Below are 72,089 nucleotides of genomic sequence, written 5' to 3'. Positions count from 1 at the left end.
GATCCTCTGCCACGTGACGTGATCACTTCCTGTATCTCCTCACTCCTCTCACTTAGCGTTCCTCTCATATGACAGAAGAACAAAGACACAACATAACATTTAGTCGTTAATGCAGTCACTGAGTATCTCCAACCATTCAATATTCGTTTGTTCTACATTATTCACTCTAAGACTAAACTCAGAATTAAATAAATCGCTCAAAAACCTTTTTATTTTTTATTTTAATCCGTTATTTAATTCTTTAATTAAATGTATTATAATCCGCTACCATATATCTAATTTATAAATTCAATAGGCTACAAAGCAAGTTTCATCTTCAACCAATCTCTAAACTAGAATACTCGTGCTAAAATCTCTCTGTCTGTGTGTTTCTCCGTCTCCCTGCAGCCCCCATGTGTTGTTTTGCAGAATCCCACGCATGCGCAAATATCATTTATTACATAGATCGCTCCAAAACATTTCATTTAATCTTAATCGTTTTATTTTAATTAATTATACTCCGTCAACATATATTTGATCTATAAATGTACTACATCGCCAAATAGTTTAACGTTCACATAACAGTTACTTTAACGATTTTAAAAGTCGTGTTCACCTCTCTCTTCCGGTAGCCCTTACCCCTGAAAAGAAGCCTGAAACAATCACATGACCGTACTGGCCACCATTTTGTTCCGTCGCCTCAGCACGACCGCATGTCGAAGATTTAGTGCCGTAAACCAAAACGTGTCATAATCTTGTGCCATAAACTCCCCCTTTCTGTAGTGTAGTGTCGCAAAATTAAACGCATGCGCACAACCATTCAAAAATACGTTTCCCCATGAAAGAATGATTCTCTCCTCTCTCCCCAAACAGAAAGAATAACAGCCAGCTGTAACTTACCATTTCCCCCATAGTCAAACAACATTTAACAGCGCTCACAAAACATACAACCTGACTTACAGACAGTGACAAGTTTAAGAGACTTTAACCCATCGCAATGGAATCTCTAAGGATATCCGTTAGCATGTAGCACGCATCACAATTAGCATTCAACCTTAGCAGTTAGCTTAGCCTACGGTACATCGTGACACAACACACAATTAGCACTAGCATCCAGCCACCATGATGTAGCATGACAAAAAATTAGCCTTTAGCCTCAAGCCTTAGCATTTAGCATTTCACCACGATGTACCACGTGACCCGAACCATACAATCAAGCCTTAGCAACGAGGCACCACGTGGCCTGAAACAATCCAGCCTTAACACCAACCTCCAGCTAATTGTAGCCTACTAGCTATACAAATGAACACCCCGCACCGCGGCCCAATCATTATCCATGATCATCAATAATCTCCTTCTAACTTTATGCTGCCTTGAAAGATGAATCTCATATCAAGCGGTTATCCCCAAACCAATTTCCCGTCGGCCAGAGGCGGAGTATAACATAAATACACCAATTCACTTCATAATTCCCGCTTAAGAAATCAACCTGACCCAATACTAACTAAGTCTGGATTTGTAGCCCATTCATAAAGAATCGCCTCCTCGAGGTCTTTTCCAGATTCACGGTGCCCTAATTATGCAGACGTCTTCCAACCTTTATTCTCTACCAATCCATTGTCCTAAACATGCTATTATTCCCCATTTACCCATCAACCCAATTTAGAATATTTGTTATCAGACTCCGAATCAACAACAACACCATACCTCAATAACGACCCAAGTCCTTTTAACCGTACACCGTCAAAGCCCTCTCCCCCATCAACGAAATGACTAGTGTCCAAAGTTGGTGAATAATCTCACCTTTAGCCGGCTTGAACAATAGTCAATTCACGAATCCAGGAAAGGGACCAATAACGATGCAATCAATATCTCAGCGGAGCCTCCATTATGTAGTGTATGTTATTCGTAGGTGTTACCGTCAATCAAGGAGTCTGCTCATACTGAACGTCGATCATAAGGTTTATTCAGATCATAAGCTTCAGCATGAGTAACAGGTGACATGACACCCGGAGAGCAGTAGTGTCGTCCAATTCTGATGTCTGCTCTGACCTATCTTCTTCGTGTACCCCTATTTATAACCAATGCAACAAGATGGCTCCCTCTGCTGGCCAGTTTACAATACACTTCCTGTCTATTATATGTTACATTATACTAACAACCAACATTCCATTTCGTCATGAAAAACATTTAACAAAGGCATAATCTTCAGATACGATAAACGCTTTATAGGTTAACAGTAAAACCTTGAAATCAGCCCTTGCCTTAACAGGAAGCCAGTGTAGGGAAGCTAGCACTGGAGTAATATGATCAAATTTCTTGGTTCTAGTCAGGATTCTAGCAGCCGTATTTAGCACTAACTGAAGTTTATTTAGTGCTTTATCCGGGTAGCCGGAAAATAGAGCATTGCAGTAGTCTAACCTAGAAGTAACAAATGCATGGATTAATTTTTCTGCATCATTTTTGGACAGAAAATTTCTGATTTTTGCAATGTTACGTAGATGGAAAAAAGCTGTCCTTGAAACAGTCTTGATATGTTCGTCAAAAGAGAGATCAGGGTCAAGAGTAACGCCTAGGTCCTTCACAGTTTTATTTGAGACGACTTTACAACCATCAAGATGAATTGTCAGATTTAACAGAAGATCTCTTTGTTTCTTGGGACCTAGAACAAGCATCTCTGTTTTGTCCGAGTTTAAAAGTAAAAAGTTTTCAGCCATCCACTTCCTTATGTCTGAAACACAGGCTTCTAGCGAGGGCAATTTTGGGGCTTCACCATGCTTCATTGAAATGTACAGCTGTGTGTCATCCGCATAGCAGTGAAAGTTAACATTATGTTTTCGAATAACATCCCCAAGAGGTAAAATATATAGTGAAAACAATAGTGGTCCTAAAACGGAACCTTGAGGAACACCGAAATGTACAGTTGATTTGTCGGAGGACAGACCATTCACAGAGACAAACTGATATCTTTCCGACAGGTAGGATCTAAACCAGGCCAGAACTTGTCCGTGTAGACCAATTTGGGTTTCCAGTCTCTCCAAAAGAATGTGGTGATCGATGGTGTCAAAGGCAGCACTAAGGTCTAGTAGCACGAGGACAGATGCAGAGCCTCGGTCTGACGCCATTAAAAGGTCATTTACCACCTTCACAAGTGCAGTCTCAGTGCTATGATGGGGTCTAAAACCAGACTGAAGCATTTCGTATACATTGTTTGTCTTCAGAAAGGCAGTGAGTTGCTGCGCAACAGCTTTTTCTAAAATTTTTGAGAGGAATGGAAGATTCGATATAGGCCGATAGTTTTTTATATTTTCCGGGTCAAGGTTTGGCTTTTTCAAGAGAGGCTTTATCACTGCCACTTTTAGTGAGTTTGGTACACATCCGGTGGATAGAGAGCTGTTTATTATGTTCAACATAGGAGGGCCAAGCACAGGAAGCAGCTCCTTCAGCAGTTTAGTAGGAATAGGATCCAGTATGCAGCTTGAAGGTTTAGAGGCCATGATTATTTTCATCATTGTGTCAAGAGATATAGTACTAAAACACTTAAGTGTCTCTCCCGATCCCAGGCCCTCGCAGAGCTGTGCAGATCCAGGACAGCTAAGCACTGGAGGAATACGCAGATTCAAAGAGGAGTCCGTAATTTGCTTTCTAATGGTCATGATCTTTTCCTCAAAGAAGTTCATGAATTTATCACTGCTGAAGTGAAAACCATCCTCTCTTGGGGAATGCTGCTTTTTAGTTAGCTTTGCAACAGTATCAAAAAGAAATTTTGGATTGTTCTTATTTTCCTCGATTAATTTGGAAAAGTAGGATGATCGAGCAGCAGTGAGGGCTCTTCGGTACTGCACGGTACTGTCTTTCCAAGCTAGTCGGAAGACTTCCAGTTTGGTGTGGCGCCATTTCCGTTCCAATTTCCTGGAAGCTTGCTTCAAAGCTCGGGTATTTTCTGTATACCAGGGAGCTAGTTTCTTATGACAAATGTTTTTCGTTTTTAGGGGTGCAACTGCATCTAGGGTATTGCGCAAGGTTAAATTGAGTTCCTCAGTTAAGTGGTTAACTGATTTTTGTCCTCTGACGTCCTTGGGTAGGCAGAAGGAGTCTGGAAGGGCATCAATGAATTTTTGTGTTGTCTGAGAATTTATAGCACGACTTTTGATGCTCCTTGGTTGGGGTCTGAGCAGATTATTTGTTGCGATTGCAAACGTAATAAAATGGTGGTCCGATAGTCCAGGATTTTGTGGAAAAACATTAAGATCTACAACATTTATTCCATGGGACAAAACTAGGTCCAGAGTATGACTGTGGCAGTGAGTAGGTCCAGAGACATGTTGGACAAAACCCACTGAGTCGATAATGGCTCCGAAAGACTTTTGGAGTGGGTCTGTGGACTTCTCCATGTGAATATTAAAATCACCAAAAATTAGAATATGATCTGCTATGACTACAAGGTCTGATAGGAATTCAGGAAACTCAGAGAGGAACGCTGTATATGGCCCAGGAGGCCTGTAAACAGTAGCTATAAAAAGTGATTGAGTAGGCTGCATAGATTTCATGACTAGAAGCTCAAAAGATGAAAACGCCATTTTTTTTTTTGTAAATTGAAATTTGCTATCGTAAATGTTAGCAACACCTCCGCCTTTGCGGGATGCACGGGGAATATGGTCACTAGTGTAACCAGGAGGTGAGGCCTCATTTAACACAGCAAATTCATCAGGCTTAAGCCATGTTTCAGTCAGGCCAATCACATCAAGATTATGATCAGTGATTAGTTCATTGACTATGACTGCCTTTGAAGTGAGGGATCTAACATTAAGTAACCCTATTTTGAGATGTGAGGTATCACGATCTCTTTCAATAATGGCAGGAATGGAGGAGGTCTTTATCCTAATAAGATTGCTAGGGTGAACACCGCCATGTTTAGTTTTGCCCAACCTAGGTCGAGGCACAGACACAGTCTCAATGGGTATGGCTGAGCTGACTACACTGACTATGCTATTGGCAGACTCCACTAAGCTGGCAGGTTGGCTAACAGCCTGCTGCCTGGCCTGCACCCTATTTCACTGTGGGGCTAGAGGAGTTAGAGCCCTATCTATGTTGGTAGATAAGAGGAGAGCACCCCTCCGGCTAGGATGGAGTCCGTCACTCCTCAGCAGGTCAGGCTTGGTCCTGTTTGTGGGTGAGTCCCAGAAAGAGGGCCAATTATCCACAAATGTTATCTTTTGGGAGGGGCAGAAAACAGTTTTCAACCAGCGATTGAGTGCTGAGACTCTGCTGTAGAGCTCGTCACTTCCCCTAACTGGGAGGGGGCCAGAGACAATTACTCGATGCCGACACATCTTTCTAGCTGATTTACACGCTGAAGCTATGTTGCACTTGGTGACCTCTGACTGTTTCATCCTAACATCGTTGGTGCCGACGTGGATAACAATATCTCTATACTCTCTACACTCGCCAGTTTTAGCTTTAGCCAGCACCATCTTTAGATTAGCCTTAACGTCGGTAGCCCTGCCCCCTGGTAAACAGTGTATGATCGCTGGGTGATTCGTTTTAAGTCTAATACTGCGGGTAATGGAGTCGCCAATGACTAGGGTTTTCAATTTGTCAGAGCTAATGGTGGGAGCCTTCGGAGTCTCAGACCCCGTAACGGGAGGAGTAGAGACTAGAGAAGACTCAGACTCAGACTCCGACTCGCTACATAATGGGGAAAACCGGTTGAAGGTTTCTGTCGGCTGAATGAGCGACACCGGTTGAGCATTCCAACAGTATTTCCCTCCAGAAGCCATGAGAAAGTTGTCCGGCTGCGGGGACTGTGCGGGGGGATTTATACTAACGTTACTGTCTGTACTTACTGGTGGCACAGACGCTGTTTCATTCTTTCCTACACTGATATTACCCTTGCCTAACGATTGCGTCTGAAGCTGGGCTTGTAGCACAGCTATTCTCGCCGTAAGGCGAGAATTCTCCTGTATATTATGAGTACAGCGACTGCAATTAGAAGACATCATGTTAATGTTACTACTTAGCTTCGGCTGTTGAAGATGTTGATGAACCATGTCCAGATAAAGCGTCCGGAGTGAAAAAGTTGAATAAGGGAAAAAAGTTGCGATGGAAAAAAGGAAAATAACGTAAAGTTGGCAGCTAAAACGCACAGGAAAATGACTCTTCTGTCTCGGGATAAACGTCCGGGGTGAAAAAGTTTAACGAAAAAAGATGAGTGAGGACAAAACTAAAAAGTTGGTAAATTTGTTGAACACAGAGATTGATTAAACGTTTATTAAAAGTAAAACGTGAATAGTTTGGCAGGTAGCCAAGTAGCAACAAACAGCAGAGCAGCACGGAGACAATGCGGAAGCGAGACGGAAGTCCTTCTATGCTTCCCATCCTTAAAGTGCCAATCAGCAGTTGAAACAATAAGAACACGTTATATCCGCCACTGTTTCTGTTCAAATCTGAGGGATGGGGGCTGGAGAAATGGAACCACTCTTAAATTCATAGACAGAGCTACGGATGCATGGACTGACCATCCATGATATCAACATTATAGTTGTAACCATGTTGAGGCTATACAGTGTTTGTTTACATGTACTTTGTTTACAAACAAAGTAAAACAAGCTTAGATTCTGGGTTCTGATGGGGTATGACAGTTGAACTGAGCTCATGAGGCATTTCTAAGTTAGATTCTGGGTTCTGATGGGGTATGACAGTTGAACTGAGCTCATGAGGCATTTCTAAGTTAGATTCTGGGTTCTGATGGGGTATGACAGTTGAACTGAGCTCATGAGGCATTTCTAAGTTAGATTCTGGGTTCTGATGGGGTATGACAGTTGAACTGAGCTCATGAGGCATTTATAAGTTAGATTCTGGGTTCTGATGGGGTATGACAGTTGAACTGAGCTCATGAGGCATTTATAAGTTAGATTCTGGGTTCTGATGGGGTATGACAGTTGAACTGAGCTCATGAGGCATTTATAAGTTAGATTCTGGGTTCTGATGGGGTATGACAGTTGAACTGAGCTCATGAGGCATTTATAAGTTAGATTCTGGGTTCTGATGGGGTATGACAGTTGAACTGAGCTCATGAGGCATTTATAAGTTAGATTCTGGGTTCTGATGGGGTATGACAGTTGAACTGAGCTCATGAGGCATTTATAAGTTAGATTCTGGGTTCTGATGGGGTATGACAGTTGAACTGAGCTCATGAGGCATTTATAAGTTAGATTCTGAGTTCTGATGGGGTATGACAGTTGAACTGAGCTCATGAGGCATTTACAAGTTAGATTCTGGGTTCTGATGGGGTATGACAGTTGAACTGAGCTCATGAGGCATTTATAAGTTAGATTCTGGGTTCTGATGGGGTATGACAGTTGAACTGAGCTCATGAGGCATTTATAAGTTAGATTCTGGGTTCTGATGGGGTATGACAGTTGAACTGAGCTCATGAGGCATTTATAAGATAGATTCTGGGTTCTGATGGGGTATGACAGTTGAACTGAGCTCATGAGGCATTTATAAGTTAGATTCTGGGTTCTGATGGGGTATGACAGTTGAACTGAGCTCATGAGGCATTTATAAGTTAGATTCTGGGTTCTGATGTGGTATGACAGTTGAACTGAGCTCATGAGGCATTTATAAGTTAGATTCTGGGTTCTGATGGGGTATGACAGTTGAACTGAGCTCATGAGGCATTTATAAGATAGATTCTGGGTTCTGATGGGGTATGACAGTTGAACTGAGCTCATGTGGCATTTATAAGTTAGATTCTGGGTTCTGATGGGGTATGACAGTTGAACTGAGCTCATGAGGCATTTATAAGTTAGATTCTGGGTTCTAATGGGGTATGACAGTTGAACTGAGCTCATGAGGCATTTATAAGTTAGATTCTGGGTTCTGATGGGGTATGACAGTTGAACTGAGCTCATGAGGCATTTATAAGTTAGATTCTGGGTTCTGATGGGGTATGACAGTTGAACTGAGCTCATGAGGCATTTATAAGTTAGATTCTGGGTTCTGATGGGGTATGACAGTTGAACTGAGCTCATGAGGCATTTATAAGTTAGATTCTGGGTTCTGATGGGGTATGACAGTTGAACTGAGCTCATGAGGCATTTATAAGTTAGATTCTGGGTTCTGATGGGGTATGACAGTTGAACTGAGCTCATGAGGCATTTATAAGTTAGATTCTGGGTTCTGATGGGGTATGACAGTTGAACTGAGCTCATGAGGCATTTATAAGTTAGATTCTGGGTTCTGATGGGGTATGACAGTTGAACTGAGCTCATGAGGTATTTATAAGTTAGATTCTGGGTTCTGATGGGGTATGACAGTTGAACTGAGCTCATGAGGCATTTATAAGATAGATTCTGGGTTCTGATGGGGTATGACAGTTGAACTGAGCTCATGTGGCATTTATAAGTTAGATTCTGGGTTCTGATGGGGTATGACAGTTGAACTGAGCTCATGAGGCATTTATAAGTTAGATTCTGGGTTCTGATGGGGTATGACAGTTGAACTGAGCTCATGTGGCATTTATAAGTTAGATTCTGGGTTCTGATGGGGTATGACAGTTGAACTGAGCTCATGAGGCATTTATAAGTTAGATTCTGGGTTCTGATGGGGTATGACAGTTGAACTGAGCTCATGAGGCATTTATAAGTTAGATTCTGGGTTCTGATGGGGTATGACAGTTGAACTGAGCTCATGAGGCATTTATAAGTTAGATTCTGGGTTCTGATGGGGTATGACAGTTGAACTGAGCTCATGAGGCATTTATAAGTTAGATTCTGGGTTCTGATGGGGTATGACAGTTGAACTGAGCTCATGAGGCATTTATAAGTTAGATTCTGGGTTCTGATGGGGTATGACAGTTGAACTGAGCTCATGAGGCATTTATAAGTTAGATTCTGGGTTCTGATGGGGTATGACAGTTGAACTGAGCTCATGAGGCATTTATAAGTTAGATTCTGGGTTCTGATGGGGTATGACAGTTGAACTGAGCTCATGAGGCATTTATAAGATAGATTCTGGGTTCTGATGGGGTATGACAGTTGAACTGAGCTCATGTGGCATTTATAAGTTAGATTCTGGGTTCTGATGGGGTATGACAGTTGATCTGAGCTCATGAGGCATTTATAAGTTAGATTCTGGGTTCTGATGGGGTATGACAGTTGAACTGAGCTCATGTGGCATTTATAAGTTAGATTCTGGGTTCTGATGGGGTATGACAGTTGAACTGAGCTCATGAGGCATTTATAAGTTAGATTCTGGGTTCTGATGGGGTATGACAGTTGAACTGAGCTCATGAGGCATTTATAAGTTAGATTCTGGGTTCTGATGGGGTATGACAGTTGAACTGAGCTCATGAGGCATTTATAAGTTAGATTCTGGGTTCTGATGGGGTATGACAGTTGAACTGAGCTCATGAAGCATTTATAAGTTAGATTCTGGGTTCTGATGGGGTATGACAGTTGAACTGAGCTCATGAGGCATTTATAAGTTAGATTCTTCAAGAATCAATGGGTACATACTGTATCATTAATTTATAGGTCAAAAAATGGATTTAGCAACTGCCGATTACCTCATTAAGTTTCTTTTTGGCATCTTTTGACTTTCTGTTTTGTACACCAGCTTCAAACAGTTATTTCTCAGCGGTTAAGATGGTACCATGTTTTGTCACACAAACTGAAATTAGACAAACTATCAGCATTTTTGCAACCAGGCAAATGTCTCATAAAACTTTCCAGTAATCCAGTCTACTAGTTTCCCCACTGAACCTTTTAACATTTCCAACATCCAAGACACCCAGGTAGATTGACTTCTCAATGAGATAATCTGGGATTCTCATCATCATTTGGACTGAATCTATCTCCATGAAGGGCAACATCACACACACACACGTCATTTAGCAGACGCTCTTATCCAGAGCAACTTACAGTTAGTGAGTGCATAAATTATTTTTATTTTTTTCAGCCAGCCAGCCAGCCATTTTTATTTTTTTCAGGCTGGCTGGCTGGCTGGTCTAAAGTAGTGCACTATAAAGGGAATAGGGTTCCAGGTCTAAAGTAGTGCACTATAAAGGGAATAGGGTTCCAGGTCTAAAGTAGTGCACTATAAAGGGAATAGGGTTCCAGGTCTAAAGTAGTGCACTATAAAGGGAATAGGGTTCCAGGTCTAAAGTAGTGCACTATAAAGGGAATAGGGTTCCAGGTCTAAAGTAGTGCACTATAAAGGGAATAGGGTTCCAGGTCTAAAGTAGTGCACTATAAAGGGAATAGGGTTCCATTTGGGACAACATGTTCTACTAACTCCAGCTTAGCATGTGGTCTTCCAGAGACAGGGGGAGGTTGTTACTACAACATCTGGAGCCCTGTCTAAAGAGATGAGGAGGAGGAGTCTGAGCAGGAGGAGGAGTCGGAGGAAGAGGAGTCTGAGCAGGAGGAGGAAGAGGGGGAGGAGGAGGAGTCTGAAAAGAGGTTACATTTTAGTCATTTAGCAGACGCTCTTATCCAGTGCATTCATTATTTTTTTAATATATTTTTTTCATACTGGCCCCCGTGGGAATCAAACCCACAACCCTGGCGTTGCAAGCGCCATGCTCTACCAACTGAGCTACATCCCTGCCGGCCATTCCCTCCCCTACCCTGGACGACTTGTGTGCCGCCCGGTCGCGGCCAGCTACGACAGAGCCTGGATTCGAACCAGGATCTCTAGTGGCACAGCTAGCACTGTGATGCAGTGCCTTAGACCACTGCGCCACTCGGGAGACAGGGTTAGTTCAATACCTGCTGGCGTCCAGAAAGAAAACAAATACTTTTTCGGTAAGGTCTGGCAAACACACGTCCAAAACACACACGTATGTAAATACCAACACAGCCTGTATCCGCAAAATCATCACACACAGGCAAGTCGATTAGTATTTTGTGTAAATGGAGAATATGATGGACAAGCTTATTCATAACAATAAAAAGGTTGATAACAAGATGCAATCATTTGCCGTTAGATAATTACAAATAGACAGATATTTCCTAGGCTATTATTTATTTCGTTTCCATGATCATTGCATAATAAATTCCTCACCTTTTCTGTGATGGTTTCATACTCACGTGGTAGCATATAGACCTACAACAAGGTTACTGTTCCAACCATCTCTCGTTTAATTGGACCCACTTCACAGCAGTAAAGATAAGCTATTTCAAGTATTTTGCTCTATAATACCAGGGGTCTCATTTATAAACGTTGCCTACACACAAAATATGCCACAAAACATGCATGTTCCAGTTTTCACGGAACTTGACCTGAGAATTTGCTAATCCTCCTGCAAACTTTAGACCATGCGTGCGCAGTTTCTAGTGGTTGAAGTCTTGCATATTAAGAAGGCTAAAGTAGCCTAGTAAATTTTTGTGCAAATAGGGAATATATGACGAGACTCTTATTCAGAACAAAATAACAGGTAGGCCTAGCTAAATACAATAACAAGATGCAATCATTTGCTGCTAGTGAAAATCCATGTATCTTTACATTCTAAAATAATTAGAAATAGGCATACATTGCCTGTTATTGCAGAACAAAGCCTATACTCGCCAAATAGCCTATAGGCCTACAACAAGTTAGGATTGGCTACCATTCGTCCCATCTCTCATTTAATAGGACCCACTTCACAGTAGTAAATAGATCAGCTACAGTATTTCCAGCAGCCGATTTTGCTCTATGCGATCCGAAGCGCAGTTTAACGTTAGAACAGACGATTCACCTTTTCCGTTGACGTTTGTAGGCGACGTCTGAATGATGTAATGTGACATTTCTTGCGTAGACAATATTTCATTTATAAACATAATACATTATCATAATCATTGCATAATAAATTCCTCACCTTTTCTGGCCATGATGAGTTCATATTCCCGATGTAGCCATACAACAAATTACCATGCGCATTTCTCATTTAATTGGGCCTATTAAAACATTACTGCATTCAAACGATCTATTTACAGGTCCACAACAATTTGCAATTGTTTTTGTCTTTCAGAAACGGTCAGATAGACCTACAGCAAATGTCACTGTAAAATAAAACATTCTGCCAACATCTTCAAAGACATTTGATCAAGTTCGCCATGGATATTTCCTTTAGATATACTGTGCCTAATTCCAATCCTTCCAAAGTATACAGCAAATAAGGGCGTTATTGTCACCATAAAAGATTGATGATGAGTGTATTTCATAACGCTAGTTCATGCAGGCACCGTTTTACAACAGGTCTGATTTATAACTGCAAACATGAATGCGCCAAGTTTATACATCTCAATGCTTTTGTGCACATTTATCAATTTATAAATATTGTGTAGAAACTATCCTAAAATACTACTTATAAACGCTATTTTAAATGTTGGTATGCATAGAAAAAGTGTGATGTATCAACCAATCCTATGACGCAAACGTAGGAGGTCGCCATTGATAAATACCAGTTGTTCTCAGCCTCAGTTCTTGTGTATTACTTTGGCTATTTAGCATTTAGAAACGCCCCTAATTAACCAGATATGGTCAAAAATGAACAAGTCGTTCAACAGACTCTTACCCTGCCCCCACCACCCAACAGACTCTTACCCTGCCCCCACCACCCAACAGACTCTTACCCTGCCCCCACCACCCAACAGACTCTTACCCTGCCCCCACCAGCCAAGCCAACGGACTCTTACCCTGCCCCCACCAGCCAAGCCAACGGACTCTTACCCTGCCCCCACCACCCAACAGACTCTTACCCTGCCCCCACCACCCAACAGACTCTTACCCTGCCCCCACCACCCAACAGACTCTTACCCTGCCCCCACCACCCAACAGACTCTTACCCTGCCCCCACCACCCAACAGACTCTTACCCTGCCCCCACCACCCAACAGACTCTTACCCTGCCCCCACCAGCCAAGCCAACGGACTCTTACCCTGCCCCCACCAGCCAAGCCAACGGACTCTTACCCTGCCCCCACCACCCAACGGACTCTTACCCTGCCCCCACCACCCAACGGACTCTTACCCTGCCCCCACCACCCAACGGACTCTTACCCTGCCCCCACCACCCAACTGACTCTTACCCTGCCCCCACCACCCAACAGACTCTTACCCTGCCCCCCACCACCACCCAGTTGTAAATGTCTACATATTATTATCATCTTTAGATTGTCTCATTCACTTCTCTTGATTTGATTTGATTTATTTTGACCTGCGCTGTTGGAGCCCAGAGCACAAGATTTTGCGTCCCTCTCCATGTGACTAATAAACTCATCTAATCTAATTAACGATGGGATTTTAAAGTGTTTTCTAAAATTGATTATTATAATATTATTATTATTATTAATAGTAGCATAATAAATAATGTTATTTCTATTACTGCTTTTACCATGACAACTGTCTAGTAATCATTACTTTCAATGCTGTTAACAAATGTCAGTGCTATAATATTATTTGTGCTATAAAGGCGGTTGACTTTATTGCTTTTTTCCATATTGTTAAACAACATTCTAAGTCACAATACATTCCTTTTAATTGACATGTACAACATGTATTTGACAGGGATACTGCACATCAATCAACATGTCTGTAAATGTGCCAGATTTAGCTGTAGTCCCTGGGCAGGTAGATACACATAGAAAAATACAACGTTATAAAACATTTAGTAAAACATTGTGTATAGATGGGGGCTGATTGGTCCTTCAGCCACTCTCAAGTCATTGGTAAAGGGGAGAGAGGTTGAACAGCTCCTTATATGTCCTTCAGCCACTCTCAAGTCATTGGTAAAGGGGAGAGAGGTTGCACAGCTCCTTATATGTCCTTCAGCCACTCTCAAGTCATTGGTAAAGGGGAGAGAGGTTGAACAGCTCCTTATATGTCCTTCAGCCACTCTCAAGTCATTGGTAAAGGGGTGAGAGGTTGAACAGCTCCTTATATGTCCTTCAGCCACTCTCAAGTCATTGGTAAAGGGGAGAGAGGTTGAACAGCTCCTTATATGTTCTTCAGCCACTCTCAAGTCATTGGTAAAGGGGAGAGAGGTTGAACAGCTCCTTATATGTCCTTCAGCCACTCTCAAGTCATTGGTAAAGGGGTGAGATGTTGAACAGCTCCTTATATGTCCTTCAGCCTCTCTCAAGTCATTGGTAAAGGGGAGAGAGGTTGAACCGCTCCTTATATGTCCTTCAGCCACTCTCAAGTCATTGGTAAAGGGGTGAGAGGTTGAACAGCTCCTTATATGTCCTTCAGCCACTCTCAAGTCATTGGTAAAGGGGAGAGAGGTTGAACAGCTCCTTATATGTCCTTCAGCCACTCTCAAGTCATTGGTAAAGGGGTGAGAGGTTGAGCAGCTCCTTATATGTCCTTCAGCCTCTCTCAAGTCATTGGTAAAGGGGAGAGAGGTTGAACCGCTCCTTATATGTCCTTCAGCCACTCTCAAGTCATTGGTAAAGGGGTGAGAGGTTGAACAGCTCCTTATGTCTGTCAATGGTCAATGTGCTCTCACTGAGAAAACTGCTGATAGACTGAGGTGGTTGTGTTGATATCCAGCCCCTCTCATTAACCTCTATCAGGCCAACACTGTACAATATATTCATAAAATACATTTCTGTGGTTTTAAGTTTAATGCCAAATTCTCAGAGCTATTTTCCCGGACACATTCACAGTGAGTATGCAAATACAGTAAGTAAATTCCAATAACATCACAATACATGTTTACAATGCGTATACAATACATGCTTACAATGCGTATACAATGAAATTTAAAATCTAAACTTTAAAATACACAGACATCAGGTAGGTAGGTGTGTTGGTGTGAGAGAGAGACATAGTTGTATCAACATGTTCTGCTAGATAGGGGTCCATCCCTAGGTACCTAGTGGAGGACTAACTGACCCTCCTGCTAGATAGGGGTCCAGCTAGGTACCTAGTGTAGGACTAACTGACCCTCCTGCTAGATAGGGGTCCAGCTAGGTACCTAGTGGAGGACTAACTGGCCCTCCTGCTAGATAGGGCTCCAGCTAGGTACCTAGTGGAGGACTAACTGACCCTCCTGCTAGATAGGGGTCCAGCTAGGTACCTAGTGGAGGACTAACTGATCCTCCTGCTAGATAGGGGTCCAGCTAGGTACCTAGTGGAGGACTAACTGACCCTCCTGCTAGATAGGGGTCCATACCTAGGTACCTAGTGGAGGACTAACTGACCCTCCTGCTAGATAGGGGTCCAGCTAGGTACCTAGTGGAGGACTAACTGACCCTCCTGCTAGAAGATCCACACCTCCAGGAGGCTGCAGAAGGAGAGAGGCTGTGTGGCTGGACCTTTGGTTAGTTTATTGCTATTATAGTGGTCATGTTTGATTGACATTTTCTGTACATTTTCGGGAGCCTGAATTAAAGCAACAGACAACAAGACCATGTTGAACCACCCTGCCTGTCTATTCTGCCTGGTCTCCCCACACCCAGGGGTTGGCTACAACTGTAGATCTGAAGCTGTGTACAAAGACAGAGAGTCCATCTTCCCAAGAAGGTTTATCATCCTGGAACATGACTCAGTTCCTTTTCTCAACACCATGTCGATGATGTCACGTGCCTTCTCTGCCCTCTCAGGTATCCCCTTTATTGAGGCCATTTCCTCCCTTCCTTCCTTCAGACAGAGTGAGTTGCAATCCCATAAAGGATCTAAGGAAGGTCAAGATGTCAACGTGGTGGTGTGTTTTTGACTAGCCAGCTTCATGCTGTAGCACTGGCTTGACGAGGTGAAGAAGTGTCTTTGACTAGCCAGCTTCATGCTGTAGCACTGGCTTGACGAGGTGAAGAAGTGTCTTTGTCTAGCCAGCTTCATGCTGTAGCACTGGCTTGACGAGGTGAAGAAGTGTCTTTGTCTAGCCAGCTTCATGCCGTAGCACTGGCTTGACGAGGTGAATAAGTGTTTTTGTCTAGCCAGCTTCATGCCGTAGCACTGGCTTGACGAGGTGAATAAGTGTTTTTGTCTAGCCAGCTTCATGCCGTAGCACTGGCTTGACGAGGTGAAGAAGTGTCTTTGTCTAGCCAGCTTCATGCCGTAGCACTGGCTTCACGAGGTGAAGAAGTGTCATTGTCTAGCCAGCTTCATGCTGTAGCACTGGCTTGACGAGGTGAAGAAGTGTCTTAGTCCACAGACTAGGAGACAGGCCTCAGCGTCTTCAGATTAGGTTCTACAAGAAAGAGGATGGAGGAGAAGGGAAGAGAGAGATCAGAAAGTATGGAGGAGAAGGGAAGAGAGAGATCAGAAAGTATGGAGGAGAAGGGAAGAGAGAGATCAGAAAGTATGGAGGAGAAGGGAAGAGAGAGATCAGAAAGTATGGAGGAGAAGGGAAGAGAGATCAGAAAGTATGGAGGAGAAGGGAAGAGAGAGATCAGAGAGTATGGAGGAGAAGGTGAGAGAGAGATCAGAAAGTATGGAGGAGAAGGGGGAGTTCCACCTGAGATAATGATGTGATGATGGTCCTATGATGTAACTACAATAAGATAACAGTCATTTATTACAGACAGAAACACAAAAACATGCTTCCATTCTGGAAAAACAGTTCCTCTTTGATCTGGGTAGCTGTGTTTTTATTTGACCTATATTTTAATCATTACACATATTCAAGGGAGGGAGCAAAGAAAACTGTCTTACCTAGATTCACTCAAGTCCCTAACAAGATGGTTTTCATGTTCAACGAGAGCTTTGAGACAAGCTCCCGTCACTTCTGGTCCTTTGGGGATGACTGCTTTCAGTAGTTTTCTCATTCGGTCCTGTTCAGTTGTTTCAGCTGTTATTCTGGAGTGCTCTTCTTCACCAATCATGTTCTTTGACCACAGATCATCTGCTATTGGCATTGAGTTTTTGGTTCGCTGAATTAGTTTAGCCCAGTGTTTCTTCAGAAACTCCTCAGCAGGAATGTCAGGGACTGTTAATGCTGAAGGGGGGGTCAATTAAATTAATATGGCTTTAGGGTTAACAGCAGCTGTTTCTACATCTTCCAGTCTCTCCAGTTATCATTCCTCTGATAGTCATTTATTGTATAGAGCCGACTCCAGGGTTGTGGTCAATTCCAATTAAAGTCAGTCAATTTAAAATAAAAAAATTGAAATAATAGTTTTTCCTATTAGGTTTATTGAGAAGTCATTGAAAATAGATGCCCTTATTAATGTTTTCTCAACAATCTACTCAGAATACTCTATTGTCAAAGTGGGCCTGTCCCCCATACATTCAACATCTGGAAGGTCCCTCAGTCAAGTATCGCATTTCAAGCACAGATTCAACTATATACAAAGACCAGGGATCTTTTAGAAAGCCTCATAAAGAAGGGCAGTGATTGGTAGATGGGTAACAATAACAAATCAGACATTGAATCTCTCTTTAAGCATGGTCAAGTTAATAATTATCCTGTGGGTGATGTATTAAACCACCCAGACACATCAAAGATGCAGTCGTCCTTCTGAACTGAGCTGCAGGACAGGAAGGAAACTGTTAGTGATGTCACCATGAGTTCATTGGTGATTTTAAAACAGCTACAGAGTTCAATGTCTGTGATGGGAGAAAACTGAGGATGGATCAACAACATTGTAGTGACTCCACAATAATGACTTAAATGACAGAGTGAACAGAAGAATACAAAATATACAGAATAAAAATATTCCAAAACAGAAATACCTTATCGAAATAAGTATTCAGACCCTTTGCTATGATATTTGAAATTGAGCTCAGGTGCATGCTGTTTCCATTGATCATCCTTGAGATGTTTGAACAACTTGATTGGAGTCCACCTGTGGTACATATAATTGATTGGACATGTTTGGGAAGGAACACACCTGTCTATATAAGGTCCCACAGTTGACAGTGCATGTCAGAGCAAAAACCAAGCCATGAGGTCGAAGGAATTGTCCGTAGAGCTCCGAGACAGGATTGTGTCGAGGCCCAGATCTGGGGAAGGGTACCGAAACAGTTCTGCAGCATTGAAGGTCTCAAAGAACACAGTGGCCTCTATCATTCTTAAATGGAAGAAGTTTGGAACCACCAAGACTCTTCCTAGAGCTGGCCGCCTGGCTAAACTGAGCAATCGGGGGAGAAGGGCCTTGGTCAGGGAGGTGACCAAGAACCTGATGGTCACTCTGAAAGAGCTCCAGAGCTCCTCTGTGGAGATGGGAGAACCTTCCAGAAGGACAACCATCTCTGCAGAACTCCACCAATCAGGCCTTTATGGTAGAGTGGCCAGACGGAAGCTACTCCTCAGTAAAAGACACATGACAGCCCGCTTGGAGTTTGCCAAAAGGCACCTAAAGGACTCTCAGACCATGAGAAACAAGATTCTCTGGTCTGATGAAACCAAGATTGAACTCTTTGGCCTGAATGCCAAGCGTCACATCTGGAAGAACCCTGGCACCATCCCTACGGTGAAGCATGGTGGTGGCAGCATCATGCTGTGGGGATGTTTTTCAGTGGCAGGGACTGGGAGACTAGTCAGGATCGAGGGAAAGATGAATGGAGCAAAGTACAGAGAGATCCTTAATGAAAACCTGCTCCAGAGCGCTCAGGACCTCAGACTGGGGCGAAGGTTCACCTTCCAACAGGACAACGACCCTAAGCACACAGACAAGACAACGCAGGAGTGGCTCCGGGACAAGTCTCTGAATGTCCTTGAGTGGCCCAGCCAGAGCCTGGACTTGAACCCGATCGGACATCTCTGGAGACCTGTAAATAGCTGTGCAGCGACGCGCCCCATCCAACCTGACAGAGCTTGAGAGGATCTGCAGAGAAGAATGGGAGAAACTCCCCAAATACAGGTGTGCCAAGCTTCTAGCATCATACCCAAGAAGAATCGAGGCTGTTATCGCTGCCAAAGGTGCTTCAACAAAGTACTGAGTAAAGGGTCTAAATACTTATGTAAATGTGATTTTATTTTATATATACACATTTGCAAAAATGTCTAAAACCTGTTTTTGCTTTGTCATTATGGGGTGTTGTGTGCAGATTGATGAGGGGGAAAAAACGATTTAATCAATTTTATAATAAGGCTGTAACGTAACAAAATGTGGAACAATTCAAGGGGTCTGAATACTTTCCGAATGCACTGTAACTCATGTTTACTTACTTGTTGAATGGGTGGCAGTAATGTATTCATCTGAAAGATAAACAAAATGAGGTTATATCACTCTAAATAGCATCTGTTACAAAAGTACAAAGTTATGATTGACATATGCTCCTACCTTGTGATACCACTTCTTTCCATGCAATCCTCTCATCATCACCGAATAACTCCATCTCAATGTCAACCCCTGTCATTTTCACAACCGCCTTGAAAAAGCTTGGTGTGGAGTCTCTATGTATGAGATGAATCTTCTGGAGAGAGATGGAGAGAACGAGAGAGAGATTGCTTGCAATGTAAACATATGTTTCCCATGCCAATAAAGCCATGTGAATTGAGAGCCATCGAGCGACAGAGAGCAATGGATAGAAATGTGACTTAAATGTCAGATTCATGTTCTTAGTCTACTAAAACTGTACCTGTGGATTGATGGCGGTAGAACAGGGAATGTTCAGTCTGAAGTAACTATTCAGTTTGAAGGCCTGCTCTGGTCTTGAGATGAGAACCCTTGAAGACCCTTGAGACTTTTCCTGTTGTTCCACAGCCTGCGAAACGAGGCATGGAATACACAGCCAGACAATGTATAGTCTTATTCAAACATTATTCAGAAAACTAGCAACACACTATTATCTTCATGTTATGAGTGTCAACATAAACCGTACCACTGCTTAGTTAAGGTCACCTCTAAAATAATGGTACCTCACCTGTATTTGGCTGGGGTTACTGGGGAACAGGTATAGGCGTGGAATTAGTGTTTGCTTTTTCACTGTCATATAGAGCATCAGCTCACAGTGGACATCTATGTTCCACGAAAAGATATAGCTCAGTATAACAGAGATAACTGAGAACTTGGGATGGAGAATCTTAGCATGGAATCTGGTGACCTCATGCACTTCCTCAAAAGACACTCCATGTTCCTCTACATGAAGAATCTTCATCTCATTCCTCAGGGAAGGGTTGGTCCCTGAACAACACAATAAAAAGGAGACAGAAAGACAAATATTGTATTATTCATCCAACTAAAACACAAAGAATATGCAGTATCAGATCACAGTAAACTCAAACTCCCAGAATATTCATTCATTCATTCAGGAAGTGAAACTCAGTTACATGGAAATGTCTTTCTGAATACTATGTCAATATGGTTTTACCTAAACAGACAAAGTGTGGCAGATGAACTTCCTCCAGTTCACCTAACTCCATAGTGATGTCCAGCAATGGACCACCTTGTCCGTACTGCATGTCTTTCAGAAGGTGACTGTAGGGATACCAGTTCCTGAAGTGATACTTCAGAATGACATCTCTGTCACACACCCAGTGGAGCCCAGACACTGTGCACTCATAACGCCCTTTGGGTGTCCTGTGCCTGAGGGCAACAACAAGATATGGTAGAGAGGGTCAATCGTCAAATGGAGAGGTTGGATTAGAAGCCTATTCCCAAAGGTAATGGGGAAATACACTAGCAAGTGGAATGAAATGTTAAAAGTAGTTATTTTACCTGAACATTGTCACTCCCTGGACAGTGGAAGTCAAGGGTTCAATCTGAAGCCAGTGTGTGGAGTCCTGAACAAGGACAAGCATGTCAGTTATACATATGGGGCCAGTTTCCTGGACACAGATTGAGTCTAGTGCTGGACTTAAAGCATGATCAATGGAAGTTTCAATAGAAAGTTATTTAAGGTCCAGGACTAGGCTTAATCTGTGTCCGGGAAACTGGCCCATTAACCAAAGTAACTAATCTAATGTCTTTATTCAATGTTACATGGAATGCTGGTGATTTATCCAATTAAACTGTCTAATGACAAAATATGATAACAGCTAAAATCCTGCATTCCTACAAGCAGAACACAGGACTGTCTATATCCCAGTATGAATGGTTGGTCAGTACACACCTGGCTTTCAGACTGTGTTTATATTACTAAAGCAGAACACAGGACTGTCTATATCCCAGTATGAATGGTTGGTCAGTACACACCTGGCTTTCAGACTGTGTTTATATTACTAAAGCAGAACACAGGACTGTCTATATCCCAGTATGAATGGTTGGTCAGTACACACCTGGCTTTCAGACTGTGTATATATTACTAAAGCAGAACACAGGACTGTCTATATCCCAGTATGAATGGTTGGTCAGTACACACCTGGCTTTCAGACTGTGCCTGACTCCTGAAGGTATGTAAAAGTAAGAATTGACATTATGACTTACCTCAACATGGTCACAAGTCTTACAGCTCTGAGGAATCCCTGAAGTCAAAAGTAGTTATTTAAAATGGACAATCTCATGTAATAACTAATTAATAATTATTAAATAGACTTGTAATAAAAATCTATATATGTTAGCAACAGTCTCATTAGCACACAGTGTATATTAATGAATGTTTGTGGAAGCAGGAAACAACATGATTCTGGTCCATGTTTTGGAGATGTCGGGGGCCTGATTTCTGGTAGATCCCAGGATGAGAGCTTAAAAGGTAGAGTCAGCTAAATGATGTTGTACGAGCACCACCGCAGATATTGTGATGAGCAAGATGCCTTATTTCTCTCTCACACAGTCACACACAGTATCTGCCCATGTGCACGGGTTCTCTTCACTCTCTTACAGCGTGGTAGTCACGGGACCAAAACAGCTGAGAAGTTTAGCATCGCGCTCTAATGCCCTTACAGTGAGGGAAAAAAGTATTTGATCCCCTGCTGATTTTGTACGTTTGCCCACTGACAAAACATGATCAGTCTAATTTTAATGGTAGGTTTATTTGAACAGTGAGAGACAGAATAACAACAACAAAAATCCAGAAAAAAGCATGTAAAAAATGTTATAAATTGATTTGCATTTTAATGAGGGAAATAAGTATTTGACCCCTCTGCAAAACATGACTTGTTGGCAATCACAGAGGTCAGACGTTTCTTGTAGTTGGCCACCAGGTTTGCACACGTCTCAGGAGGGATCTTCTCCAAGTCATTAAGGTTTCGAGGCTGACGTTTGGCAACTCGAACCTTCAGCTCCCTCCACAGATTTTCTATGGGCTAGGCCACTCCAGGACCTTAATGTGCTTCTTCTTGAGTCACTCCTTTGTTGCCTTGGCCATGTGTTTTGGGTCATTGTCATGCTGGAATACCCATCCACGACCCATTTTCAATGCCCTGGCTGAGGGAAGGAGGTTCTCACCCAAGATTGAAAGGTACATGGCCCCGTCCTAAGTCCCTTTGATGCGGTGAAGTTGTCCTGTCCCCTTAGCAGAAAAACACCCCCAAAGCATAATGTTTCCACCTCCATGCTTGACAGTGGGGATGGTGTTCTTGGGGTCATAGGCAGCATTCCTCCTCCTCCAAACACGGCGAGTTGAGTTATTGCCAAAGAGCTCGATTTTGGTCTCATCTGACCTCAACACTTTCACCCACCCATTCAGATGTTCATTGGCAAACTTCAGACGGCCCTGTATATGTGCTTTCTTGAGCAGGGGGACCTTGCGGGCGCTGCAGGATTTCAGTCCTTCACGGCGTAGTGTGTTACCAATTGTTTTCTTGGTGACTATGGTCCCAGCTGCCTTGAGATCATTGACAAGATCCTCCCTTGTAGTTCTGGGCTGATTCCTCACCATTCTCATGATCATTGCAACTCCACGAGGTGAGATCTTGCATGGAGCCCCAGGCCGAGGGAGATTGACAGTTATTTTGTGTTTCTTCCATTTGCAAATAATCGTACCAACTGTTGTCACCTTCTCACCAAGCTGCTTGGCGATGGTCTTGTAGCCCATTCCAGCTTTGTGTAGGTCTACAATCTTGTCCCTGACATCCTTGGAGAGCTCTTTGGTCTTGGCCATGGTGGAGAGTTTGGAATCTGATTGATTGATTGCTTGCTTCTGTGGACAGGTGTCTTTTATACAGGTAACAAACTGAGATTAGGAGCACTCCCTTTAAGAGTGTGCTCCTAATCTCAGCTCGTTACCTGTATAAAAGGCACCTGGGAGCCAGAAATCTTTCTGATTGAGAGGGGGTCAAATACTTATTTCCCTCATTAAAATGCAAATCAATTTATAACATTTTTGAAATGCATTTTTCTGGATTTTTGTTGTTGTTATTCTGTCTCTCACTGTTCAAATAAACCTACCATTAAAATTATAGACTGATCATGTCTTTGTCAGTGGGCAAACGTACAAAATCAGCAGGGGATCAAATATTTTTTTCCCTCACTGTAGTTGTTGCAGAAATTGACCCACATTGCTATTTACTTTGTGCATCTACATCATATTGCTGACTCTACATTTAAGTTTGTTTTGACCAAATAGATCATGATTGTGTTCCTTGCCTGGGACTCAAGTATAATGAACGCTTTAAAATTATTTTGATTGAAAAACAATTAAATCAGTTAACACTCACATTTCTCAGGTCCAGGCTTGATACAGCACTCTCCACCATGGTCTCTGGTGTTCTCAGGTCCAGACTTGATACAACACTCTCCACCATGGTCTCTGCTGTTGGTAAAGCAGAAGGATAGACTGTGATTAAACTAAATACAACTTATAAAGGCTTTATATAGCATACATACAGTCTTCATAAGCAATACAAAGGTGTATAACGGGTGATAGAACCACTCCCTATGGTGGCCTAAATTTACATTTACATTTACGTCATTTAGCAGACGCTCTTATCCAGAGCGACTTACAAATAGGTGCATTCACCTTATAGCCAGTGGGATCACCACTTTACAATGTTTTAATTTTATATATATATTTTTGTTTTTGTTATATAATTGTATTATTTTTTTTTATTTTTTTTTGGGGGGGGGTTGGGGTAAGGGGGGGGTAGAAGGATTACTTTATCCTATCCCAGGTATTCCTTAAAGAGGTGGGGTTTCAAATGTCTCCGGAAGGTGGTGAGTGACTCAACTGTCCTGGCGTCGTGAGGGAGCTTGTTCCACCATTGGGGTGCCAGAGCAGCGAACAGTTTTGACTGGGCTGAGCGGGAACTATGCTTCCGCAGAGGTAGGGGAGCCAGCAGGCCAGAGGTGGATGAACGCAATGCCCTCGTTTGGGTGTAGGGACTGATCAGAGCCTGAAGGTACGGAGGTGCCGTTCCCCTCACAGCTCCGTAGGCAAGCACCATGGTCTTGTAGCAGATGCGAGCTTCAACTGGAAGCCAGTGGAGTGTGCGGAGGAGCGGGGTGACGTGAGAGAACTTGGGAAGGTTGAACACTAGACGGGCTGCGGCATTCTGGATGAGTTGTAGGGGTTTAATGGCACAGGCAGGGAGCCCAGCCAACAGCGAGTTGCAGTAATCCAGACGGGAGATGACAAGTGCCTGGATTAGGACCTGTGCCGCTTCCTGTGTAAGGCAGGGTCGTACTCTCCGAATGTTGTAGAGCATGAACCTACAGGATCGGGTCACCGCCTTGATGTTAGCGGAGAACGACAGGGTGTTGTCCAGGGTCACGCCAAGGCTCTTCGCACTCTGGGAGGAGGACACAACGGAGTTGTCAACCGTGATGGCGAGATCATGGAACAGGCAGTCCTTCCCCGGGAGGAAGAGCAGCTCCGTCTTGCCAAGGTTCAGCTTGAGGTGGTGATCCGTCATCCATACTGATATGTCTGCCAGACATGCAGAGATGCGATTCGCCACCTGGTTATCAGAAGGGGGAAAGGAGAAGATTAGTTGTGTGTCGTCAGCGTAGCAATGATAGGAGAGGCCATGTGAGGATATGACAGAGCCAAGTGACTTGGTGTATAGGGAGAATAGGAGAGGGCCTAGAACTGAGCCCTGGGGGACACCAGTGGTGAGAGCACGTGGTGCGGAGACAGCTTCTCGCCACGCCACTTGGTAGGAGCGACCGGTCAGGTAGGACGCAATCCAAGAGTGAGCCGCACCGGAGATGCCCAGCTCGGAGAGGGTGGAGAGGAGGATCTGATGGTTCACAGTATCAAAGGCAGCAGACAGGTCTAGAAGGACAAGAGCAGAGGAGAGAGAGTTAGCTTTAGCAGTGCGGAGAGCCTCCGTGACACAGAGAAGAGCAGTCTCAGTTGAATGACCAGTCTTGAAACCTGACTGGTTTGGATCAAGAAGGTCATTCTGAGAGAGATAGCAAGAGAGTTGGCTAAAGACGGCACGCTCAAGAGTTTTGGAGAGAAAAGAAAGAAGGGATACTGGTCTGTAGTTGTTGACATCAGAGGGATCGAGTGTTGGTTTTTTGAGAAGGGGTGCAACTCTCGCTCTCTTGAAGACGGAAGGGACATAGCCAGCGGTCAAGGATGAGTTGATCAGTGAGGTGAGGTAAGGGAGAAGGTCACCGGAGATGTTCTGGAGAAGGGAGGAGGGGATAGGGTCAAGCGGGCAGGTTGTTGGGCGGCCTGCCGTCACAAGTCGCAAGATTTTATCTGGAGAGAGAGGGGAGAAAGAAGTCAAAGCATAGGGTAGGGCAGTGTGAGCAGGACCAGCAGTGTCATTTGACTTAACAAACGAGGATCGGATGTCGTCAACCTTCTTTTCAAAATGGTTGACGAAGTCATCCACAGAGATGGAGGAGGGGGAGGGGGGGGGGGATTCAGCAGGGAGGAGAATGTGGCAAAGAGCTTCCTAGGGTTAGAGGCAGATGCTTGGAATTTAGAGTGGTAGAAAGTGGCCTTAGCAGCAGAAACAGATGAAGAAAATGTAGAGAGGAGGGAGTGAAAAGATGCCAGGTCCGCAGGGAGTTTAGTTTTCTTCCATTTCCGCTCAGCTGCCCAGAGCTCTGCTCTGTGAGCTCGCAATGAGTCATCAAGCCATGGAGCTGGAGGGGTTTCATCAGGTCCTTCAGCTCCATAGCCACCCCGCTCACCTCTCTCCTGAAGGGTGGGCCTCAGAAGCTGGCCTGGAACCCTGAGGCTGACGCTGCCTTCAAGAGGCTGAAGGAGAGGTTCACCACAGCACCCATCCTAAAACACCCAGATCCATCTCGTCCTTTCATCCTGGAGGTGGACGTGGGTACGGTCCTCTCCCAGCGGCACAGTAAGCCAGAGAAAATTTATCCCTGTGCCTTTTTCTCTAAAAAGCTTAGCCCCGCAGAGAGGAACTATGTAGTTGGAGACAGGGAGCTGTTGGCGGTGGTCCTCGCTCTGGAGGAATGGAGACACTGGCTGGAGGGCGCAGTCCATCCATTCCGGATTCTTACTGACCACCGGAATTTGGAGCACATACGGGCAGAAAAACGGATGAACTCTCGTCAACCCAGGTGGGCCCAATTTCTCACTCGCTTCCAATTCATTCTGTCCTACCGCCCAGGATCCCAGAATGTGAAGGCCGACGCACTCTCCAGGATGCACCATACCGGAGAAAGGAAGGATCTGGGGGATCCTGCCCTCGTCTCTCATCGTTGCTCCTGTCGTTTGGGATGTGGACGAAGACATCCGCCTGGCGGCTCAGGAGGACCCAGCGCCTGCCAACACCCCTCCGGGTCGCGTGTATGTACCCACCAGTGTCCGTGACCGCCTGCTGATCTGGGCGCACACCACCCTTACGGCAGGGCACTCTGGTATTATGCGCACCCTGCATTCTCTAGCCCAAAAATAATGGTGGCCCACCTTGGCTTCTGATGTCTCCCGCTATGTCAACTCCTGTTCCGTATGTGCCCAAACGAGGACACCTCGGAACGCCCCGGCAGGCAAACTAGTTCCTCTTCCAGTGCCTCAGCAACCTTGGTCACACCTGTCCATAGACTTTGTCACCGACCTTCCACGTTCTGACAGCTTCACCACAGTCATGGTGGTCGTAGATCGTTTCTCCAAATCATGCGTTTTTTTGCCACTAACTGGTCTTCCTTCTGCTCTCCAGGTCGCTGAGGTCCTGTTCCAACAGGTCTTCCAGCATTATGGACTTCCGGAGGACATTGTCTCGGACCGTGGCCCCCAATTCACCTCCCGAGTGTGGAAGGCTTTCCTGGAGAAGATCGGGGCCACGGCCAGCCTCACTTCCGGGTATAGGCCTCAGTCGAATGGGCAGGTGGAGCGCATGAACCAGGAGCTGGGGAGGTTTCTTCGTTGCCACTGTCAGGACCGGCAGGGTGAGTGGGCAAGGTTTCTTCCCTGGGCAGAATATGCCCAGAACTCCCTCGTTCACTCCTCCACAGGGCTCACTCCCTTCCAGTGCGTCCTGGGGTACCAGCCGGCCCTGGCCCCTTGGACACCCAGCCAGACCGACGCGCCTGCTGTCGACGAGTGGTTCCGCAGGGCTGGACAGGTCTGGGACGCCGCCCATGTCCATCTCCAGATGGCCATTCATCGGCAGAAGGACCAAGCCGACCGCCACCGCAGTGAGGATATATTCCTTTCATGCTGATTTTAGAATATTCACATGAAAATGTGTTGCCAATTGGATAGCAACCTAGCTTGTGATACAGATTCTTTGCTCTGGGGAAGAGGCTTCCAGGGGGGGGGCGGAAGAGGGCGGTTACCTTCTTTTAAAGCTACAGTTTGCAATTAGATTTTTTTCAACGTTTGACTTAATGATATAGGCCTATGTGCAGGGCTATTACGGGGACCGTATTACCGCCACACCGGGGGTCATGAGTCATGACGGTAGTTGAATTCCACGTGACCATTTAGTCATGGTAATTAGGCTTCTCCAAGCTCTGATGCTGCTGATGGTCATTAGTAGCCTACCAAACTTGCTAACTGCCTGGTACTCAGCACTCTATTGTCCCTCTAATCACTCTGACATCAATGCAAATGTAATCGAAAATCTAGTCAAACACTTCATGAGAGCCCATGAACTCATGTTGCGCTAATTTCTTATAGGCTATGCAATTGCAACAGAGTGATGGCCTCTATTAAATAGAGGAGGATCCCATCAGCTTTCTATATGCTAGGCCTACAATATTTATTTATCAACTTTTCCTAATATTAAGCACATTGCTTCTCTTTACAACGGGAGTATAGCCTACCTGGCTGGCATGAAAATTAACCATGTGAAAAGCGTCCTCCATTCTATTTTATTTAAGTGCATAGATTACATGTATTTTTTCCCCGCTGCTTTGAGACAGGTGCATGATAATGGTCCATTCTAAATCAAAACGAATTTCACACATTATTTAGTATTCAGTGCATTCGGAAAAGTATTCAAACCCCTTCCCTTTTTCCACATTTTGTTATGTTACAGCATTATTCTAAAATTGATTAAATACTTCTTATTTTTCTCAATCTACACAATTCCCCATAATGACAAAGCAAAAACAGGTTATTAGAAAATTTTTGCAAATGTATAAAAAAAAAAAAAAACTGAAATACCTTATTTACATAACTATTCAGACCCTTTGCTATGAGACTCAAAATTGAGCTCAGGTGCATCCTGTTTCCATTGGTCATCCTTGAGATGTTTCTACAACTTGATTGGAGTCCACCTGTGGTAAATTAAATTGATTGGACATGATTTGGAAAGGCACACACCTGCCTATATAAAAGGTCCCACAGTTGACAGATCATGTCACAACAAAGACCAAGCCATGAGGTCGAAGGAATTGTCCGTAGAGCTCCGAGACAGGATTGTGTCGAGGCACAGATCTGGGGAAGGGTACCAAAACATTTCTGCAGCATTGAAGGTCTCCAAGAACACAGTGGCCTCCATCATTCTTAAATGAAAGAAGTTTGGAACCACCAAGACTCTTCCTAGAGCTGACCACCTGGCCAAAACTGAGCAATCGGGGGAAAAGGGCCTCGGTCAGGGGAGGTGACCAAGAACCCGATGGTCACTCTGACAGAGCTCCAGAGTTCCTCTGTGGAGATGGGTGAACCTTCCAGAAGGACAACCATCTTTGCAGCACTCCACCAATCAGGCTTTTATGGTAGAGTGGCCAGACGGAAGCCATTCCTCAGTAAAAGGCACATGACAGCCCGCTTGGAGTTTGCCAAAATGCACCAAAAGGACTCTCAGACCATGAGAAACAAGATTCTCTGGTCTGATGAAACCAAGATTGAACTCTTTGGCCGGATTGCCAAGCGTCACGCCTGGAGGAAACCTGGCACCAGCCCTACAGTGAAGCATGGTGGTGGGAGCATCATGCTGTGGGGAAGTTTTTCAGCAGCAGGGACTGGGAGACTAGTTAGGATCGAGGGAAAGATGAACGGAGCAAAGTACAGAGAGATCTTTGATGAAAACCTGCTCCAGAGAGCTCAGGACCTCAGACTGGTTCACTTTCCAACAGGGCAACTACCCTAAGCACACAGCCAAGACAATGCAGGAGTGGCTTCGGGACAAGTCTCTGAATATCCTTGAGTGGCCCAGCCAGAGCCAGGACTTGAACCCGATAGAACATCTCTGGAGAGACCTGAAAATACCTGTGCAGCGACGCTCCCCATTCAACCTGACAGAGATTGAGAGGATCTGCAGAGAAGAATGGGAGAAACTCTCCAAATACAGGTGTGCCAAGCTTCTAAAAATCCACCTTTCCAGAAATAAGTCTCTCACTGTTGCTGCTTGCTACAGACCCCCCCTCAGCCCCCAGCTGTGCCCTGGACACCATATGTGAATTGATCGCCCCCCATTTATCCTCAGAGTTCGTACTGCTTGGTGACCTAAATTGGGATATGCTTAATACCCCGGCCATCCTACAATCCAAACTAGATGCCCTCAATCTCACGCAAATTATCAACGAACCTACCAGGTACAACCCTAAATCCGTAACCATGGGTACCCTCATAGATATCATCCTGACTAACTTACCCTCTAAATACACCTCCGCTGTCTTCAACCAGGATCTCAGCGATCACTGCCTTATTGCCTGCGTCCGTAACGGGTCCGCGGTCAAACGACCACCCCTCATCACTGTCAAACGCTCCCTAAAACACTTTAGCGAGCAGGCCTTCCTAATTGACCTGGCCCAGGTATCCTGGATGGATATAGATCTCATTCTGTCAGTAGAGGATGCCTGGTTGTTCTTTAAAAGTAATTTCCTCTCAATCTTAAATAAACATGCCCCATTCAAAAAATACAGAACGAAGAACAGATATAGCCCCTGGTTCTCCTCAGACTTGACTGCCCTTGACCAGCACAAAAACATCCTGTGGCGTACTGCATTAGCATCAAATAGCCCCCGCGATATGCAACTTTTCAGGGAAGTTAGGAACCAATATACACAAGCAGTCAGGAAAGCAAAGGCTAACTTTTTCAAACAGAAATTTGCATCCTGTAGCACTAACTCCAAAAAGTTTTGGGACACTGTAAAGTCCATGGAGAATAAGAGCACTTCCTCCCAGCTGCCTACTGCACTGAGGCTAGGAAACACTATCACCACCGATAAATCTACAATAATCGAGAATTTCAACAAGCATTTTGCTACGGCTGGCCATGCTTTCCACCTGGCTACCACTACCCCGGCCACCAACTCTGCACCCTCCGCTGCAACTTGCCCATGCCCCCCCCGCTTCTCCTTCACACAAATTCAGACAGCTGATGTTCTGAAAGAGCTGCAAAATCTGGACCCCTACAAATCAGCTGGGATAGACAATCTGGACCCTTTCTTTCTAAAACTAGCCGCCGAAATTGTCGCAACCCCTATTACTAGTCTGTTCAACCTCTCTTTCGTAACGTCTGAGATCCCCAGAGATTGGAAAGCTGCCGCGGTCATCCCCCTCTTCAAAGGGGGTGACACTCTAGAAAAGTATTTGAAAGCCAAGTTAACAAACAGATCACCGACCATTTCGAATCCCACCGTACCTTCTCCGCTATGCAATCCGGTTTCAGAGCTGGTCATGGGTGCACTTCAGCCACGCTCAAGGTCCTAAACGATATTATAACCGCGATCGATAATAGACAGTACTGTGCAGCCGTCTTCATCGACCTGGCCAAGGCTTTCGACTCTGTCAACCACCGCATTCTTATTGGCAGACTAAATAGCCTTGGTTTCTCAAATGACTGCCTCGCCTGGTTCACCAACTACTTCTCAGATAGAGTTCAGTGTGTCAAATCGGAGGGCCTGTTGTCTGGACCTATGGCAGTCTCTATGGGGGTGCCACAGGGTTCAATTCTTGGGCCGAATCTTTTCTCCGTGTATATCAATGATGTCGCTCTTGCTGCTGGTGACTCTCAGATCCACCTCTACGCAGACGACACCATTTTGTATACATCTGGCCCTTCATTGGACACTGTGTTAACAAACCTCCAAACAAGCTTCAATGCCATACAACACTCCTTCAGTAGCCTCCAACTGCTCTTAAACACTAGTAAAACTAAATGCATGCTCTTCAATCGAACGCAGCTGGCACCCGCCCACCCGACTAGAATCACCACTCTCGACGGGTCTGACCTAGAGTATGTGGACAACTACAAATACCTAGGTGTCTGGTTAGACTGTAAACTCTCCTTCCAGACTCACATTAAGAATCTCCAATCCAAAGTTAAATCTAGAATCGGCTTCCTATTTTGCAACAAAGCCTCCTTCACTCATGCTGCCAAACATGCCCTCGTAAAACTGACTATCCTACCGATCCTTGACTTCGGCGATGTCATTTACAAAATAGCCTCCAACACTCTACTCAGCAAATTGGATGTAGTCTATCACAGTGCCATCCGTTTTGTCTCCAAAGCCCCATACACTACCCACCACTGTGACCTGTACGCTCTTGTTGGCTGGTCCTCACTACATGTTCGTCGTCAAACCCACTGGCTCCAGGCCATCTATAAATCACTGCTAGGCAAATCCCCGCCTTATCTTAGCTCATTGGTCACCATAGCAGCACCCACCCGTAGTCTGCGCTCCAGCAGGTATATCTCACTGGTCATTCCCAAAGCCAACACCTCCTTTGGCCGCCATTCCTTCCAGTTCTCTGCTGCCAATGACTGGAACGAATTGCAAAAATCTCTGAAGCTGGAGACTCTTATCTCCCTCACTAACTTTAAGCATCAGTTGTCAGAGCACCTTACCGATCACTGCACCTGTACACAGCCCATCTGAAATTAGCCCACCCAACTACCTCATCCCTATATTGTTATTTATTTTGCACCCCAGTATCTCTATTTGTACATAATCTCTTGCACATCTAGCATTCCAGTGTTAATACTAATTGTAATTATTTTGCACTATAGCCTATTTATTGCCTTACCTCCATAACTTGCTACATTTGCACACACTGTATATATATTTTCTGTTGTATTTTTTTTTGACTTTATGTATTTTTACCCCATATGTAACTCTGTGTTGTTGTTTTTATCGCACTACTATGCTTTATCTTGGCCAGGTCGCAGTTGTAAATGAGAACTTGTTCTCAACTGGCTTACCTGGTTAAATAAAGGTGAAATAAAAATAAAATAAAATAAATAGTGTCATACCCAAGAAGACTCAAGGCTGTAATATATGTCAAAGGTGCTTCAACAAAGTACTGAGTAAAGGGTCTGAATATTTGTATTTTTTTAAATAAATTTGCTACAATTTCTAAAAACCTGTTTTTTTGCTTTGTCATTTTGGGGTATTGTGTGTAGATTGATGAGGGGGTAAAAACTAATTTAATCAATTTTAGAATACGGCTGTAACGTAACAAAATGTGGAAAAAGTCAAGGGGTCTGAGGGTAGACGATGATCACACAAGTGTGTTAAAATCCATTTAATCCATTTTATTTAGAAATTCTTTAGTAAGTTACACTTCAAAGCTAAGTCTAGTTGTCTTATTTTAATTATTTAAATAAAATATGGGGGGGAAATGGTGTTGAACATGTCAGCATTCATATCCGCCCTGGGGAGATTGATGTAAAATCCCTCTTTTTAACTCACCTTTAATTTTCTTTGTTCTTTCTTTGTTGTTCCTTTTCCAAACAATCCATTATGTACAATTATAACTAAATATGATTTGAATAATGCAAGATTTTAAATCCCAGCAGTCTTTAAAAGTACATTCAGGAGCAAAAGGTTTTCAATAGTTGTTTTTAACTCATTAAAAAAATAAAATTCATTGGAATATAATATTGGAATGGAATATAACTAATAACATTGGAATATAACATTTAATAACAATAACTTAACTCAGTGTAACATTGATGTGTCAACTCGCTTATGCTCTGCTATTGCACGATTTTAATTTGTACATAGGTCACAAATAAAACTATCCGCAGTAAAATTGGAACACAACTCATGAGCCCACCTCCTTCACTGCTCACATCTAATCCAGTCCCCACCTGTGACTGAAAACAGGGGGATAGATGCCAATTGAAAAGCTCTCTCTTAAAAACGTAGCTAGCTATCTAGCTATATGACATAAAATTCTATGTAAAATAGCTAAAAGGTTATAAAGTAACATTAATTGTAAAGCTATCAGTCCCTAGTGGAAACATTTACAATTGCAATCAAGTTACGTTTTCTTTTTAATGTATGTTACCTCAGACGATCTGGTAGTAAGGTTGCTAGCTAGCACTCCTAGCATTTACTGCTAGTGAAGTTGCTAGCTAGCAAGTTAGCATAAACTAGCACTAACTGGGCTAGTCAATGTCTAGATGACAGGTAGAAACACATTCATAACCATAAAGGGGTAACTAGCCCCCCTGGGCGAGTTGCCCCCAACACACTTATCCAACATATTACTACTTTACTCAAAGATTATCTACATTTTTCTCTCTAAACAAGTGGATTATTTAATCTTAAGGCTTACCTACTTGTATATTTAAAAAACAAATATAGATCTAACTTCATTGGAATACATCTCCAACTTCTACCATTTAAAAAAATTTGATCAATTTACCACAAAATCGTTTTGTTGAAATATCTCCAAAAGTTGTGATGACATAGAGGACATTTTTTGTTGAGCAAAAGCAGTGGCAGCCAGGGAAAGTGTTGGAAAAATATTTTGGCGACATCTTATGGTCTTAATGTGAATTACGGGGGGGGGGGGGGGGAGAAGTTAGCCCAGGGGGCTAGTTACCTCCTAGTACCCTGAAATGAATAAATAGTCTAATAGCTTTTCAACATTTTAAGCTAAACGTTCTCATCTGTTGCGTCAGGCTCATTGCTTAAAACAGGTTTTTTGATGCTAGTGGTTGTATTAATTTGGGATCTATCGCATCCCACAACGATCCCAGACCGTTTTTTGGAATATTTATTTCTCGCACAGAACAGGTCAACTTTTGTACTATGGGGATAGTAGATTGACATAGGCTAGTGCTTTTGCTGTTCGTTAGGCCTACTCATCTTGTTGGCTGACGAAAATAAATTGTGGACAGTTCTTCCAATATCTTCAATATGCGCCTCGGAATTGGACATGCGCAGTTCTGTCCCCGATGTGTCGGTCTTCACTTGAGCCTGTGAGAAAGACCGGATCACATGACGGAGGGCCATGTGAGTGAGAGGTGCTTCTGCACGCAGCCGGGAGAATGGAATTATAATTATTATATTCAGCCAAGGGCACAACGGCCACTGGCCACAAAAGGCATGGATTTGTTTAGGGTGCATTACGGCCACACAATGGGGATGCAGCCAGGAAATTCGAGGAATATCAAGTGTTTGTCAAATTGTGAATGAGAGACTGATGAAGTGTGTACAGCCTGCGCAAAAAAACAGAGCAGAGCTCATGCATTTCATGATACCTTTTTTCAAATCATCATTAGAGAGTCTCATCATGCAGCCTTAGAATTTTTTAAAAATCAAAACATATGGCCCAACGTTTGTATCACAACTAAAGTAGATAAATAACTCTACATTAAGCATACAGGAGTACCTGTTTCTTTGTTAACCGCTCAACACAGAATAGCCGCATGTGCGCACTCCCTCAAATCGTTTGGAGAAAATATATGTTCTATTTTATTCAGCTATGTTCAATTGTATTCTTCATACTATAAAATAATGCCATGGAATTCTAAGCCAATCTTGTCTGCTAAATGAACTAGTGTAGCCCACAGCCATATGGCATAGCCAGATCAGGGCCTAACATAAGGACAACTCAGAGTATGCCATTCTGTTCTTCTGAAATAGACTACATTTTCTTCATATCATGTTATTTTAGACCTATCTAAAATAAATAATGGATTTATTGTGATGGTGTAGGCTATATTACATGGATTTATTAGACTTTTTTAAATGTAGATGTTCCAAAGGTCTGCATCAGTGGCTTGTAGGCTGTGTGTGGAAGCCAGGAGATGCTAAATGTGTTTATGTTCATTAACGGCCAATTACCGTGAGACCGGCAGTTATTTGCTTGACAATCACCGGCTGACAACATTTCATGACCGCCACAGCCCTACCTACCTGTTATGTAACTTGGAAACACTTCTCTTTAATTAGTTGTACATCTTTAAAATAACTGTATATATTTACAATTGATCTCTTACCTCTTAGAACTGGTGTCTTGAGGCAGACTCTTTTTAGAGGCAGTGGCCCCCTCCTCTGTTTCAGAATACTTCCTCTTAGAGGCAGTGATTCTCTTCTCGCTCTCCCCAGAGAGACTCATTTTAGAGGCAGTGGTCCCCTCCTCTCTCTCCCCAGAGAGACTCATTTTAGACGCAGTGGTCCCCTCCTCTCTCTCCCCAGAGAGACTCATTTTAGAGGCAGTGGTCCCCTCCTCTCTCTCCCCAGAGAGACTCATTTTAGAGGCAGTGGTCTCCTCCTCTCTCTCCCCAGAGAGACTCATTTTAGAGGCAGTGGTCCCCTCCTCTCTCTCCCCAGAGAGACTCATTTTAGAGGCAGTGGTCCCCTCCTCTCTCTCCCCAGAGAGACTCATTTTAGATGTAAGTCACAGCTCACTCAGCTACAATAAGAAATAACAGAACAGTCAATATTTCTGAACATTGTTGAAGAACCATTAACAATGACAAGACTTTTACTGTCACAGAGTTCACACAACGACGTCATCTGCTAAGTGAAATGACCTTGATAACAGCATTTGTCAGTTAAAATGTAACAACCTGGGGTTGGAACTGAAATTATTTTCCAATTGTTTTGTTCTGAACAGAACCATAATTTATTTTGTTCTGTTCCACTGTTTAGAACAGCAAAATTAAGTTCTGAACCGGTTCAAACCCAAAAAAAAGTAACAGTTTCTATTGTTCCTTTCTGTTCCTTTTTTTAAACCTCTGAAATCTCTCTATTTTTATTTTATTTAGCTCAACATTTAATTACTTCACCACCTGTGGAAGGAACTTTGAAGGTCTTTGAACTTCAGAGAGTTGGCTTACCTAATGTTCGACCAGCGCTAGCTAGCTAGTTAGTTAGCAAGTTTGTGTGTGCAGAGCAATCATTGAGGCCGTGGCTCGCGATGCGCAACAGCGCACCGGCTAAGTTAAATCAAGCGCACCTGAAGTGTCGTCACTAGTTACCACAGCCACAAAGCCTCCAATCAGATGAGTGTTATGACGCGTATGCTGACCGACTTGCAGGGGTAGACGAGAGACGTGCATTTCTTTTATCCAGTGATCCATCATTGATTTTATTTTATTAGCTGTAATAAAACCAACCGTTCTAAATGTAAAGTGGTTATTTTTATTTTCAAAATTCACAAGTAAAAACGTACACAGTTTCACAGAAATTTCAAGTTTTGAAATTGGCTGATTTTTGGCTGATTTTAGATTATAACTTCAACACTGTTACTTTATTTGGCACTACCTATAGCAATTTATTCATTTTACATATTTAACATCTTGAGTTGAGAAAACATGTTTTTATTAAGTTGAACTCTTTGACAGAATGTTAAGATTAGGTGGAGTAAAGGTTACACTACTCAAAAAGGTCCTCAATTGGTGGAACAACCATCACACGCTATCCTCCTCCCTTCTTCCCTAGCGTCCCTGACAACAAGGTACACACATACTTTTTTGTACATACATACATACATACATACATACATACATACATACAAAAGTATGTGGACACCCCTTCAAATTAGTGGATTCGGCTATTTCAGCCACACCCGTTGCTGACAGGTGTATAAAATCGAGCACACAGCCATGCAATCTCCATAGACAAACATTGGCAGTAGAATGGCCTTACTGAAGATGTATAATATAAATGATATAATAATAATATAAATATAATCAAAATAACTTAAACATGAATACAGTTGAAGTCGGAAGTTTACATACACCTTAGCCAAATACATTTAAACTCAGTTTTTCACAATTCCTGATATTTAATCCTAGTAAAAATTCCTTGTCTTTAGGTCAGTTAGGATCACCACTTTATTTTAAGAATGTGAAATGTCAGAATAATAGTAGAGAGTGATTTATTTCAGCTTTTATTTCTTTCATCACATTCCCAGTGGGTCAGATGTTTACATACACTCAATTAGTATTTGGTAGCATTGCCTTTAAATTGTTTAACTTGTGTCAAATGTTTCCGGTAGCCTTCCACAAGCTTCCCACAATAAGTTGGGTGAATTTTGGCCCATTCCTCCTGACAGAGCTGGTGTAACTGAGTCAGGTTTGTAGGCCTCTTTGCTCGCACACGCTTTTTCAGTTCTGCCCACACATTTTCTATAGGATTGAGGACAGGGCTTTGTGATGGCCACTCCAATACCTTGACTTTGTTGTCCTTAAGCCATTTTGCCACAACTTTGGAAGTATGCTTGGGGTCATTGTCCATTTGGAAGACCCATTTGCGACCAAGCTTTAACTTCCTGACTTATGTCTTGAGATGTTGCTTCAATATATCCACATAATTTTCCTTCCTCATGATGCCATCTATTTTGTGAAGTGCACCAGTCCCTCCTGCAGCAAAGCACCCCCACAGCATGATGCTGCCACCCCCGTGCTTCACGGTTGGGATGGTGTTCTTCGGCTTGCAAGTACCCCCTTTTTCCTCCAAACATGACGATGTTCATTATGGCCAAACAGTTCTATTTTTGTTTCATCAGACCAGAGGACATTTCTCTAGAATGTACGATCTTTGTCCCCATGTGCAGTTGCAAACCGTAGTGTGGCTTTTTTATGGCGGTTTTGGGGCAGTGGCTTCTTCCTTGCTGAGCGGCCTTTCAGGTTATGTCGATATAGGACTTGTTTTACTGTGGACATCAATACTTTTGTACCTGTTTCCTCCAGCATCTTCACAAGGTCCTTTGCTGTTATTCTGGGATTGATTTGCACTTTTCGCATCAAAGTACGTTCATCTCTAAGAGACAGAACGCGTCTCCTTCCTGAGCGGTATGACGGCTGCGTGGTCCCATAGTGTTTATACTTGCGTACTTTTGTTTGTACAGATGAACGTGGTACCTTCAGGCGTTTGGAAATTGCTCCCAAGGATGAACCAGACTTGTGGAGGACTACAATTTTCTGAGGTCTTTGCTGATTTCTTTTGATTTTCCCATGATGTCAAGCAGAGGCACTGAGTTTGAAGGTAGGCCTTGAAATACATCCACAGGTACACCTCCAATTGACTAAAATGATGTCAATTAGCCTATCAGAAGCTTCTAAAGCCATTACATCATTTTCTGGAATGTTTCAAGCTGTTTAAAGGCACAGTCAACTTAGTGTATGTAAACTTCTGACCCACTGGAACTGTGATACAGTGAATTATAAGTGAAATAATCTGTCTGTAAACAATTGTTGGAAAAATTACTTGTGTCATGCACAAAGTAGATGTCCTAACCGACTTGCCAAAACTACAGTTTGTTAACAAGACATTTGTGGAGTGGTTGAAAAACAAGTTTTAATAACTCCAACCTAAGTGTATGTAAACTTCCGACTTCAACTGTACATACATACATACATACATACACACACATGCACACACACAAAAGTATGTGGACACGCCTTCAAATTAGTGGATTTGGCTATTTCAGCCCCACCCGTTGCTGACAGGTGTATAAAATCGAGCACACAGCCATGCAATCTCCATAGACAAACATTGGCAGTAGAATGGCCTTACTGAAGATATCAGTGACTTTCAACGTGGCACTGTCATGGGATGCCACCTTTCCAACAAGTCAGTTCGTCAAATTTCTGCCCTGCTAAAGCTGCGGCAGTCAACTGTGAGTGCTGTTATTGTGAAGTGGTAGGCCACACAAGCTCACAGAACGGGACCGCCGAGTGCTGAAGCGAGTAGCGCGTAAAAATCGTCTGTCCTCGGTTGCAACACTCACTATCGAGTTCCAAACTGCCTCTGGAAGCAACGTCAGCACAAGCTTCATGAAATGGGTTTCCATGGCCGAGCAGCTGCACACAAGCCTAAGATCACCATGCGCAATGCCAAGCGTCGGCTGGAGTGGTGTAAAGCTCGCCGTCATTAGACTCTGGAGCAGTGGAAACATGTTCTCTGGAGTGATGAATCACGCTTCACCATCTGGCAGTCCGATGGACAAATTTGGGTTTGGCGTACTGTTTTTCATGGTTCGGGGTAGGCCCCTTAGTTCCAGTGAAGGGAAATCTTAACGCTAAAGCATATAATGACATTCTAGATGATTCTGTGCTTCCAGCTTTGTGGCAACAGTTTGGGGAAGGCCCTTTCCTGTTTCAGCATGACAGTGCCCCGTGCACAAAGCGAGGTCCATACCGAAATGGTTTGTCGAGATCGGTGTGGAAGAACTTGACTGGCCTGCACATAGCCCTGCCCTCAACCCCATCGAACACCTTTGGGATGAATTGAAACGGCGACTGCGAGCCAGGCCTGATCGCCCAACATCAGTGCCCGACCTCACTAAAGCTCTTGTGGCTGAATGGAAGCAAGTCCCCACAGCAATGTTCCAACATCTAGTGTAAAGCCTTCCCAGAAGAGTGGATGCTGTTATAGAAGCAAAGGGGGGACCAACTCCATATTAATGCCCATGATTTTGGAATGAGATGTTCGACAAGGAAGTGTCCACATACTTTTGGTCATGTAGTGTATCTCATGCCACACTGTTTGGCAAACCCTTATGCTTGCTAGCTAGCTCATGTTAGATGAGAATAGCAAAAGTTAAATACTAGTTATCAAAAAAATTAAAACGTCAACTTACCCTTTTGCCCAAGACTTTAGTATTTTCCTAATGTTCTGAATTTTTGTGACGTTGCCAATTCTTGTTCCCGAATGTATTTCGTTATTTGGTCCTCAAAACTTGAACTGGAGATATGCCAGTTGGAGAATGCAGCGTTGCCCGCAACCTAATGATTGGTCCCGTAAGCAGGCCTTCTGACTTTGTGTCTGTGGTAACTAGTGACCACCCACCTGAAGTGAGCAAAACAGTTGACCACCTTTCTGAGCTGTGTCACCACAAATCTTTCTCAACCTAATGCTGCGTTGGGAACAACTGGGAACTCTCTCGACTTTCGACTTCAGTGCAACTTGGTACTCGGAAAAAAAAAACGTTTCAATGCCCATTGCTGCACGTCACTTTTACTTCGCCGAATTGACGAGACTGACTTTTTTTCATAGAAACTAGTTTACCTGAAACACGTCTTTCTCCGGGAAGTGAAAGAGCGCAAATATAATAATCACGATCATGTGCAGTCAATCGCCCATACCCTACCTCATAGCCCTGTAGCCTATAATATAACATTGATTCATATTGACTAGGCTAATCAATATGAATCAGCGACAATGTAAGTAAGCCTAAAATGATCGACATTGAACGTTGAAATCAGTATTTTAATGACTTAACAATTCTGCGGATGTCTTACCCCCTAAATCACCTCTCTCTGCGATGGCCTAACTTTTACAAAACAATTTTCTACATCAAATTGTAAAAGAACGCTACAAACCTCAGAAACATTTTTCTTCGACCGATAGCGTCCATTTTTTCCTCTACTTCCTTATAAATGTACTTCCTATTTCAACACAGTGGGCGGGTTCACCACGTATAGGTTTATAGTATATATGTATGTAATGTAAAGTCTTCATACACTTAATGCAAGTAGTCAGCTCATAAATTCATATTTTATCTCGTAAAAGTGGGTTTTTATTCTTTTATTTCAGGATTTGATTTAGTGATGTTTTGCAGTGTTACCAAGGGAGGGCCCTGTGACAACACCCAGGTTTGGCAGAAGGACGCTAGACGGTCATATCTGTGTGGTAACATGATAGGATGGGTAACCAATGATATACAATGACTCTGCAAACCCCCCAAAATACCCATTGATGCAAAGAAACCCCTCTTTACCTGTTGCGCGATGGTGGAAATTGTATGTTACAGTACCTTTTGCTGATGATTGCATCCAAAACATTGACTCTTCGAGGGATGTGAGATGCCGCTGGCCGATCAGCAAGCTCCGGCTGAAAAGTGCCCTGTTGCCAAAAACCCGAGGATGGATAACACTTTGACGTGCACCCGAATGGCATGGGTTTGCCTTTCTAAAGTAGGTCTTAAATCCTCTCAATGATCCTATAAGATTGGTTTTGGGAAACGATATCTGATGAGCCAATCTGTACTTTCTGCTAAAAAGTCCTACCTGTCTCTAAAAACGTGCTCTCTGTGAAATGCAGCTGTGCCAGATCTTCCAACAGAGCAGATCAGCCATCTCTCATTGGATTTCCATTATCTTAGTCTTTTATAGGATTTACACAATAGTTTCACTTTCACACGTACCTCTAATTTAACAAATGACTGTACTTTATATGGATTATTAACGTTACAAATGCACTGATGTGGTCAAATTATTTATAGCCTGTCAAGACATGCTGCATGAATTCACAATGTCAATATAATTACATAAAATAATGTCATTATTACTTTCACAATTTCACACATTTTCAACATACAGTATATTTTGGGGCGGCAGGTCGCCTGGCGGGTAGGAGCGTTGGGCCAGTAACCGAAAGGTTGCTGGATCGAATCCCCAAACTGACCAGGTAAAAATCTGTCGTTCTGCCCCTGAACAGTTAACCCACTGTTCCCCGGGCGCCGATGACGTGGATGTCGATTAAGGCAGACCCAGCACCTCTCTGATTCATAGGGGTTAAATACGGAAGACACATTTCAGTTGAATTCATTCATTCAGTTGTACAACCTACTATGTATCTCCCTTTCCCCATTCTACGCTTGACAAGCAGTTCCCTTATTCCACCACTTGGCACTGATCGTGGTCATGGGGCTGAACACTCTCAAACTAACATTTATATTGATAAATCTCACACTTTGCGTGGAAATGATCCCTTGCATGGTTTATGTACAGATTAGCGCCTATGTATGATGTAATGAATAGTAATAATAATCATTATTTTGAAAACAAGAATAATCTCAAAGTGCATAAAATAAACTAGAAAATAAAAGTTTAACAAACAACACATTAGTATTTTTGGGAAGTTTGTACCAGAATTGTATTTTAGAACACAACAGGACAAAAACAAAACTATGATAAGAGGGGAGAAAAATGTAAAGTAAATAAAACCATACCTGGTTTGTTGTTACTGATGGCCACCATGGATCACTTCCTCATTTACCCTAGCCACACCCCCCAATGGAGTAAATATCTACATATTATTCTGCTTTATTACTGTTTCATTCACATATCACCCCCCCCCCTGCTGCTCCCCCTGTGGGCATTCCCCAACGGACTCTTACCCTGCCCCCACCAACCAACAGACTCTTACCCTGCCCCCATCACCACCCAACAGACTCTTACCCTGCCCCCACCACCCAACAGACTCTTACCCTGCCCCCACCACCCAACAGACTCTTACCCTGCCCCCACCACCACCCAACAGACTCTTACCCTGCCCCCACCACCACCCAACAGACTCTTACCCTGCCCCCACCACCACCCAACGGACTCTTACCCTGCCCTCACCACCCAACGGACTCTTACCCTGCCCTCACCACCCAACGGACTCTTACCCTGCCCCCACCACCCAACGGACTCTTACCCTGCCCCCACCACCCAACGGACTCTTACCCTGCCCCCACCACCCAACAGACTCTTACCCTGCCCTCACCACCCAACAGACTCTTACCCTGCCCCCACCACCCAACAGACTCTTACCCTGCCCCCACCACCCAACGGACTCTTACCCTGCCCCCACCACCCAACAGACCCTTACCCTGCCCCCCCACCACCCAACAGACTCTTACCCTGCCCCCACCACCCAACAGACTCTTACCCTGCCCCCACCACCACCCAACGGACTCTTACCCTGCCCCCACCACCACCCAACGGACTCTTACCCTGCCCCCACCACCACCCAACGGACTCTTACCCTGCCCCCACCACCACCCAACGGACTCTTACCCTGCCCCCACCACCACCCAACGGACTCTTACCCTGCCCCCACCACCACCCAACAGACTCTTACCCTGCCCCCACCACCACCCAACAGACTCTTACCCTGCCCCCACCACCACCCAACAGACTCTTACCCTGCCCCCACCACCACCCAACGGACTCTTACCCTGCCCCCACCACCACCCAACGGACTCTTACCCTGCCCCCACCACCACCCAACGGACTCTTACCCTGCCCCCACCACCACCCAACGGACTCTTACCCTGCCCCCACCACCACCCAACAGACTCTTACCCTGCCCCCACCACCACCCAACAGACTCTTACCCTGCCCCCACCACCACCCAACAGACTCTTACCCTGCCCCCACCACCACCCAACAGACTCTTACCCTGCCCCCACCACCACCCAACAGACTCTTACCCTGCCCCCACCACCACCCAACAGACTCTTACCCTGCCCCCACCACCACCCAACAGACTCTTACTCTTTCCCCACCACCACCCAACAGACTCTTACCCTGCCCCCACCACCACCCAACAGACTCTTACCCTGCCCCCACCACCACCCAACAGACTCTTACCCTGCCTCCACCACCCAACAGACTCTTACCCTGCCCCCACCACCCAACAGACTCTTACCCTGCCCCCACCACCCAACAGACTCTTACCCTGCCCCCACCACCCAACAGACTCTTACCCTGCCCCCACCACCCAACAGACTCTTACCCTGCCCCCACCACCACCCAACAGACTCTTACCCTGCCCCCACCACCACCCAACAGACTCTTACCCTGCCCCCACCACCCAACAGACTCTTACCCTGCCCCCCCCACCAGCCAACAGACTCTTACCCTGCCCACACCACCCAACGGCCTCAACGGTCTCATTCACTTCTCTTGATTTGATTTGATTTATTTTGACCTGCGCTGTTGGAGCCCAGAGCATAAGATTTTGCGTCCCTCTCCATGTGACTAATAAACTCATCTAATCTAATTAACGATGGGATTTTAAAGTGTTTTCTAAAATTGATTATTATAATATTATTATTATTATTATTATTAATAGTAGCATCATAAATAATGTTTTTTGTATTACTGCTGTTACCATGACAACTGTCTAGTAATCATTACTGCCAAAAGGTCGCTGGTTCTAATCCCCGAGCCGACTAGGTGAAAAATCTGTCGATGTGCCCTTGAGCAAGGCACTTAACCCTAATTGCTCCTGTAAGTCGCTCTGGATAAGAGCGTCTGCTAAATGACTAAAAATGTAAATGTAATTACTTTCAATGCTGTTAACAAATGTCAGTGCTATAATATTATTTGTGCTATAAAGGCGGTTGACTTTATTGCTTTTTTCCATATTGTTAAACAACATTCTAAGTCACAATACATTCCTTTTAATTGACATGTACAACATGTATTTGACAGGGATACTGCACATCAATCAACATTTCTGTAAATGTGCCAGATTTAGCTGTAGTCCCTGGGCAGGTAGATACACATAGAAAAATACAACGTTATAAAACATTTAGTAAAACATTGTGTATAGATGGGGGCTGATTGGACCTTCAGCCACTCTCAAGTCATTGGTAAAGGGGTGAGAGGTTGAACAGCTCCTTATATGTCCTTCAGCCACTCTCAAGTCATTGGTAAAGGGGAGAGAGGTTGAACAGCTCCTTATATGTCCTTCAGCCACTCTCAAGTCATTGGTAAAGGGGTGAGAGGTTGAACAGCTCCTTATGTCTGTCAATGGTCAATGTGCTCTCACTGAGAAAACTGCTGATAGACTGAGGTGGTTGTGTTGATATCCAGCCCCTCTCATTAACCTCTATCAGGCCAACACTGTACAATATATTCATAAAATACATTTCTGTGGTTTTAAGTTGAATGCCAAATTCTCAGAGCCATTTTCCCGGACACATTCACAGTGAGTATGCAAATACAGTAAGTCAATTCCAATAACATCACAATACATGTTTACAATACGTATACAATACATGCTTACAATGCGTATACAATACATGTTTACAATGCGTATACAATACATGTTTACAATGCGTATACAATACATGCTTACAATGCGTATACAATACATGCTTACAATGCATATACAATACATGTTTACAATGCGTATACAATACATGTTTACAATGCGTATACAATACATGTTTACAATGCGTATACAATACATGTTTACAATGCGTATACAATACATGTTTACAATGCGTATACAATACATGTTTACAATGCGTATACAATACATGTTTACAATGCGTATACAATACATGTTTACAATACGTATACAATACATGTTTACAATGCGTATACAATACATGCTTACAATACGTATACAATACATGCTTACAATGTGTATACAATACATGCTTACAATGCGTATACAATACATGTTTACAATGCGTATACAATACATGTTTACAATGCGTATACAATACATGTTTACAATGCGTATACAATACATGTTTACAATACGTATACAATACATGTTTACAATACGTATACAATACATGTTTACGATGCGTATACAATACATGTTTACAATGCGTATACAATACATGCTTACAATGCGTATACAATACATGCTTACAATACATGTTTACAATACATGTTTACAATGCGTATACAATACATGTTTACAATGCGTATACAATACATGTTTACAATGCGTATACAATACATGCTTACAATGCGTATACAATACATGCTTACAATACATGTTTACAATACATGTTTACAATGCGTATACAATACATGTTTACAATGCGTATACAATACATGTTTACAATGCGTATACAATACATGTTTACAATGCGTATACAATACATGCTTACAATGCATATACAATACATGTTTACAATGCGTATACAATACATGTTTACAATGCGTATACAATACATGTTTACAATACGTATACAATGAAATTTAAAATCTAAAGTTTAAAATACACAGACATCAGGTAGGTAGGTGTGTTGGTGTGAGAGAGAGACAGAGTTGTATCAACATGTTCTGCTAGATAGGGGTCCAGCTAGGTACCTAGTGGAGGACTAACTGACCCTCCTGCTAGATAGGGGTCCAGCTAGGTACCTAGTGGAGGACTAACTGACCCTCCTGCTAGATAGGGGTCCAGCTAGGTACCTAGTGGAGGACTAACTGACCCTCCTGCTAGATAGGGGTCCAGGTAGGTACCTAGTGAAGGACTAACTGACCCTCCTGCTAGATAGGGGTCCAGCTAGGTACCTAGTGGAGGACTAACTGTTCCTCCTGCTAGATAGGGGTCCAGCTAGGTACCTAGTGGAGGACTAACTGACCCTCCTGCTAGATAGGGGTCCAGCTAGGTACCTAGTGGAGGACTAACTGATCCTCCTGCTAGATAGGGGTCCAGCTAGGTACCTAGTGGAGGACTAACCCTCCTGCTAGATAGGGGTCCAGCTAGGTACCTAGTGGAGGACTAACTGACCCTCCTGCTAGATAGGGGTCCAGCTAGGTACCTAGTGGAGGACTAACTGACCCTCCTGCTAGATAGGGGTCCAGCTAGGTACCTAGTGGAGGACTAACTGACCCTCCTGCTAGATAGGGGTCCAGCTAGGTACCTAGTGGAGGACTAACTGATCCTCCTGCTAGATAGGGGTCCAGCTAGGTACCTAGTGGAGGACTAACTGACCCTCCTGCTAGATAGGGGTCCAGCTAGGTACCTAGTGGAGGACTAACTGATCCTCCTGCTAGATAGGGGTCCATACCTAGGTACCTAGTGGAGGACTAACTGATCCTCCTGCTAGATAGGGGTCCAGCTAGGTACCTAGTGGAGGACTAACTGACCCTCCTGCTAGATAGGGGTCCAGCTAGGTACCTAGTGGAGGACTAACTGATCCTCCTGCTAGATAGGGGTCCAGCTAGGTACCTAGTGGAGGACTAACTGACCCTCCTGCTAGATAGGGGTCCAGCTAGGTACCTAGTGGAGGACTAACTGACCCTCCTGCTAGATAGGGGTCCAGCTAGGTACCTAGTGGAGGACTAACTGACCCTCCTGCTAGATAGGGGTCCAGCTAGGTACCTAGTGGAGGACTAACTGACCCTCCTGCTAGATAGGGGTCCAGCTAGGTACCTAGTGGAGGACTAACTGATCCTCCTGCTAGATAGGGGTCCAGCTAGGTACCTAGTGGAGGACTAACTGACCCTCCTGCTAGATAGGGGTCCAGCTAGGTACCTAGTGGAGGACTAACTGATCCTCCTGCTAGATAGGGGTCCATACCTAGGTACCTAGTGGAGGACTAACTGATCCTCCTGCTAGATAGGGGTCCAGCTAGGTACCTAGTGGAGGACTAACTGACCCTCCTGCTAGATAGGGGTCCAGCTAGGTACCTAGTGGAGGACTAACTGACCCTCCTGCTAGATAGGGGTCCAGCTAGGTACCTAGTGGAGGACTAACTGACCCTCCTGCTAGATAGGGGTCCAGCTAGGTACCTAGTGGAGGACTAACTGATCCTCCTGCTAGATAGGGGTCCAGCTAGGTACCTAGTGGAGGACTAACTGACCCTCCTGCTAGATAGGGGTCCAGCTAGGTACCTAGTGGAGGACTAACTGACCCTCCTGCTAGATAGGGGTCCAGCTAGGTACCTAGTGGAGGACTAACTGACCCTCCTGCTAGATAGGGGTCCAGCTAGGTACCTAGTGGAGGACTAACTGACCCTCCTGCTAGATAGGGGTCCAGCTAGGTACCTAGTGGAGGACTAACTGACCCTCCTGCTAGATAGGGGTCCAGCTAGGTACCTAGTGGAGGACTAACTGACCCTCCTGCTAGATAGGGGTCCAGCTAGGTACCTAGTGGAGGACTAACTGACCCTCCTGCTAGAAGATCCACACCTCCAGGAGGCTGCAGAAGGAGAGAGGCTGTGTGGCTGGACCTTTGGTTAGTTTATTGCTATTATAGTGGTCATGTTTGATTTACATTTTCTGTACATTTTTAGGAGCCTGAATTAAAGCAACAGACACCAAGACCATGTTGAACCACCCTGCCTGGTCTCCCCACGCCCAGGGGTTGGCTACAACTTTAGATCTGAAGCTGTGTCCAAAGACAGGGGTCCAGCTCCCCAAGAAGGATTATCATCCTGGAACATGACTCAGTTCCTTTTCTCAACACCATGTCGATGATGTCACGTGCCTTCTCTGCCCTCTCAGCTATCACCTTTACTGACTCCATTTCCTCCTGGTTGATGACTGTGTGTTGCAGGAGTCCGTCCAGCAGACCTTCCAGGACAGGTCCTGACACTCGTCTCACAAACTCTGTCCGTACAGAACCCAGCTGCTGCTCTGTAGAACCAGTCAGACTGCTCTCAGCCGGACGCCCTGCCCCTAACACAGCACCTGAGAGAGGCAGGTTACAAAATAACTACATTTGTTCATTCACATTTACATTTCAGACATTTAGAAACAGACTTCTTTCAGAGTGACCTACAGTAAAAGTCTTCATTGTATTGTTAATCTTTGCATTAAGAACACATTCTGTAACAATAACAACCTGAATCAATGAACACATCACACCACTACTGTTTCATTCATATTTAGGGTCGGTTTTCACAGACGTAGAAAAACAGGCTGGGGCATTCAGAACCAGGCTAATTTACATCATGTCCTGGAGGAGATGTCATTGGGGCATTCAGAACCAGGCTAATGTACATCAAGTCCTGGAGGAGATGTCATTCAGAACCAGGCTAATCTACATCAAGTCCTGGAGGAAATGTCATTCAGAACCAGGCTAATGTACATCAAGTCCTGGAGGAGATGTAATTGGGGCATTCAGAACCAGGCTAATGTACATCAAGTCCTGGAGGAGATGTCATTCAGAACCAGGCTAATCTACATCAAGTCCTGGAGGAAATGTCATTCAGAACCAGGCTAATGTACATCAAGTCCTGGAGGAGATGTCATTGGGGCATTCAGAACCAGGCTAATCTACATCAAGTCCTGGAGGAGATGTCATTCAGAACCAGGCTAATGTACATCAAGTCCTGGAGGAGATGGCATTCAGAACCAGGCTAATCTACATCAAGTCCTGGAGGAGATGCCATTGTTCTTGAAGACAGCCTTTTATAATCAGGACTAGTCCAACAGTAAACCATGTCGACTGGCCCTCAAGCCATTGGTTTGTACAGTGCATTTGGAAAGTATTCAGACCCCTTAACTTTTTCCACATTTTGTTACGTTACAGCCTTATTTTAAAATGGATTAACTACATGTGTTTCCTCATCAATCTACACACAATACCCCATAATGACAAAGCGAAAACAGGTTTTTGTAAATGTTTACAAATGTATTAAAAATAAAAAGACAGAAATACCTTATTTATATAAGTATTCAGACCCTTTGCTATGAGACTCGAAATTGAGCTCAGGTGCATCCTGTTTCCATTGATCATCCTTGAGATGTTTCTACAACTTGATTGGAGTCCACCTGTGGTAAATTCAATTGATTGGACATGATTTGGAAAGGCACACACCTGTCTATATAAGGTCCCACAGTTGACAGTGCATGTCAGAGCAAAAACCAAGCAATGAGGTCGAAGGATTATGTCAAGGCCCAGATCTGGGGAAGAGCTCCGAGACAGGATTGTGTCGGGGAAGGGTACCGAAAAAGTTATGCAGCATTGAAGGTCCCCAAGAACACAGTGGCCTCCATCATTCTTATATGGAAGAAGTTCGGAACCACCAAGACTCTTCCTAGAGCTGGCCGCCCGGACAAACTGAGCAAGCGGGGGAGAAGGGCCTTGGTCAGGGAGGTGACTAAGAACCCGATGGTCACTCTGACAGAGCTCCAGAGTTCCTCTGTGGAGATGGGAGAACCTTCCAGAAGGACAACCATCTCTGCAGAACTCCACCAATCAGGCCTTTATGGTAGAGTGGCCAGACGGAAGCCACTCCTCAGTAAAAGGCACATGACAGCCCGCTTGGAGTTTGCCAAAAGGCACCTAAAGGACTCTCAGACCATGAGAAACAAGATTCTCTGGGTCTGATGAAACCAAGATTGAACTCTTTGGCCTGAATGCCAAGCGTCACATCTGGAAGAACCCTGGCACCATCCCTATGGTGAAGCATGGTGGTGGCAGCATCATACTGTGGGGATGTTTTTCAGCAGCAGGGACTAGGAGACTAGTCAGGATCGAAGGAAAGATGAACTCAGCAAAGTACAGAGAGATCCTTAATGAAATCCTGCTCCAGAGCGCTCAGGACCTCAGACTGGGGCCAAGGTTCACCTTCCAACAGGACAACGACCCTAAGCACACAGACAAGACAACGCAGGAGTGGCTTCGGGACAAGTCTCTGAATGTCCTTGAGTGGCCCAGCCAGAGCCCGGACTTGAACCCGATCTAACATCTCTGGAGAGACCTGAAAATAGCTGTGCAGCGACGCTCCCCATCCAACCTGACAGAGCTTCTGCAGAGAAGAATGGGAGAAACTCCCCAAATACAGGTGTGCCAAGCTTGTAGTGTCATACCCAAGAAGAATCGAGGCTGTAATCGCTGCCAAAGGTGCTTCCAGAAAGTACTGAGTAAAGGGTCTGAATACTTATGTAAATGTGATATTTTTATAAATATGTATTTTTTTGCTTTGTCATTATGGGGTATTGTGTGTATTTTGATGAGGGGGGGGGAACAATTTAATCCATTTTATAATACGGCTGTAACGTAACAAAATGTGGAAAAAGTCAAGGGGTCTGAATACTTTCTGAATGCACTGTAACTCATGTTTACTTACTTGTTGAATGGGTGGCAGTGATGTATTCATCTGAAAGATAAATAAAATGAGGTTATATCACTCTAAATAGCATCTGTTACAAAAGTACAAAGTTATGATTGACATATGCTCCTACCTTGTGATACCACTTCTTTCCATGCAATCCTCTCATCATCACCGAATAACTCCATCTCAATATCAACCCCTGTCATTTTCACAACTGCCCTGAAAAAGCTTGGTGTGGAGTCTCTATGTATGAGATGAATCTTCTGGAGAGAGATGGAGAGAGCGAGAGAGAGATTGCTTGCAATGTAAACATATGTTTCCCATGCCAATAAAGCCATTTGAATTGAGAGCAATCGAGCGACAGAGAGCAATGGATAGAAATGTGACTTAAATGTCAGATTCATGTTCTTAGTCTACTAAAACTGTACCGGTGGATTGATGTAGGTAGAACAGGGAATGTTCAGTCTGAAGAAACTATTCAGTTTGAAGGCCTGCTCTGGTCTTGAGATGAGAACCCTTGAAGACCCTTGAGACTTTTCCTGTTGTTCCACAGCCTGCGAAACGAGGCATGGAATACACAGCCAGACAATGTATAGTCTTATTCAAACATTATTCAGAAAACTAGCAACACACTATTATCTTCATGTTATGAGTGTCAACATAAACCGTACCACTGCTTAGTTAAGGTCACCTCTAAAAGAATGGTACCTCACCTGTATTTGGCTGGGGTTACTGGGGAACAGGTATAGGCGTGGAATTAGTGTTTGCTTTTTCACTGACAGATAGAGCATCAGCTCACAGTGGACATCTATGTTCCGCGAAAAGATATAGCTCAGTATAACAGAGATAACTGAGAACTTGGGATGGAGAATCTTAGCATGGAATCTGGTTACCTCATGCACTTCCTCAAAAGACACTCCATGTTCCTCTACATGAAAAATCTTCATCTCATTCCTCAGGGAAGGGTTGGTCCCTGAACAACACAATAAAAAGGAGACAGAAAGACAAATATTGTATTATTCATCCAACTAAAACACAAAGAATATGCAGTATCAGATCACAGTAAACTCAAACTCCCAGAATATTCATTTATTCATTCAGGAAGTGAAACTCAGTTACATGGAAATGTCTTTCTGAATACTATGTGAATATGGTTTTACCTAAACAGACAAAGTGTGGCAGATGAACTTCCTCCAGTTCACCTAACTCCATAGTGATGTACAGCAATGGACCACCTTGTCCGTACTGCATGTCTTTCAGAAGTTGACTGTAGGGTTCCCAGTTCCTGAAGTGATACTTCAGAATGACATCTCTCTCACACACCCAGCGGAGCCCAGACACTGTGCACTCATAACGCCCTTTGGGTGTCCTGTGCCTGAGGGCAACAACAAGATATGGTAGAGAGGGTCAATCGTCAAATGGAGAGGATGGATTAGAAGCCTATTCCCAAAGGTAATGGGGAAATACACTAGCAAGTGGAATGAAATGTTAAAAGTAGTTATTTTACCTGAACATTGTCACTCCCTGGACAGTGGAAGTCAAGGGTTCAATCTGAAGCCACTGTGTGGAGTCCTGAACAAGGACAAGCATGTCAGTTATACATATGGGGCCAGTTTCCTGGACACAGATTGAGTCTAGTGCTGGACTTAAAGCATGATCAATGGAAGTTTCAATAGAAAGTTATTTAAGGTCCAAGACTAGGCTTAATCTTTGTCCGGGAAACTGGCTCATTAAATGAACAAAGTAATTTATCGAATGTATTTATTCAATGTTACATGGAATGCTGGTGATTGATCCAATTAAACTGTCTAATGACAAAATATGACAGAAGTTAAAATCCTGCATTCCTACAAGCAGAACACAGGACTGTCTATATCCCAGTATGATTGGTTGGTCAGTACACACCTGGCTTTCAGACTGTGTATATATTACTAAAGCAGAACACAGGACTGTCTATATCCCAGTATGAATGGTTGGTCCGTACACACCTGGCTTTCAGACTGTGTTTATATTACTAAAGCAGAACACAGGACTGTCTATATCCCAGTATGAATGGTTGGTCAGTACACACCTGGCTTTCAGACTGTGTTTATATTACTAAAGCAGAACACAGGACTGTCTATATCCCAGTATGAATGGTTGGTCAGTACACACCTGGCTTTCAGACTGTGTTTATATTACTAAAGCAGAACACAGGACTGTCTATATCCCAGTATGAATGGTTGGTCAGTACACACCTGGCTTTCAGACTGTGTTTATATTACTAAAGCAGAACACAGGACTGTCTATATCCCAGTATGAATGGTTGGTCAGTACACACCTGGCTTTCAGACTGTGTTTATATTACTAAAGCAGAACACAGGACTGTCTATATCCCAGTATGAATGGTTGGTCAGTACACACCTGGCTTTCAGACTGTGTTTATATTACTAAAGCAGAACACAGGACTGTCTATATCCCAGTATGAATGGTTGGTCAGTACACACCTGGCTTTCAGACTGTGTTTATATTACTAAAGCAGAACACAGGACTGTCTATATCCCAGTATGAATGGTTGGTCAGTACACACCTGGCTTTCAGACTGTGTTTATATTACTAAAGCAGAACACAGGACTGTCTATATCCCAGTATGAATGGTTGGTCAGTACACACCTGGCTTTCAGACTGTGTTTATATTACTAAAGCAGAACACAGGACTGTCTATATCCCAGTATGAATGGTTGGTCAGTACACACCTGGCTTTCAGACTGTGTTTATATTACTAAAGCAGAACACAGGACTGTCTATATCCCAGTATGAATGGTTGGTCAGTACACACCTGGCTTTCAGACTGTGATTATATTACTAAAGCAGAACACAGGACTGTCTATATCCCAGTATGAATGGTTGGTCAGTACACACCTGGCTTTCAGACTGTCCCTGACTCCTGAAGGTATGTAAAAGTGAGAATTGACATTATGACTTACCTCAACATGGTCACAAGTCTTACAGCTCTGAGGAATCCCTGAAGTCAAAAGTAGTTGTTATTTAAAACGGACAATCTCATGTAATAATGAATTAATAATTATTAAACAGACTTGTAAAAAAAAATGAATGTAAGTGAGCAACAGTCTCAGAATGTACACTCATTATCATACAATAATCTGACATTAGTGTTATATTAATGAATGTTTGTGGAAGCAGGAAACAACATGGTTCTGGTCCATGTTTTGGAGATGTTGGGGGCCTGATTTCTGGTAGATCCCAGGATGAGAGCTTAAAGGTAGAGTCAGCTAAATGATGTTGTACGAGCAGCACCGCAGATATTGTGATGAGCAAGATGCCTGACTTCTCTCTCACACAGTATTTGCCCTTGTGCACGGGTTCTCTTCACTCTCTTACAGCGTGGTAGAAACGGGACCAAAACAGAGGAGTTTAGCATCGCGCTCCAAAGCCCTTAGTTGTTGTAGAAGTTTACCCACTATGATGTTTACTTTGTGCATCTACATCATATTGCTGACTCTACCTTTAAGTTTGTTTTGACCAAATAGATCATGATTGTGTTCCTTGCCTGGGACTCAAGAACGCTTTAATCGTATTTTGATTTTAAAACAATTATCAGTTAACACTCACATATCTGGTCTCTGGTGTTCTCAGGACCAGGCTTGATACAACACTCTCCACATTGGTCTCTGGTGTTGGGAAAGCAGAAGGATAGACTGTGATTAAACTAAATACAACTTATAAAGGCTTTATATAGCATACATACAGTCTTCATAAGCAATACAAAGGCTGTATTAGGGTGACAGAACCACTCCCTATGTAGGGTGCATTGCCTAATGTGACATAACACTATGTCAACTTCCATGAAGTCAATACTGATGGTGACATTACAGGTGACATTGCTTATCTTGATGAAAGCCCCTAGAGATGTGAAGTCACCAGGTATCATGAGTTACTGTCTGTAGGTCCAACAGAACACATTAAAACACACCACTACTACTATTAATCTAACTGTCTGTAGGTCCAACAGAACACATTAAAACACACCACTACTACTAATCTAACTGTCTGTAGGTCCAACAGAACACATTAAAACACACCACTACTACTAATCTAACTGTCTGTAGGTCCAACAGAACACATTAAAACACACCACTACTAATCTAACTGTCTGTAGGTCCAACAGAACACATTAAAACACACCACTACTAATCTAACTGTCTGTAGGTCCAACAGAACACATTAAAAACACACCACTACTACTAATCTAACTGTCTGTAGGTCCAACAGAACACATTAAAACACACCACTACTACTAATCTAATTGTAGGAATGATTCCAGAGGAAATCAAATGATAAAACATTGCTATGACTCACCTTTGAATGTGTTGGTCATCTATCTGACACAGGGTCACTGAGGAGGAGGAATAAACCACAAACCCAGGATAGAGGGGTTCAGTGAATGTGGTGTGTTCTGTGTAATGGTGTGTCAGTGTACCAGAGGAGGACACACTATAGAAGGACAAAGTACCAGCTGGCCAGTCCAGATACACTCCAACTCTGTTAAAAACAGGACCAGGGATGGATCTGATGACTCCAGCATGGTAAAAGTTATATCCACTGTCATAGCAGGATAAACACCAGGACTTCCTATTGAGTCCAATCCAACTGTCATCCTCCATCTCTCCCTTCCTCTTCATTCCTTTGTACGCCACACCAATGTCAGCCCTGCCCCCATCCTTCTCCACCTCCCAGTAATAACGAGATCCAGATAAGCCTTCTCTGCAGAGAACTTGGGGAATATGGTCAAATCTGTCTGGATGGTCTTCATAATGCTGCTTCTCCTTCACCCGTGTCACCTTCCTGTTCCCCTCAGACAGTATCAGGACTGGGTTTGCTGTATTTGGGTCCAGGGTGAGATGACAGGCATCTGTAGACAAAAGGAGAGTTTAATCAAACCACATCTTCATATAAAATGTAGTTTTGTAGGTAGAGAACAAGTATTGATTAGTTACTATATCACTATGGTTCTGAATATGTAGTTAATTAGGATTGAAGAGACTTACATTTCCTCAGCCCTGATTTCAGCCTGAACTCTCCACCATGATCCACACTGTTGGAGAAACAGGTTATTGACTGACAAAGACATAATACAGCAGTCAACATTTAAACCATATTGTTGTGTTCTGGTGCACTATCCAAGTTCATTACTAGAGACATACAGGTATTATATCCTACCTACTGCATACAGAACAGAGTACAATTCATTACTAGAGACATACAGGTATTCTACCCTACCTACTGCATACAGAACAGAGTACAATTCATTACTAGAGAAATACAGGTATTCTATCCTACCTACTGCATACAGAACAGAGTACAATTCATTACTAGAGACATACAGGTATTCTATCCTACCTACTGCATACAGAACAGAGTACAATTCATTACTAGATACATACAGGTATTCTATCCTACATAATGCATACAGAACAGAGTACAATTCCAACAGGATATCAGAGATGCAGAAGAAGAGTATTCATGTGGTGATGATGTATGCTGTGTTGGAGTGCTAAGCCTACTGGGTAAACTTCCCCTGTATTCTACCAACATGTCCTCATGTTACTGAACCTACTACACTACATAGGACACAACCACTGCTCACACTATTAGGACATCTATTCTGACTTACTTCAGCTTCATCAGTTTATCTGTGGGATCCACCAGAGCAGCTGAAAGCAGTCCCCCTGCAGAGTCTCCTGGGTGATTGTAGCTCAGGTCCAGCTCTTTCAGGTGGGAGGGGTTTGACCTCAGAGCTGAAGACAGAGCAGCACAGCCCTCCTCTGTGACCAGACAGCCAGACAGCCTACAGAGAGACACAACAGCTGTCTAGGTTGGTGGACTGGTGTCAATCATCTTGTAGGACACCCATACATTTGTCCATGACACAAACATTGTGATGAAACATCAGATGTTCAGAGTATTTGTTTTACTAAACTCAGTACCGACCTGACTGAAACAGCTGTACTTACCCCAGTGTGTGTAGTTTAAAGTCTGAATCCTCCAGTCCAGCAGAGGGCAGTGTAACTCAGCTCAGTACCGACCTGACTGAAACAGCTGTTCACCATTGGCCTCATGGTGACATCCCTGAGCGTTTTCCTTCCTCTCCGGCAGCTGAGTTAGGAAGGACGCCTGTATTTTTGTGGTGACTGGGTGTATTGATACACCATCCAAAGCGTAATTAATACCTTCACCATGCTCAAAGGAATATTCAATGTCTGCTTTATTTGTACCCATCTACCAAAAGGTGCCCTTCTTTGCGAGGCATTGGAAAACCTCCCTGGTCTTCATGGTTGAATCTATGTTTGAAATTCACTGCTCGACTGAGGGACCTAATAGATAATTGCATGTGTGGGGTACAGAGATTATGTAGTCGTTCAAAAATCACTATTATTGCACACATAGTGAGTCCATCTAACTGATTATGTGACTTGTTAAGCACATTTTTACTCCTGAGCTTATTTAGGCTTGCCATAACAAAGGGGTTGAAAACGAATTGATTAGATTACTAGATACTAGACTCTGTCAATATGTTTTTGGAAGTGGCTCTGCATTTCTTGCATTTCTTGCATACATATCATATTTATTTAAGGATTATGACGACTTTCTAAAAGGACAAAGCTGTTTCTGTGTGCTCCCTTGCCTCCACTGTCACCACATCCCTCGATGCGTGCAAACAGAGCATCTATATCAGGGATGGGCAACTCCAGTCCTCGGGACCTGATTGGTGTTACACTTTTTCCCCAGCCCCAGCTAACACGTTTGACTCTAATAATCAAGTACTCATGGGTTTCAGTTTAGAATGCAATAAGTTTAATCATCTGTGTTTGCTAGGGATGGGGAAAAAGTGTGACACCCCTCCGACCCCCAAGGACTGGAATTGTCCATCCCTGATCTATATGGTAGGACCAGTACCAGACCTGAATGAATATGTCTGTTTTGAATATTCACGGAGACAGAATGATGTGGTTGATAGCAGAGACGTCCCGCCCAAAGGGGGCACAGGGTCACTTGCCCCCTCAGATTTGTGATGTTTAAATTTGTCTTGTTATATTTTCTCTGTCATACTACTAACCATGAAGTTGGCTTTAGCTAGCCCAGATAGGATCCCAATCTCCCAACCTAATAACTACACTGAACAAAAATATAAACGCAACATGTAAAGTGTTGGTCCCATGTTTCATGAGCTGAAATAAAAATCCCAGAAACGTTCCATTCGCACAAAAAGCTTATTTCTCTCAAATTGTGTACACAAATTTGTTTACATCCCTGTAAGCGAGCATTTCTCCTTTGCCAAGATAATCCATCCACCTCACAACTATGGCATATCAAGAAGCTGATTAAACAGCATGATAATTACACAGGTGCATCTTGTGCTGAGGACAATAAAATGCCACTCTAAAATGTGCAGTTTTGTCACACAACACAATGCACAGATGTTTCAAGTTTTGAGGCAGCGTGCAATTGGCTTACGGACTGCAGGAATGTCCACCAGAGCTGTTGCCAGATACGTTTATGTTAATTTCTCAACCATAAGCCAAGGCGGCTTTAGAGAATTTGGCAGTACTTCTAACTGGCCTCACGACTTCAGACCACTTGTAAAGCAGCGTATGGGCGAGCTGTTGGCTGATGTCAACGTTGTGAATGCTCCATGGTGGCAGTGGGGTTATTGTATGGGCAGGCATAAGCTACGGACAATGAACATTTTATCGATGACAATTTGAATGCACAGAGATACCGTGGGATAGTGTACGTGCACAAAGTGAGTTTGTAACATGTATATCATTCTTGCTTGTTGTTCTTTATAGTTACTACCATTGCCTATTGTAAGTTGCCTCTCTGTGTTTACTGTGTTGTGTAATACTCCGCAGGTAGCATTATGCCATTAATACAGCCCTTCCTTTGTTAATAGCGTTGTTGCTCTACTTGTGCTATCAGTTATTGTGCATATTCATTACCCCTGTTATCTGTCCATTACAGGACCACTATCATTCCACTACCTTTCCATGTCCATTTCATCCGTGTGTGTCAATAAAGTATCCTTGAATGTAACTCTGAGGTTGCCTTATTCCATTCTTACCGGGGGAGGTGAAAGCGCAACCTGGTCTCAGAACATTTCGTATTATTCTGTATGTACAAAGCTGTGATCAAGGCAAAGGGTGGCTACTTTGAAGAATCTCAAATCTGAAATATATTTTGATATGTGTAACACGTTTTTGGTTACTACATGATGCCATATGTGTTATTTAATCGTTTTGATGACTTCACTATTATTCTACAATGTAGAAAATACACAAGACACAGAGGAGGAGAAACTATCCAACACCCTGGGAGAGAGAACGAGTGACCTCAGTCGAACTCACAGCCAGAAAGATGGGTTAGATACAGGAGAGGAAGAGGTTACCCCGGATGCCATCACCCCTGCTCCTGTGAGCAAGGAATGAGAGGGGAAGCCTTCTAATCAGGCCAACGGGCAGGCTGAGCAAGAGGTCATAGTGATAGTGATTCACACCCAGAGAGAGACAGACAACCCATACAACCTCTTGGCTGAGATTAACCACACAGAGGTAGAGGCAGAGGGCCTTCAGGGCAAGCCAGTCAGCCTGCCTGCTCTGATCCTCAAGTCAATTGTATTTAAATTCATATTCATTAAAGATTTTTAGTCAAGACTTGAAAAGTGCCATTTATTTCAAATGATAATTATTCAGTGTCTGCAACCCTCAAGAACCAGGGTGAGTCTGGGTCCCCCTTTAACTGGGCAAACACAACTTGCATATCGTCATAGACTAGGCCGAAACGTTAATCTTTTAACCTTGCTTAAATTAAACAATGCATTTTTAATAGTGAGCAAGAGTTTTCTATGATGATTAAAGTTTTTTGGTCGCGCCCTGGTCCACTTTTTTGTCAAATAATACATCTAAAAAAAATGTAATAAGTTAATTATTAAAAGCATTAAAATTGGGATTGGGATGTTTCCCACTTATTTATACAACCTACTCCACAAAGTTTAGAGAAATGTTCTGAAATTAATTAAGAATTAAACAGAAGAAAATCAGAATTGAAGGCAACTATAATGCAAAGAATTTAATGGTCTATGGTTCAATCCTGTTTCTGGTCTAATGAATAATTAATATTGTTCCTCCTCTTCCTTGTGGCAAGCGCAGCAGCACACTGCACTCCAAAGCCTGCAAAAAAAACGCCGGACTGCCCCTTTCCTCGCCCTGCATGGAACATCCAGGGTCACGTCCTTGGTGACGTGTGGGGTGACGTCCAGGGTGACCACAGCAACATCCTCTGGAAAGGGACAAAAGCGGGGCAGAATGTAAATAAATGCAAACCGTAGGTTCTAAACACTGGCCAGTTGAATGGGATCTTTTATTTCAGCTCATGAAACATGGGACCAACACTTTACATGTTATCATGATGAACGGCACCTGTCAGAGTGCTTTCTATAAGTCTTACTCACCTGCTTGGATGTCAGATGGCAGAGTGGCGTAGACGGCCACCATGAGAGGCTTTTCTTCAGGTGTGACGTCCGCAACCTCCAAGAGTGAAGAAGCAGGGTATGCATCTGTGTTAGGGGTGAGGTCCAAAACCTCCAGCTGAGAACAAGCCGGATCTGCCTCTGTGTTAGGGGTGATGTCCACAACCTTCAGGTGGGTAGAAGCCGGGTCTGCCTCTGTGTAAGGGGTGATGTCCACAACTTCCAAGTGGGACGAGACGGGTTCTGCCTCTGTGTTAGGTGTGACGAACACAATCTCCAAGTGGGAAGAGACGGGTTCTGCCTCTTTGTTAGGGGTGATTTCCACAACCTCCAGGTGAGAAGAAGCCGGGTCTACCTCTGTATTAGGGGTGATGTCCACAACCTTACGGTGGGAAGAAGCCGGGTCTGCCTCTATGTTAGGGGTGATTTCCACAACTTCCAGCTGGGAATAAGCCGGGTCTGCCTCTGTGTTAAAGGTTATGTCCACAACAACTAGGTGGAAAGAAGCCGGGTCTGCCTCTGTGTTAGGGGTGATGTCCACAAGCTCCAGGTGGGAAGAAGCAGGATCTGCCTCTGTGTTTGGGGTGATGTCCACAAGCTCCAGGTGGGAAGAAGCCAGGTGTGCCTCTTTGTTAGGAGTGATGTCCACAACCTCCAGGTGGGAAGAAGCAATGTGTGCCTCTTTGTTAGGGGTGATGTCCACAACCTCCAGGTGAGAAGAAGCCGGGTCTGCCTCTGTGTTAGGGGTGATGTCCACAACCTCCAGGTGGGAAGATGCTGGGTCTGCCTCTGAGTTATGGGTGATGTCAACAACCATACGGTGGGAAGAAGCCGGGTCTGCCTCTGTGTTTGGGGTGATGTCCACAAGCTCCAGGTTGGAAGATGCCAGGTCTGTCTCTGTGTTAGGGGTGGTTTCCACAACCTCCTGATAGGAAGAAGCCGGGTCTAACTCTGTGTTAGGGGTGATGTCCACAAGCTCCAGGTGGGAAGAAGCCAGGTGTGCCTCTTTGTTAGGGGTGATGTCCACAACCTCCAGGTGCGAAGAAGCCAGGTGTGCCTCTTTGTTAGGGGTGATGTCCACAACCTCCAGCTGAGAAGAAGCAGGATCTGCCTCTGTGTTAGGGGTGATGTCCACAAGCTCCAGGTGGGAATATGCCGGGTCTGCCTCTGTGTTAGGGGTGATGTCCACAACCTCCAGGTTGGAAGAAGCAGGGTCTGACTCTGTGTTAGGGGTGATGTCCACAACCAATGGGTGGGAAGAAGCTGGGTCTGCCTCTGTGTTATGGGGGATTTCCACAACCTCCAGGTGGGAAGAAGCCTGGTCTGCATCTGTGTTTGGGGTGACAATTAAAATCCTGATTGGCTTTACTACTACAAGGCACCAGGATGTCATGACAAAAGGCATATGTCAGAGTGCTCTCTATGAGTGCTACTTACCTGCTTGGATGTCAGCTGGTAGTGTGGCGGAGACGGCCACCACTAGGACAGGGGGAACTGGCAGGGTGTCTGCAGTAGGCTGGAAGCAGCTTTTCACCTCGTCCGCCACAAAGGCACAGACAGAGCTCATAAAAAAAGGGGTTGTGAGGTCATCCAGGGAGAAGGACTGGCTGATTCTCCCGAGGATCGACCTCACAGAGTCAAAAGCAGCAGCCCGGGAGAAAGGGGTGTGAGGAGAAGAGGCCTTCAACATGCTGGAGAGCTTCTCCCCTACGGCCACCACCATACTCACAGCCATCCCGCTTAGGAGGATGGGGTGATCTGAATGGCCTTCCTCTGGCTGAAGCCACAGGGCCAGGAGGATCCTGGGCACCAGCTCCACCACCACCTGGGATGGGCTGAGCAGGTTGCTACAGGGCTTATTGGACAGCTTGTCCTGAATGCTCCTCACAGCTCTCTCCATGATGATGTGGACCTTGGGGTCGCTGAAATCAACAAAAAGCAGCAGAGAAAGCTAAACGATGTGCAATGTTCACACAGAGAACACTGCCCTAGTTTTTTTCTGCATAGCTCCAGATGTGTAGATGAATGGAGCAAGCCGTATGCAGGGCAGTACATGGAACTCACATGTCAGCTCCAGCTGGAGAGGTGGGGTGCATAGAGCGGCGGAGCTTGCAGACAGCCTTGTGCTCCATGTCAATCATTTTTAGGCAGGTGTTTACTTCCCAGGTCTGCCGTAGGAAACAGGAAGTCCCATTAGTGTAATTTCACAACATATATATTCTGCTGTACTAACTAGTTGTTGAAAGGCTAGAAAAGAGCTCACTGACTGATAGTCTAAGTCTCTAACTCTCATTCTCTTACCAGCCGAGCGAGTTCGTTCCCTTCCTCCAGGGTTTCCTTCCACACCCTTCAAATAAAACACAAAGCATTTCAACTTTCCTGGCTTCCTATTTATCTGTTGTTTATTTTACCCACACCTCCTGGAGTGCTGCTGGTGACAGAGAATGGCAGTGAAGGTGAGAGCTGACGTGGTACTCACCTCTCCCTAAGGGATTTTTTGCCCTGAGACACCAGCCAGTCGCTCATGTGCTCCATGGTGACATGGGGCAAGACCTGGCCTCGACTCTGGAGCAGCAGATAGTGGACCATGAGCTTCTTCTGCAAGATGAGGTAAGGTGTGAGACCGTGCCACTAAAGACCATATAATGTGCTTTCAGAAGGGCCTCTCGCAACATTTCACAACTGCTCATGTCTCACAATTTGCAAGTGATATTAAGAACTCTTATGACCATCTTCTCTAAACTGTCTTGAAATAAAACTCTTGTTTTGGGATTAAATCTATCTCTTTTTTTCTGTGGTTACTGTTTTTGTGGGATGAATCTTACCTGTTTATTGTAATATGCTTCCTCCCAGCAGGCCTGCAGAGTCTGAAAATAAAGGCTGCTTCTACAGAATTCCTTTGAAGATAATTAAAATAATTATGCTTTATTAGGTACATTATGCACAGGCATTTACAGTATGCCAAAAGGAATATCTCCTAAGATTACCTTAGTGGGACCATAAGTGAACTCAGGAATGCTCCCAACCCTATCCATGGTCAGAGGGGGACGAAATGCAGCGCTATAAATATACGGGATGCTCTAGAGATAACAGGAATGACTTAAAGTCGCGAATGATCAATGCCTGTGGAGTCGTCCAATATGCTGCGCTGAGAATTGAGTTGTAGGCGATATTTGGATATGTTTGGCGCAATATACATGTTTACATTCTATTGCCATGGAGAAATTGAGTTTCTAGAACCTGTTTTCTTCTATGTCTTTATTTCGTGAAAGATTAAGATCTTTATTTTGTCATAATGTGTATATGAGGACGTTGGAGCCCGTTCCGATTCATGACGCGGTTATCCAGGTGCATGTTGCATAGACCTACTAATCCAACCTTGCCTTACAAGTTAAATTAAATTAGTATATATACCTATACAAATCTATTGACCACATCCATTTAAATCAATGATTGTCAATTGAACATGTGGTTGTTGTGTTATCCTGTTGTGCGTGTCAGGTGTCCTCTTAAGCACGTTATTCCAATATTTCCTAGAATTGACCCAGGTTACACTTTTGCAAAACTACTCGGTTAAAAATAAGAGCATGAATGACAATAAAGGTATGACTTGAATTATATGTGTAGTAGTGTGATGTTTCCCCTAGATTATGCACCAAATTGCACACAAGGACAGTTCAAGTAGGTCAGGTCATAAGGGGATGTTAATAAATTAATAATAATAATAATTCAATATGGTTTCTTTATTTAATTACAGCTCCATAGCTAATGTTATTTTTTGGTGTACAAACATTTTTATGTATATATATTGTAAATACACCTAATTGTAAAAGTTTTGTATATTTTGGTTTGGTCCATCGCGGGTTTTCTGTATTTATGTACCCTCTTATTGTTCTCTTTTGCCTGACCTTCAACTAGCAAGGTATGTTGTCCTTGGCGGCGTAATTTGTCAATATAAAACTGTGGTAAAGTTACACAAAGTGCTGTTACGCAACTACAGGTTTTGTTACAACGTGGACAATATAAAGATTTATGTTAACAACTTTCACCGAGCTCGCTAATTAGGGTACCTATTGTAACTCGGGAGTATTTGGGGCAGTGTTTGAGTGAGTTTCTATGTGCTCACGCAGGTGCCCGAGAGCTGTGGCTGCACCAAGGGCTAACCTATTGTGTGTTGTCTCGTGGTGTGCAGGTATGTCTTTTATTTTGTCAGAATTATGTTGTATATCATTTTACTTGTATTGTATAGTGTGTTGTTAGGCACTGAATGTGTGCATGCTGCACCTGTTCTCTTTTGCCTGACCTTCAACTAGCAAGGTGCCCGAGAGCTGTGGCTGCACCAAGAGCTAACATATTGTGTGTTGTCTCTTCGTGTGCAGGTCGAATAAAAATTATCCAACCATCAGAATTCCAGTTGTGGCAGTGTCCTAATTACGTGACCTGCCGACTGGTCAGCTCAAGCCGACCGCCGGAGCTGTGCATGTGGATGAGGTGCACGACCTGCGCATGTGAATTTGTTGATGGTTTACTGTAAGTGAATATATACTGTAAACAGTGAAAGTGAATGTAGCATATTCATTAGATACAGGTATTCGTGCTTATTTGTATGTTTTGGATGAATTTGTTTATTGCATTAATTTTTTGGGGTATTTGAATGCACTAAATTACATTGTATTTTAGTGCTCTGTTGAGCCATGGAAGATTCTCAAATCCATGAGACGTGTAATGCTGGGGATTTTAGTGTGGGTAGAGGGAGGGGTGTCCTTCCATTTACACCAATTGTACACCTGGGAGTAGAGCGTTTGCTAGTCTAGAGTTTGCAAGCACTGGGAGGGGTAGGCTGTTTGTTCCACCTGACCAGGGTATCCCACCTCTGTCTTTTGATGTACCATCATCCACAGTACTCGGTGATAATGGGACGCCTCCGAGTCAGCTTAGTGACCTTATTAAGCAGATTGGTTCAGAGATAGGAGAATCTATCAGAGCGAGTTTACTGCAGCCTGGGGTTTCAAGTCTTTCTCCTGCTCGGCCCCCTCACCAACCCCAGCAGTTTCCTCTGCCTGAGCAGTGTGGGTCAACCTTTATTGATGCGTCCAAGCTGAATCTGGTTGTGAAGTCAGATGTTAGTGCTCCACCTCTTTTTAGGGGTGATGGCTCAGTTAAGTACTCTGTCCTGGAGTGGGAGGAGTTAATGGAAGTCTACCTAGAGAAGAGGGGTTACACTGGGTCTGGGAATGTTGGGGAGGTGATGTCTAGGCTCATGGGGAGGGCACGGGATGTGACCAAAGTCTGGAAGCGTAACAACCTTGTTGTCACAGATGTTAAGGCGGTGTTCAGTGTTTTCAAGCAACACTTTGGGGATACTGTCTGCTCAGGTATGCCATTAGCTGATTTCTATTCAATCAAACCATATGCTAATGAGGGTCCAATAGATTTCTGGATTAGGCTTAACAAAGCTGCAGAGGCAGCCGAACAGTACCTTGTGAGTGAGGGCAGGACCTTACCCAATCAGTGCTCAGAGTTGGCAGTCATGTTTGTACGCAACTGTCCTGATAAAGAGTTGGCCCAAGTGTTCAAGAGCAAACCCATTCGTGACTGGACAGCCAGTGAGGTACAGGATCGGTTGGATGAACTGTTAAGGGAACGTAAAGCATGTAGAACACAACTTTCACAGCAGGTGGCTGCCGTTTTTGACTGCCCTCAGGAGGGAGTGGGTCCTGTGAAAAGACCTAATGTGTCATCTTTTTCTCAATGTGGCCGTGAACCAGACCAGGCACCATCTGTATCTGAGGGTGGGACATTAATGAAAGTTTTGACTTTGTTAGAGAATGCTCTGGTCAGCAATACTCAGTCTGTGAACAGAGGGCCCCGTAAACAGTTCCACAAACATCAGCGTGAGTGCGCTGTCTGTGGAAGCACTAATCACTGGACCAAAGCTCACTGTCAGATGCACCAGCTGTGCTTCAAGTGCTTTTCTCCGGGCCACATGAGCTTTGACTGTAGTGAGGCTGGGCAGCGACAGAGCCCTGGATGTGGACAGACTGGCAGGTCTCAGGAAAACTAGAAAGCCTCCATTCTGAGGAGGGCAATGTGGGGCATTCTTATTTTTCCTCCACTGATGATGATATCCAATCTGTTCATTCTTACTTTTATGAGTCAGTACCCAAGAACAACACAGTCATTTTTCAATGTGTTTTTTCTCTCCATGCCGGAGGCTGCCCAGCCAGAGGAGGCTGCCAGAAGTACAACCAGCCCCCCCAGGGACATCACCAGGCCTGAGGCCTTCGTCCGGACAGGACCCCTGCTGGCCAGGAGAGCCCAGAGGGATGCTCCTCCTCCAAAGATGGTCCCCAAACCCCCGGTGGCCCCCCGGCCCAAACTGCTTCCCTCCCTGGGCCAGGGCAACATGTCCCTGGTCAGTGCCAACACCTGGGATGAGAGCACCAAGAAGAAGGGCAAGAAAGGTTAGCACTTCTCCTTGTGCAATGACACATTTTTCCTATTGAATGTATTGTCAATATTGTATAATATATGTTTTTAGCTGATGTACAACCAGGAAGATGATTAATAACCATTCATAAATGAATTATTTATAAATGAATCTAACCTAATGTAATGTAAATGAAAGGAGTCAGAGTCCAGAGGTCTAGCCTGGGCCTGAGGCATATCCCCCGTGACCTAGAGATGGCGATAATGAGGCCCCGTCTGGTCAAGTCGGCCGTTCCCTCCCAGCGGCCCTACCAGCCGTGGGACGACGAGGACGAGGTGGACATTTACGCCCTGAGGCGCACCGCCTACATGTGCCCCATGTACGACCAGGAAGAGAGAAGCGGCAGGGGCAACAAGAGGGTGGCAGTGGAGGCCCTGGACAACATTCCTTTCAGAAGGAAGATCACCTTGTGTTACTTGACTGGGGGCCATCAGATGGACAGAGACCCTCTGTTAGGTATGACATCTACTGAAAGGTTTCTATAGACCCTTTCTGGAGCCAGAGAACCTCCAGTGATCACACTGGGCTGTCCACTGCCTCCCCTCAACTCTGCTACACCAGACTTGGCTGTCCACTGCAACTCCCCCAAGAGGACCGCTGTACCCTGCCTCCCCTGACCTCTACCCCCCCAACAGGACCACAATCGCTGACCTATCTCTAGATCAGGGTTGGGGTCAATTTCAATACAGTCAAATCAGGAAGTAAACTGAAATTCCAAATCTTTTTTTTCCCTTCTCTTAGAGAGTCATTGAGGAAAATTTGGAATTGGAATGAGACTTTCAGTTTACTTCCTGAATTGACTGAATTGTAAAGGAACTGCCCCCAACCCTGATCTAGATCAACTACTAGATCTCTATGATGACAGTGCCTCAGACAGAAAGACAATAATCCTGTCACTGTCGGACACCATGCCTTTACATTTCCCTGAAGCAGTACATAAATAAAAACAAAGCATTGAAGAAAATACAATCTTTGGAGTTTTGAGTGCATACACTGCTGAATATATGAATTATAAGATGATACAAGATAAAAACATGTCATAACTGGCAGGCTAAATTACATGGCTAAAATGCAAGCATCAAAAGGGAGTACATCTTTTAAATAAAGAAAATAAGTTTATTTATTGCATTATTATTGATCCATTCCAGATTATCTACAATGTCAATCAAACTGTGCTGTATGAATCATATTGCCTCCCAGACTCTCAGGCTGTACTCCGAATGGCACCCTATTCCCTATGGGTCCTGGTCAAAAGTAGTGCACTACATAGGGAAAAGGGTGCCATTTGGGACACAAGCAGCCAGACACACAGGACTCAGGACATGTCAATCACATTACATACATACACAGGCAACAGCATATTGTTCAACAATACTGTATCATGAGGACAGTTACCACATGATGACGTAACATCATTACAGCATTACTGTCAAAGTTAAAGGGACAGACTGCTAAAACAAGACTGCTTAGAATATCACTAGCCACTGAAATCTTACAGTACTTTTCTATGTCCAGCAAGCAATACTAATTTAGCAGTATTCCATCTTATTATTCTTAATTATGCATTTAATAATCATTTAATTCATGACTAAAGGCATTTGAATTAGAAAGAAGAGATTATGCCATGAAAAGAAAAGCCTTGGCCTGAGGCATATCCCCCGTGACCTAGAGCTGGCGATGATGAGGCCCCGTCTGGTCAAGTCGGCCGTTCCCTCCCAGCGGCCCTACCAGCCGTGGGACGACGAGGACGAGGTGGACATTTGCGCCCTGAGGCGCACCGCCTCCATGTGCCCCATGTACGACCAGGAAGAGAGAAGCGGCAGGGGCAACAAGAGGGTGGCAGTGGAGGCCCTGGACAACATTCCTTTCAGAAGGGAAAAAAACAACATAATTGAATGCATGAATTTAGCTAAAAACTATAAACCATCATAAAAGCCTTTGGAGTCATACAGTAAAGCTCAGATGAAAGACACCTTGGAGATCCTGATATCTAACACATTGTAATGTTGTTCCTTCTAAACAAAATGGCTGTTTCACCTAGTAGTCCAAGACATTGTAATGTTGTTCCTTCTAAACAAAATGTCTTTCACCTAGTAGTCCAACAAATTGTAATGTTGTTCCTTCTAAACAAAATGTCTGTTTCACCTAGTAGTCCAACAAATTGTAATGTTGTTCCTTCTAAACAAAATGGCTGTTTCATCTAGTAGTCCAACACATTGTAATGTTGCTCCTTCTAAACAGAATGGCTGTTTCACCTAGTAGTCCAAGACAGAAGTAGGTGGTCAGTAATAGTTATTGTTTTACAATTAAGCCAACTGGTTCAGTAGGTCTCAGATTGCATCTAAGATATGTGACTTGAAGGTTATTCCTGAAACAGTGTCCATCCATTTCCAAAAGTGAAAACCCAGCCCACATTTAATAGTAGATACTTGATGTGTTTGTAGACCAAAGAGTGATAAGTTATGAAGAGAACAATGTGGAAGTTGAGTCCATTGTGTTCGTTCATCCATCCTTCAGCAGCCAGCCAGTCAGTCTCCCCTTGATTCATCACCATCCTACAATGTCATGTTTCAACCAGCAGAGGTGACTGATTCCACTATCTGAATTGTATCACTGTTCAAAGGCGCCTATGTCTTATCCAAGGTTCCTCCTCCATTTCATGGCTTAAGGTAAACAGACATACACATGCATGGATCCAGAGTATTATTTTATTAAAGCCTTTTATAAAACACATCATCCACAGACTGATAGTCTTCCATGGTCCTATTGCAAAGTCAAGTCCTTTGGAATACGCATAGGAGATACTGGATCTTTCCACAGTCAAAGAAAGCATGTTTCCTTTTGCATAGAAACACTATAATGTTCTCTTATAAGACACTGAAGAAGAATAAAAAATCTAAAAGCCCTTTCATGGTTTTAGAACTGTTGTCCAAATAAGCACAACTTTGGCAGTTGTGACTGAAAGTCATCAAGCATCTGAAGTCATCAGCTCTCTGTGATTGTAAAGTCATCAAGCATGGAGTCAATCAACAGCTCTCTGTTCAGCTGCCATATTCCTTTCAGTCCAACAACCCAAATGATCAATATCATAACTTAAGTCATATTGATTGATAAAGATAACGCAAGCAGTAGCAGGCATGCTATGTTCAGGCATTCTGGAATCCTCCAGGGAGATTCCGATTCAGAGGGGTCTGGGTTTAGGCTAGGTAGCTGTCTGTCTGTCATCAGAAGACCAGCGTGGAGGCCTTGAGACAGGCGAAGGAGGCAGTGAGACAGGTGAGGAAGAGAGAGACAGACGGGTAGATCTGTGATGCACCTCCACACTCCTTGGCGTTTTCCTGTAATCAATCAATAACAACACATACAGTTACAACCTGTGGTATAATGAACACACTGCATAAGGCTAGAAAGTTCATATTTTTGATTTTTAGGATAGAAAATACTCAGTTTGATGTTTTGTTTTTCCCAAAATATTAAGGGAGCTTTGTGAATAGTACAGCAGATGTTCTCTTCTGATGTCAATCCATCCACTTGAAGTGATTGGTTCAGAGAGGTGTCACTGGACCAATAAGGGGAGGCAGTGGACCAATATGGGGTGCTGACCTGAGGGTGGTATGCGTGGCAGGACTCGGGTCTCCTACGGACCTTCTGAGATTTCATCCTGTCACACTTTACTGAGGCGTTATGTACACAGAGGTCAAGGACACCAACACACTTAACAACAACAACAAGTATCTATGCTGCAATACCAACACACTTAACAACGACAAGTATCTATGCTGCAATACCAACATACTTAACAACAATAACAAGTATTTATGCTGAAATACCGACACACTTTACAACAATAACAAGTGTCTATGCTGCAATACCAACACACTTAACAACAATAACAAGTATCTATGCTGCAATACCAACACACTTAACAACAACAAGTATCTATGCTGCAATACCAACACACTTAACAACAATAGCAAGTATCTATGCTGCAATACCAACACACTTCTACGTGTAGGGTCAGTCTGTCATATCTGGTGTATTCTCTCTCTCTCTCTCTCTCTCTCTCTCTCTCTCTCTCTCTCTCTCTCTCTCTCTCTCTCTCTCTCTCTCTCTCTCTCTCTCTCTCTCTCTCTCTCTCTCTCTCTCTCTCTCTCTCTCTCTCTCTCTCTCTCTCTCTCTCTCTCTCTCTCTCTCTCTCTCTCTCTCTCTCTCTCTCTCTCTCTCTCTCTCTCTCTCTCTCTGGGTTTCTGTATAAGCACTTTGTGACATCTGCTGATGTAAAAAGGGCTTAATAAATACATTTGATTGAACATTGATGTGGGATATCAATTTGATTTATGAGAGATTTAATGTGATTCAATGTGTCAAGGAGAAGAGTTTAAGAAGAGACTGCTCCCCACAGTGTAAAACAGCAATTCCTAACTGGTTTAAATGAAAGAGAACATAATAAGATAAGTGATTTGTCTGATATATGACTGGAACTGCTTATTCATAGATCTCAAATCCCACTTCCACAACACCATTATACCTCTTTCAATCACTGTCTGTGTCAGGAAGAGGGCTTGTGAGAGTGAACCAGTAAGTTAAAGGATATATTTCACTTCCTTGGGTTCCATGGTGATAGGAGGGTACTGACGGGAACAGTCACAGTCTGCCTGTATCACCAACATCAGCAGGTTACTGTCAGGGACCACCTGGGTTACAAACATCCTGGAACACACACACACACACACAGAGAGAGAGAGACAGAGAGAGACAGACAGAGACAGAGAGACAGACAGAGAGAGAGAGAGCGCAATTAAATGGTTAGTACACAACTTGTACGAAACAATCATGTAATCAAAGGTAAAAGCACACTGCCATCATGAAAAAATATCTTAAATCTTCAAATGAAATGTATAGTTGAAGTCGGAAGTTTACATACACCTTAGCCAAATATATTTAAACTCAGTTTTTCACAATTCCTGACATTTAATCCTAGTAAAAATTCCCTGTCTTAGGTCAGTTAGGATCACCACTTTATTTTAAGAATGTGAAATGTCAGAATAATAGTAGAGAGAATGATTATTTCAGCTTTTATTTCTTTCATCACATTCCCAGTGGGTCAGAAGTTGACATACACTAAATTAGTCAAACGTTTCGGGTAGCCTTCCACAAGCTTCCCACAATAAGTTGGGTGAATTTTGGC

The 72,089-nt window shown here is 43.8% G+C and overlaps 3 protein-coding genes across 5 annotated transcripts; all 3 read right to left on the bottom strand.

The window, feature by feature from the left end:
* Positions 1-13,420: 13,420 nt before the first annotated feature.
* LOC311121730 (NACHT, LRR and PYD domains-containing protein 1 homolog) lies at positions 13,421-40,738 on the bottom strand. 3 transcript variants are annotated; one of them, XM_084196187.1, is made up of 12 exons: positions 40,678-40,722; positions 35,344-35,759; positions 23,452-23,546; positions 21,281-21,318; positions 20,573-20,637; positions 20,226-20,440; positions 19,779-20,038; positions 19,494-19,619; positions 19,196-19,328; positions 19,081-19,110; positions 16,623-16,905; positions 13,421-16,158 (listed from the first exon to the last, which is right to left on the bottom strand). In XM_084196187.1, exons 2-12 carry the CDS (start codon positions 35,730-35,732, stop codon positions 16,152-16,154), a joined length of 1,641 nt encoding a protein of 546 aa, XP_084052313.1. In that variant the 5' UTR covers positions 35,733-35,759; positions 40,678-40,722; the 3' UTR covers positions 13,421-16,151. The 3 variants fall into 3 exon arrangements, with proteins under 3 accessions (XP_084052313.1, XP_084052312.1, XP_084052314.1); XM_084196186.1 differs by lacking the exon at positions 40,678-40,722 and having other exon boundaries at positions 35,344-35,539; XM_084196188.1 differs by lacking the exon at positions 13,421-16,158 and having other exon boundaries at positions 16,814-17,437; positions 40,678-40,738.
* A 6,663-nt stretch (positions 40,739-47,401) lies between these two features.
* LOC311121729 (uncharacterized protein) lies at positions 47,402-51,761 on the bottom strand. Its single transcript, XM_084196185.1, has 5 exons — positions 51,599-51,761; positions 51,314-51,439; positions 51,016-51,148; positions 50,901-50,930; positions 47,402-48,513 (listed from the first exon to the last, which is right to left on the bottom strand). The coding sequence occupies exons 1-5, from the start codon at positions 51,674-51,676 to the stop codon at positions 48,200-48,202; spliced, it is 681 nt and encodes a 226-aa protein (XP_084052311.1). The 5' UTR covers positions 51,677-51,761; the 3' UTR covers positions 47,402-48,199.
* Positions 51,762-55,240: 3,479 nt separating this feature from the next.
* Positions 55,241-56,791, bottom strand: LOC311121727 (vespryn-like; the record flags this gene model as incomplete). Its single annotated transcript, XM_084196183.1, has 4 exons — positions 56,560-56,791; positions 55,934-55,980; positions 55,537-55,797; positions 55,241-55,281 (listed from the first exon to the last, which is right to left on the bottom strand). Exons 1-4 carry the CDS (start codon positions 56,568-56,570, stop codon positions 55,241-55,243), a joined length of 360 nt encoding a protein of 119 aa, XP_084052309.1. The 5' UTR covers positions 56,571-56,791.
* Between the last annotated feature and the right edge of the window lie 15,298 nt (positions 56,792-72,089).

Source organism: Coregonus lavaretus, assembly GCF_964263955.1.
Source record: "Coregonus lavaretus genome assembly, contig: HAP1_SCAFFOLD_1342, whole genome shotgun sequence".
Classification (NCBI taxonomy): Eukaryota; Metazoa; Chordata; class Actinopteri; order Salmoniformes; family Salmonidae; genus Coregonus; species Coregonus lavaretus.
The sequence above is the reverse complement of the archived record's forward strand: the minus strand, read 5'-3'. Positions and strand labels throughout refer to the sequence as shown.

Coding starts and splice junctions, on each gene's coding strand:
- LOC311121730 (XM_084196187.1), bottom strand. CDS start 35,732: ATGAGTCTCTCTGGGGAGAGAGAGGAGGGGACCACTGCCTCTAAAATG. Junction 21,319..23,451: donor CAAGCCTGGACCTGAGAAAT/GTGAGTGTTAAC, acceptor TTTTGACTTCAG/GGATTCCTCAGAGCTGTAAG. Junction 16,906..19,080: donor TACTGCCACCCATTCAACAA/GTAAGTAAACAT, acceptor CCCCCCCTTCAG/CATTAACAGTCCCTGACATT.
- LOC311121729 (XM_084196185.1), bottom strand. CDS start 51,676: ATGCTCTATCTGTCAGTGAAAAAGCAAACACTAATTCCACGCCTATAC. Junction 51,440..51,598: donor GTAACCCCAGCCAAATACAG/GTGAGGTACCAT, acceptor CTCGTTTCGCAG/GCTGTGGAACAACAGGAAAA. Junction 51,149..51,313: donor CTACCTACATCAATCCACCG/GTACAGTTTTAG, acceptor ATCTCTCTCCAG/AAGATTCATCTCATACATAG.